General features: G+C 42.2%; 1 long non-coding RNA gene and 1 pseudogene across 1 annotated transcript; one reads left to right on the top strand and one right to left on the bottom strand.

Annotated features, from left to right (window-relative positions):
• Positions 1-4780: 4780 nt before the first annotated feature.
• On the bottom strand, positions 4781-4837 carry LOC125622688 (U6 spliceosomal RNA; annotated as a pseudogene).
• Positions 4838-53161: 48324 nt separating this feature from the next.
• LOC142068725 (uncharacterized) lies at positions 53162-62598 on the top strand. Its single transcript, XR_012664627.1, has 3 exons — positions 53162-53274; positions 59656-59715; positions 62514-62598. It is a non-coding gene; the product is annotated as an uncharacterized LOC142068725 (long non-coding RNA).
• Positions 62599-72089: the final 9491 nt, after the last annotated feature.

Genomic DNA, 72089 nt, shown 5'->3' with positions numbered 1-72089 from the left:
AATTCATTCATTCCTCAAGCCATTCTTTGTGATAGGTACTACTATCTATGTTTTATGGCTGAGTAAACCAATGCACGGAGAGATGAAGTGACTTGCTCAAGCTAGTTATGTAGCTCAGTGGCAATAAAGCTTGGTGGAAAACTAAGGGTTCCTGACTCTCAGTACTCCCTGCTGTAGCCACAATAACCCTACTTAACAATAATTTGCTTCTCCTTTTGCAAAACTATTTCCCACTGGAGATCTATGCAAAGTGAATTACGAACAATACCAAACTCTTGCAACCTGTATATTTTTGCATTCCCAGCTAAGGAACGCAAAGGAAAACATGCAAAGGAAAGCATAGGATGCGAAGAAAAACATAGGATAAATCTTTCTGGTTCCACTTAGCAAAGATAGCCAGCTAGTAACAGTAACCTTTCCTCATTCCTCAGTAACATCCTGCCATAGTAGGGTGTGAGAGCAGAGATTTGAAAGCAGATATTGTCCAAAGTTTTGTAAAAAGGCAGTCTTATATCCAGCCTGGGTTGGAGGAAGGACATTGCAACAGCTGATTTCTAGAATCTATGGTGCTGTGGTAGGTGACAAGAAATCGGATACTTCATGGAAGAGACAACTTTCACCTCAACAAGAGCTAAAATGTGACAGCCATATTAGTCTATGGGTGCCCTGTGTTGGCTAATCTATGAGTAACTTCAACAAGTGATTATGCTCTCTTATACCCAGCTAGAAGAAAGATTGTCAGGCAGACAGGGACTGAAAGGAAACAAGAAGGAAAGCATTGCAGCTTCACACAGTACTATCGCCACCGGGCTGTCTTGGATGCTGCATCGTGGAAGAGCTGCTTTCATTTCTGCCAGGGTCTCCATAATAATCATGCCAGTTGATGCTGATCTGGGGATGTGTTGAGCCTTTGCATTCTCTGGCTACATCCCTTTGACAGCCAGAGCCAAAAGCTTTTTTGGCACTTGTAGGCTCCCAGATAAAGGGGAAGCTGTTGGCATTTGGTCCTCATGCTCCTTCCTGATGACCTTTCTAACATAAATAATGGGTGAATCTGCCCCTTGTTTTAGTTCACCCAAAATAGAAGTGGCTAATCTTTACTTCAAGATGAAATCAATTTGGATTCATGTAGAGCTGTCAGCATAAGTACAGGCCTCTCTCCTTAATCCTACCCTTGCTGAAAGAAGTAGTTGAGTCAAATATTTATCTAACCTTGCATTTAACCAGGAAACCCAGCTGAGATAAATCACTTTCTGCCTGAGAAAAATTCGGGCAGCCTTCTGCTGTGACACTTTTGAATGACACTCTGCACCCTGGCCATTTTTTTAAAAAGGGTTTAGTCACACCCAGAAGTGGGCACACATTTTTAATTATGTTTCTTTCAGAAAATGAGTGTTGTTATCCAGGGAGATTTAAGAAAATTCCACATGTTATTTGAAAACTAATAGCTAAATATGAGAGGCTGTTAAGTCTTTTGTGCACATTGTACATCCTTTTCCTTTCCCCGCCAAGCGCTCTCATTTTTACTCTGCACCTTGCATCTCTCAGTTTCTCTCCTTCTCATTTTAATCAGGAGAATCGTTTTTCCCCTATCCATAATAGTTCGATGGTTAATTACCCCTTTCAGCATCCATCTCCAGAAATAATATATCTTATTTGGCTTGTCCTACTTCTTATAAGTAGCAATCTATATCTTATACCTTACAAGGGGAGCAGCAGGGACAAAAACCTAACTTGTTTTAAGACTGAGCTTGATAAGATTATGGAGAGGATGATATGACAAAGTTGCCTACAAAGGCATATGGCCAAGCTGCAACAGCTAGTAACAAATGGCTGAAGATGAAATTACTCCAGAGAATTCTTTCCCAGCTGTCTGGCTGGTGGGTCTCACCCACATGCTCAGGGTCTAACTGATCACCATATTTGGGTTGGAAGGAATTTTTCCCCCGGTCAGTCTGGCAGAGACCTTGGTGTTTTTTTGGGCCTTCCTCTGAAGTGTGGGGCATGGGTCACTAGCTGGTTTAATCTAGAATAAATGGTGAATTCTGTGTAACTTAAAGTTTTTAAATCAACACTTGAGGACTTCAGTAACTCAGCAAAAGATAAAAGGTCTGGTAAAGGAGTGAATGGTTGAGGTTCCATGGCCTGTGATGTGCAGGAGGCAAAGGTGCTGACTTACCGAGTTGCGGGGGGGGGTGATCCACCCCCACTGTGCCCTAGCCCCACCCTGCTTCTGCCTGCCCCCACTCCTTCCCCATCCCACCCCACAGAGCCTCCTGCATGCCCTGGAACAGCTGATCTGCGGCAGTGGAAGGCGCTGGGAGGGAGGGGAGAAACCGATCAGCGGGCCACTGGAAGGTGGGAAACGCTGTGGGGGAGTGGGAGATGCTGACCTGTGTGGCTACCAGTGGGTGCTGAGCACCCGCTGTTTTTTTTTTTTTCCATGGCACCCTGGAGTACCCATGGAATCGGCGCCTTTGGCAGGAGGTCAGTCTAGATGATAATGATGGTCCCTTCTGGCCTTAAAGTCTGGATCTGTGTGTAAAATAAACTGAATCACTGGAGGTTAGTGAGAAGTGGGTATGTAAACCTGAGACAAACTCAGTGCAGAGGTACTGTGGCTTAGTGGCTTGAGGATAGGACTGGGACCTAGGAGATCTGCGTTCTATTTGTGGCTCTGACACAGGATTTTTGGGTGAACTTGGGCAATTCACTTCACCTCTCTGTGTCTGAGTTTCTCCATCTGTAAAGTACTTTGAGACCTACAGATAAAAAGAGTTTGGAACAATTATTATTTTATTATTAATATTTTCTTTGGGTCAGATCCTGTTTCCTTCCCATTCCTTTCCTTTCCTTTTAGTCTTCTTCTAGCTTTTTCTTCACTAGCCTTTTATTGCTAAAACTTCCCACCATTGCCGACAGATTTGTTCAGAGCAGGGTTACAGGCCATAGTTGTTGCAACATCTGGGAGCCTGTCTACATGAACATTCCCATGCTTGCTACCACAGACAGAGACCCCTTCAGTTCAACTGCAGAATTCACGTGTGACGGGTTGGATCACAGAAACCCTCTTGGGGCTGCCAACTGATGTGCCAAGATTACTTCTGCCCCTGCTTTCCCTGTCCTCCCAGCCTGGGAATTCAGTGCCCTTCCTGGTTTGAGCCAGACCCGCTAGCCTGCTGCAAACCTAAACCCAGGTCTCAACCATGTCCCCTAACAGCTGTAGGCTTAATTGAAAGCAGGTTAAGAAGTGTTCCTGTCTTTAACACTCAGATGCTCAGTTCCCAATGGGGCCAAACCCCAAATAAATCAGTTTTACCCAGTATAAAGCTTATACAGGGTAAACTCATAAACTGTTTGACCTCTATAACACTGCTAGAGAGATATGCACAGCTGTCCCCCCCCAGGTATTAATACATACTCTGGGTTAATTAATAAGTAAAAAGTGATTTTATTAAATACAGAAAGTAGGATTTAAGTGGTTCCAAGTAGTAACAGACAGAACAAAATGAATCACCAAGCAAAATAAAATAGAACACACAAGTCTTTGTCTATATACAGTAAGAAAACTGAATACAGAGTAAAACCTCACCCTTAGAGGAGTTCCAGTAAGCTTCCTCTTACAGACTAGTCTCCTTCTAGTCTGGGTCCAGCAATCACTCACACCCCCTGTAGTTACTGTCCTTTGTTCCAGTTTCTCTCAGGTATCCTTGGTGCTGGAGAGGTTCTCTCTTGAGCCAGCTGAAGACAAAAGGGACGGGTCTCCCAGGGGTTTAAATAGACTTTCTCTTGTGGGTGGATACCCCTCCATCCCCCTGTGTAGAATTCCAGCTACAAGATGGAGTTTTGGAGTCACATGGGCAAGTCACATGTCCATGCATGACTCAGAATTTACAGGTAGCAGCCATGGTTCACATGCTACCTTGAACATCCTCATGTAGACTTCTTATGTGGATTGGAGCCTTCCGAGATCCATGGTCCGTTAAGTGCTTCTTGTCTGGGCACTTAATTTGCACATTTGTTTCTCAAGAAGCTGACCAAATACTTTACTAGGGCCACTTAAAAATCAAGCAAGTATACAGCCAATATTCATAACATATAAAAATGATACATGCATACAAATAGGATGAATAGATTCAGTAGACCATAACCTTTGCAGAGAGATGTTACATGGCACATGTAGCATAAAACATATTCCAGTTGTCATATATACATTCATAAGCATATTTCCATAAAGCCTTATGGGGTACACCATCACACCATGCATTTTCACTTCTGCTCTCTGTGACCCCTACAGCTTTTCTAAAGTGGTTCTAAGGTGTGAACATTTCCATGTCATCGAAAAACAAGGCAGATCCTCTCTTCAAAGCTTTAATCAACAAAATAACCATTTGCAATGGCTATGAATTTTTCCCCTTTACATTTCTGAAATGCTGGATCAAACTGGTGAGTCGATGCAGCTGAATCTTTGACTTCCTTGGGGTACATTTTTATAGTTGCGAACATGAGGTTCCTACATAAATCTCATTAACATATAGCAGGTGTGATAGACCCAGGCCAGCTGGGTACAGCAGAGTAGCCTTATTGGGATCCAGGAAGTGGGCGGGCAAGGCCCGCCCACTGCTAAAGGATCCCCCCCCCACCCGAAGGGGGGGTCCACAGGACCTGGAAAACCAATTAATTACGGGGGACAACTGGGACGGGACAACAGGGACGGGAGTGTGGTCAAAGGGTCAAATGAAGGGAACCGGACGGGGACACCGAGCAGAGGACCCCAGACAAAAAGATGGACTGCTTCACAAATTTGCGTGTCATCCTTGCGCAGGGGCCGTGCTAGCCGAAGGCAGATATACTGGCCACTGGATTAACAGTTTTCTGTTCCCTCACTGACCAGAGCAGGGGCTGCTCCAGGCTAATGAGAACACCTGACTCCAATTAACCTGCAAAGAGCCAGGTGAGGCCATTAAGCTAATGTGACCACCTGACTCTAATTAAGGCCCCTCTGATAATATAAAAGGGTTCACTCCAGTCAGGCAGAGAGGAGCCAGGGGAGAGGAAGTGTGGCTGAAGGGCTGGTTAATGAAGATACTCTCAAGTCATTGGTAAGGGAGCCCTAAGGTAAGGGAGAAGCAGGAGAGCTGTGGGGAAGTGCCCCAGGGAAATGTTAGTAACTCTGGCAGTAAAAGGTTGGCTGCCAACAGCTGCTACCATTAGGGTCCCTGGGCTGGAACCCAGAGTAGAGGGTGGGCCTGGGTTCCACCCAACCCACCACTACAGAAACACCTCCTGGGAGGGGAAAACAGGCCCCTGTCAGGACAGAAGGCTAAACTGTTTTGGCATGAGGCTGTAGAAGCAACAGAGACATCTCTCACCAACCTCCATTGCTGGCTTATGATGCAAAGGGCTCAGTAGTCTGTATCCCTGGCCCTAGAGAGAAGGGCTATGTGGAGGGTTGCAGTGAGCCTCTGAAGCTAGCATAAACCACCTGGAAGCGTGGGACCTATGGGGACAAGGTCGGAGCTTGGCCACACCGGATTTGTGTGCATTGCTTTGAAACTCCACAGTAGCTAATTAAGGGCCCAATTCTACATCATGCTGAGAGCTTCCTGAGAGATGCTGAATGACTTCCATTTCCACTGGGAGACAGTAGGACCTGAGTGCAGTGGGCAACTCCCAGGCAGTACTTAGCACTTCACATGGTCAGATCCTCAGTCAGAAAGTCAAGGGGAAGTGGGCTGCAATAAAACATGAAACAGCATGACGTGCTATAACTGGGCACATTGTATTGGAAATAATAGAAAAATGCCTTTTCCCACATCTACTCTTCTCTTATTTCAAGCTAAAACTATTAATCCAATCAGTTCATAGAGATGGCAACGCCATTATCATTAGCAGAATCATGCACAGGCATTCTAATCATGCATATGAGGTTAATATTTTTAACCAGTTTTCCATGGTACTGCAGTATAGATGCTCTTTTCTGTCATTTCAAATTAAATGCCACATTTTGATGAACATGGGAAGCAACATTTAATTAACTAAAGGTTACCTCGCTTCTTTGGTCAGCAGCCAATCTCTGCTTGTGTAAAAGATCCCTCTTTATGTCTGTTTGATTTCTGTTTATCTCCTTGTGTCTATGAAATTTAGAAAGGAAGTTAGGGCTTGATCCAAAGCCCACTGAAGTAAATGGGAGTCTTTAAATCAAGCTCTTGGCGATTAAATCCAAGTGTATGATCCTTACATGTGGAAATTAACCCCAAATGAAATCAGAGGTATGTTTTCCTGAGCAGGGAGTGCAGGATAAGACTGTTAGGTTTTAATAAAGTGTGGGCAGTATATTCTCCAACATACCTTTACAATTACTTCAGGAACAAGGACAGGAAGTTCATTAACACTTGATGGGGGAAGAAAGCCATGCTACAGGCAAACAATATATTGCTATTGCAACTGTAGGTATCCTTCAACTAAGAGAACAAGGCAAAATTCTGTGGAAGAGAGTAATCACATTGGCCAAGAGATGGAAATGATGCACTTGTGTTAGCAGGGAACCATTCCTTTTGGAATTGCATGGACAGCATGCACCTGTTTCCTCATGCATCATTTCCATAAAAGAAGAAGGCCCTGTGCCGTTACAATGAAGGTCAAAATGCTAGTGATGATGATAAACCAAGCAGAATCATTTGCAAACATGTTTTCCAGGCATCTGCAACAACTGTTGGCAGGATGACACTTATTTCTTTTAAAACTAAAGGCAGATTAACTGCTTTGATGAAGTGCAGGTGAGTTATATCATGTGAGTTGCATGTCAGGCAGGATTAACTGCTTGGCAGATTATCAAAATCAACTGATAGTGAAACAAGTTGGGACTCTCCTACAGTGGCAGTTTAAAACTAGGTGTAACTTCACCCAAAACAAACAAATACAGTAGGGTAGTGGGGGTTCTACCTGTTTAATTAACCTATTAGAGTTCAACTAAGGTATAACACTATGCGGGGGTCAAAAGATCCCTAAAGAACCTGAAATTATATTGGGTGACCAAGACAGAGGAAACTGCAGGAACTGTGCAAATTCCATTTCTATAGTGTTGATTTTATTTTTATGTATTTGTTTGTTTTTGTAGTGGGTGGGAAGAGAGGGTGGCAGGTGGAGAGGGGGAACACTTTAAACTTAAATTAGATTAGGCTGATTAGGACCAAATTTTACAATAGTTGCATTTACTGAATCCACTGACTGCACAAGTTCCCACATATGCAATTTTCATATGCATCTAATGCTCCTTTCCACATAAATAGATGCTCCTGAAATTTTGAAAGAACATCTTTGAGTGTCCTCTGAAAATGTAAAACCAGAGATTCAATCAATGTGGGGAGCTCCCAGAGACAGATTTCTTACTTGTTTTTTAAATTAAATGTTGAGTTTTAAGAATGGGCTTGTCATGTAACACCGGAGATATGTTTTAGTACTAACAGCATGTACTAAAAACTGTATCAATAGCTATGATATAGTACATACATATTATTCTTGTAAAAGCATAGTAAAATCGTATGAAAGCCCAGAAATGCTGGCACTATTTTCAACTATTCTTGAAATAACTTCCAGTTTTGCATCTGCATCTCACTACACCAATAAGCATGAACCCATTTTTCATGCACTTAACCACCATATGTGCAAATCTGGGCTCCCAACTGCCTAGTCAGAGCCTGGAAACAAGCCTGCTGACAGCATTTCTGGGCCCCAGGGCAGAACCGTCAATGGGCACTCTTCCGGCACGGCCAGGGCTTCCACATGTCTGCCCAGCTGCCTTCGTCGCCACCGGTACCACCCCACGCGTGCCTAGAACCTTAAGGCCCTTTTAAATCACCCAGGCCCCTAGGCAATTACCCCCTTTACCGCCCCCTGTTGACAGGCCTGCCTGGAAATGACTGTGTGCACAAAATAAGTGTGCGCCACTTTTGCACATACAATCGATTGTACACAAAAAACAGGCATGCAACATTGGACGTTCAGCTGAAAATGTGGCCCATCAGCAATAATGAATGATCTAACCAGAGGAAGATAATGAATTGATGTAACCAAGCAATTAAAAAAAAGTGACAAACCATTCATTAATGTAATCATATTTCCTGTGTTTACTGTCGTTCATGAAAATAATCCAAATATAAGTAGTAATAATAGTAACATTTATTAATATTCCCATTAATTTCAAAGTCAGGGAGTACTAGTCAAATTGTCTGTCTGTCAGTTACAAGATGGATTAACTGATTCAGGATAGATCCTGAGTGACTATGTTTAAGAGCCTGTCTTTACATGCTACTATCACATATTATTTTCTATAATTTCAAGCCAAGTATAATGGGTTAGATGCACATATTATCTTACTCTAGTGCTGTACTGATTTTTTTTCCCTTTTTTGTTTTTTCTTTTGGATGGAAAACTTTAAAGCTGATTATCATGTGGCTTCCTTTCAGACAGTTGCATCTGATCTAATTTGATTTATTGCTGCACATTTTGAATGAGCATAGATATCATGGGGAAAAGAAAGACTTGTTCTAATAAGTGTTCACATGACTGTATTTTTACCTGCTGGCTTGGTGGCCTTGAAGTTGGCAAGCATTGTTCTTCAAAATACCATGGGAGTCTCCCGCATTAAAAAGCTGCCCTTAATCTTTTTTTTGTTCTCTCTTGCAAAGCTGAGTTGAGCTTCTCAACCCTTTGCAATGGACTGTTGTATAATTGTTTCACTCTGGCATATCATGTATTTCACCTGATTTGTTAATATTACTAAATATGAATGCAAAACCAAAGGCACTTACCTACTTCCATGAGTAAGCAGAGCTGTAACTTGCAGGCAAATGTTTTTTTAAAAGGCCTTTAAAGATGTATGTATTGAACTAGTGGGCAGGATACCTTAAGGGGAAGATGCACAGATTAGTGTGGATTGAAAGGTTCGAAGTTCTACTTCACTTACAATAAGGACTTAAAAGTTTGCGTGCTCTTGTGACTTGAGCAACATAGAAGCACAAGCAAATCAAACAGCTGCTCAAGGCCCAGTGCAACTCAGCCCAGCCTTTCCCCCTGGCAGACCAGAAGAGGGCATGGCTCACCATGAAGCCCCTTCAGCAGTTTACAGGAGGAGAAATGAAACAATGGCTTGGTTTCCTTCCCCACCCTCTTTCACTATCAACTGATTTTACAACACCATATCCAGGAAAAAAGGTGTTTAATACAGAATCTGTCAGACACCAATCTGCTTAATGTGCCCAAGGGCAGAAGCCTATGTGATATGCTGAGTCCAGTGGAGCTCTGAATCCTGAGTGAAGGTCATACATGGCACTACATTGCAAAGATACACAGCAATTAGGGCTGAGAGAAAATTTTCCATCACCGCTTATTTTTGACCAATAGAGTTTTTGCTAAATGCAAATATTGGCACAAAGTGTCTGCTTATATATATTTCCACTGGAAAACTGAAAGCAAAAATTTTCATCTGGAAACCAAAATGTTCATTGTTCAGAAGCTTTTGGATGAAAATTCTGTTTGTTTTTTTTCAGTGAAGACTAGAATTGTTTTCCCCCCAGGAAAAAAAAAAGCCATTTTCTGACCAGCACTACTGAAGCCAATGCATTCTTCCATGGATGACATCCTGGCCTTGCTGAAGTCAAAAAGAGTTTTGCCATTTACTTCAGTGGAGCCAGGATTGTACCTTTGTGTCTGCCGGTGTACTCCAGTTTTGTAAAGCATATTTGTTTTATGAAGCAAGGGGTTTCTTGCTGACATTCTGGCAAACTTCCTGTTTACTTACTGTTACAGGGCTGGTTTTCATCTTCATTCAAGCAAGGAGCCCTATCCTGCAAAGTGCTGAGCACTGCTTGTAAAATGCTGAGACCCGGCTAGTCTCATTGACTTCAGATGTCACTGATATCATGACTTCTTTAGTATTGTGGGCCTTCAGCACCCTGCTGGATCAAGACCAAAGTTTGTGCAAGTTGTAAAAGAATCAGTGTATCTGGGCGTGGCCACATTTGTGACAGTTTATTTTTTTGATTGAATTTAACCTATTACTATTGTATTACAATAGAGCTTTAGATATTTGACCTTTTCCACCCCCAAAAATCCATTTAGTTGTAATTAAAGACAGTAATTTGGTTGAGTAGAGGTGACTGAATTTTTTTGTTTGAAACCTTTTTTGATGAAAAATAGGTGGGTTTTTTCAAAAATGGAAAATATTCACAGAATTTATTTGTATTCAAAGTTTAAATATTTTTCAACAACAAAAAACCCAAAGTGATTTTTTTATTCAAGTTTCTGACTTTTGATCCCCACCCCTTACATGGGGGGGGAAGTGGTAGATGTGGTATATCTTGACTTTAGTCAAGCTTTTGATACTCTCTCGCATGACCTTCTCATAAACAAACTAGGGAAATGCAACCTAGATGGAGCTACTATGAGGTGGGTGCAAAACTGGTTGGAAAACCATTCCCAGACAGTAATTATCAATGGTTCACAGTCATGCTAGAAGGGCATAACAAGGGATCATTTCTGGGTCTGGTTCTGTTCAATATCTTTATCAATGATTTAGATAATGGCATAGAGAGTACGCTTATAAAGTTTGTGGACGACACCAAGCTGGGCAGGGTTGTAAATGCTTTGGAGGATAAGATTAAAATTCAAAATGATCTGGAGAAATGCTCTGAAGTAAATAAAATGAAATTAAATAAGGACAAATGCAAAGTACTCCATTTAGGAAGGAACGATCAGTTGCACACATACAAAATGGGAAATGACTGCCTTGAAAGGAGTACTGCAGAAAGGTATCTGGGGATCATAGTGGACCAGAAGCTAAATCTGAGTCAACAGTGTAACGCTGTTGCAAAAAAAGCAAAAATCATTCTGGGATGTATTAGCAGGAGTGTTGAAAGCAAGACACAAGAAGTAATTCTTCCGCTCTTCTCGGCACTGATTAGGCCTCAGCTGGAGTATTGTGTCCAGTTCTGGGCACCACCTTTCAGGAAGGATGTGAACAAATTGGAGAGAGTCCAGAGAAGAGCAACAAAAATGATTAAAGGTCTAGAAAACATGACCTATGAGGGGAGATTGAAAAAATTGGGGTTGTTTAGTCTGGAAAAGAGAAGACTGAGGGAGATATGAGAGTTTTCAAGTATGCAAAAGTTTGTTACAAGGAGGAGGAAGAAAAATTGTTTTTCTTAACCTATGAAGATAGGACAACAAGCAATGGTCTTAAATTGCAGCAAGGGAGGTTTAGGTTGGACATTAGGAAAAACTTCCTAACTGTCAGGGTGGTTAGGCACTGGAATAAATTGCCTAGAGAGGTTGTGGAATCTGCATCACTGGAGATTTTAAAGAGCAGGTTAGACAAACCTGTCAGGAATGGTCTAATTAGTCCTGCCACAAGTGCAGGGGACTGGACTAGATGACCTCTCGAGGTCCCTTCCAGTTCTGATTCTTTTTTTCCCTTTCCTCTCCATTCCTTCCCCCACCTTTCCTCCTCAACTTTTCCTCTCTTTCCCGCTTTATCCATTTTGCTATTGGAAAATAAGGGGACAGGGGAGAGAAAAGGGGAAAAAACAAAAGTGGAACTTTTTTTTCCCCACTGAAAAATTGGCAAATTTAAAAACAAACAAAAAACCCTCAATGCAAAATTTTAATAAAATAAAACATCAACTTCTTTGCACTTTTCAGTCAGCTCTAGCTGACAGCTTCATAAAGAGCATGTGGATGCAAGGGCTTCACATTTTTTCTGAATTCTTAATGAGCTTGAGGTGCTTCTAATAAATCTGAGCCTTTTTAATGAGTTCTTTATAACTGCTAAATGCTTAAGCAAGAGATTGACGAGTGTAACTGGTAGCACAGACTCTTGGCATGAAATGAGATGGGCTGCCCCACCCTTTCCCTCCAGCGTCCCATCTAAATTACTGCAGAAAAGATTACCAAGAATCTGTCACAGCTATAAAGTTTGTGGAAATTTAATTAGGAAACTAATAAGCAACTTTAATGCAGTAACATGGCTACTGAGGAGATAATACTAGATTTTGTTTAAGATTTGCTACAGATGCAGCACATTTGCACATGTGATAGTATCACAGTTAAGGCCCCTGGAGTTTTAAGAGTGTGACAGCTGTTCCATTGTGAACCCCTGCCTGCTGATGTCTGATAATTCACTACAGGATAAAAAAGTTAAAACCAAAAACAAAATAAAAAAACCCGCTGCCCTAATCTAAGGTGCAATTTATAATTTATAGGTTGGAGATGAGTCAAAAACTGGTGCCTCTAATCTGAACCCCATTGAATTTGGGAATAGGAAGGAGTTTGGGTTTGAATCTTGTTTCAGTGGTTTTGATTGTGAGTCAGATCCTTGTCCAAGAATGGCCTATTTTCCAGTTCCATTTTGGGTGCAGTGGAATGCTGTCAGAACAGCAGTTCTCAGGAGCTTTCAGGACCAAAAATTGGGACATAGGTTGGCACAGGCCACAGAGTTGAAGCTGGTGGATGTTCCATCTTTCACTCATACTTGCATTCTCTTAATTTAAATACTGTAAGGAAAATAAAGGTGCTTTTTCTAATTTAATGTATACAGATGCAAATGAGAGTGAACTACTTCAGGCAAAGGGTTGTAAACCAGCATGAAACAAGAATCAAGCTTCATGTATTAGATTTATCAGGAAACATCTTGTTTTTGTTATTAAGCCAAGGCAGGTATAAAGTGCCCAGTTCTATCGCACCAGAGTTAGTGGAAGTTTTGGCATTAATTTCAAGGGAGGAAAAATTATCTTGATATAGTTATGTGCTCAGAGCAATTTATACTAAAAACATATCATCCACATTCTTGTTTGGCATTTCATGTGAGCGAATTAGGGCTACAAAATGAGTGGATTACAGACATGTCATAAATCCAAGAACCGGCATCCTGCCATCTGGAAAGGTAACTTCCAATGATCGACTCAGAAGACTGGATCTTCAGATGATGTAAATAATTATTGCGACATTGACTGCACTGTAGTTATGCTCTAATATAAGTGCCCTCTATTGATTTTTCTTGCTGTTCATGTACAAGAATTTAATGTTATGGGGCAGATTCCAAGCTTAGTTACAGTGACATAAATATCAAATAACTCCAATGAAGCTGAGTGTTTTTATATTTAAATCCACATAACTCAGATCAGAATCTGGCCTTTATTGTTGAATTTTAAATATATCCCATAATTATTAAAGTAGATTTTGTTTTTCATTGGCATATTACATATGATACAACTGCAGCCCTGTTCACCATAAATAGAGCTGGGTGGGAAATAGCTTTTTATCCAGTGAGACTTTTTAAGATTTAGAAGAAAAATTCCCATCCTGAATTAGGGCATTAAGTCAAAATATCTTTTAAAAACTGTGAATCAAAAATCTGGGGCGGTGAGTCCCCGTTGCTTTGCCAGATGGGTTATGCAGCCCAGACTTTGACATGGGAGGGAAAGCTAGCATTTGTTCCATGTTGCTATTCTGGCGGCTAATTTACGTCCCCTTATCATCTTCACACAGACAATGTGTGAGCCTGTAACAATGATCCTGGCATTTCTGTAATGATACATATTGTTATAATCTCTTTCTGCTTTGTTTCCCCTACATTTTTTATTAAAAATTCTTCCCAGTCATAAGTACAGAATAAGCGCAGCCTTGCTGGGAACATGAGAGGCCTGATGATCTGACCATCAAAGCCCATGTTGTAAACAGGATACTAGTAAACAGGAACTAAACCCCATATGGAGAGTTTGTGGTTTTCTCCAACCTCTATTTGTTATGTCTAAGGCTCTTACATCCTGTTAATTATATAAAAGGGCTGGAAAGTTGGAAATAAACTTTTCTCCAGATTATTTCCAGCTCCCCCACCCCACCCCAAATAGAAAGAAAATGCAACGTAGCGCTGTCTTACCTTTCTTCCTTCAGATGAAAAACATTAAGATGATTCAGAGGGTATCACTTTCAAGGGGATTATAAAACAGAATGATTTTTTTTTTAGTCATCATGAACCAAAAATGAAGATCTTAAGCTGTTATTAGTGGAAGAGAAGTTTTAATTTCAGTTCAGCCTTTCAGAGCATGTTTTCAACTATGCTGGTGTTTTATGTACAGTGGGCCAAATTTTTCCCTTGTGTAAATCCATCAAAGTTTTGGCAAGTCTTTAGAGCAGAGTCATATAAAGGGAAATGATACAATTGGTTTTAGACTCATTGTTTTTGAAGGGTGGTGGAGCTGACGATGGATTTTGCTAATAGCATAACTTGCCTTGCGCTTTGGGATTGCTATTACAGCCCAGTTCCACAGTGTCAAAAGCTATTGTCTAAAGACTACTGCTTTGCATGTGTTCAGTTCCCAGTGAAAAGGTATCTATGCCACAAAAATTAACCTCACAATTAACACTGATGAGCACCCTTTTCACAGTATCGGAGGGGAGATATGCCAGCCTTAGAGCTGTTTCCTCCAGAACAGAGTTGGTGTAAGCCAGTGGTAGGGTGTGATGGTATTTTGGGGTGCAATCCAGATCAGTGAGAGGTTGTCACCACTTGCCCTGCAACCCCAGAGTGTGTCACAATGCTTTGCTGCTGTAGCTCCCAACCTAGGATGATCACAACTAGCCTACCAGCATGCTGGTCATGCTCTGAAGTGTCTGTGCCTTTAGATAGCCTTGGTTCAGCAGATCTGATCCTAGCAGCTTGTCTACAGCCCCATAACCCAACTCGGTCTTACACCAGCCCTTAGTTATAGCCATCAAGGTGACCCCAACATATTCTCAATCTCAAATTTCCCCCAAATTGAGAGGTCTGTAATGTCTAGCCCACTCCTGAACCATTCAGAGAACTAGTAGGGTCCGATTATTCCTCTAAAGACACATAACCCACCAGCTTGCACATTAACTGGTGTTAACATTCACTTTAATTCAAATGCAGCACTGTTGGTTTAGATTAATAGTAAAACACATTTATTAACAAAGAAAATAGGATTTTAAGTGAGTTCAAATATAAGATATAAAGTTAGAAATGGTTACAAGCAAATAAAAGTGAAAACACACATCTAAAAGTCTGAAACATGATCTAGCAAAATATAGGTTTTGCCTAAGCAGATTGCTCACCTATATTCTGTTTCAAAAGACTTCAATCCACCTTTGTTTGAAGGACGCATCTTTCTCAGCTTGCAAGAGCTCTGTTTCTTTGTCTCTGTCTAGTGGTGGATGCCAAAGATGGCTTCTGTGTTTGCTTATATCGCCCAAAGTTCTATGACTTTGTTTTAAGAGGCAAGATGATCTCATGCTGTTCTTCCCTTCCTGTAGGCTTCCCATCCCCTTGTATGTAAATGAGGCTTCCACTGTTTTGATTCCACCAGCCTTAATTTACATAGGAAACAAGTAAATAGCTGCCTTCTCTTCCATCTGGGAGGGAAACTATTTCTCTCTTTTGCCATAGACTTTAAAATATAATATCATTTATTTTCCATATTTCCTCATAGTGTTAATATATACATGTCACAATGACATTGTTCACCAGGTTACTATATTGTAAAAGTGTATCTAGTGAGGTCTTTTCTGAAAGCCAATGACACACTGGTGATTAATCAGTTGATTCAATTGCTTATCACTAAAGGTTCAGAACCTCTGTCTTTGTAGACCAGCACACCTTTGAAATGGATTCTTCTGAGGTTTACCCTGCAAAGTAAAGTTTATTTAAGCAGTGAGAAAAGTATCATGGAGCCTGGTGGTAAAGGAAGCTCTGTTTTTTCTTCCCCCCACTTCTATTTTCTGAAATGCAAATAGTTCTGTTTCCTGCCATCTCCTCCCCTGCTGTCTTGATGGTCCAGTCTACTGCTTATGTGTAAATTGAGGTAAACACATATTCCTTTGTTTAGGATAGGCTGGTTTAACAGCTCCCTGGACAAGAAAATTAATGATCATTGAGTTTAGTTTTCAAATGATACCTCACAAGGCATATTTTGTACAAAGATCATTACAGTAGTGTGCAGGGTGTTAATACAGATTAATACAGCATGTCACATAGGGCAAGACAAACTTGTATCCCTATTGCCTATGCTTTACCTCTTCTGTGGGAATAAAAGACTGTCATTATTAGACAGAAAGTAGTGACCACTTGCTGATATTTCCTAACCATCTCTCAGATGTAGCCCTAATACAACTCCCCTGTGACGTTAAACTGCAGCAAAATGTTTGAAATGAGATCTCTATGCCATCCACCCAGCCCAGATTGCTGTTATTCCAGGAAGTACCACAGAGCTGTATTAGCACAAACGTTAATGACCAAAGCCTCGCTTCAGCTCCTAGTCTAAGCAGCATGGAGAAGATGAATCCTTGAGATGAATCTTCCCTCCAGACTATCGTGCCATTATATGGAGGATACTTCAGCCTTCATCTATTCTGCCCTGCCACAGGGAAGAAGACTGGAAGATCTTCACAGCAGTGGATCTTATGTCCCTGCCCCACATATACATGCTTACTGCCATGTAAGGGGTGAACACTCCCTGGAAAACCCTCAGATCCTGACACTATCCCTTATGCAGCAGAGCCACCTTAATAATAGAAGGTCACTGGAAAGTGACAGCAAAGAAATGGCAGCAGAGTTATCTCCCAAATGAACCACATGGGCAGGATTTTCAAAATTCTACTCTGCTCCCATTAAACCTAACAGTAAAACTCCATTGACTTCACTGAGAGCAGACTTAGTCCAAAGCTGAGTGCTTTTGAAAATCCCTCCTTACATCTATATCCATTTTATGTAATTAATGGACTTCCAAACAGTTCTATGTTCATATTCCAAACCAGTTTGACTCATCTTTAATCATAACCAGACTTCCAATTACACTTGGTTCCTATTGTTCTCCTTTATGATAATTACTAGCCCTTGATATAAAGTTCCTATGAGTGGCTGGTGCTGAGTAGGATTATGTGTCTTTCTGTCGGCTCCACAGCCTCTTCTCAGTTTGTTCTGCCATTCGAATCATGAGGAATATAATCCAGTATGCAACACCCAGATTGAAAGCAGTTACCATGAACCAAGAGCATCAGTTTGCAGTTGGTGTGTTAATTGGGGCTCCATTTCTCATGTGTCTTGTTCTGATGTAGCCTTTCATGAGGCCAGAGGCTAGGTCATTAAATGTGTTTGCCTCGTTTATATGCAAGACTGGCTTTGGACACTGATTTGTGCTTTTAAAAACCTGGCCCAAATTCAGGCAAAACATAACATGGTGTAACGTGCATTGAGATGGCAAGGATTGGTGGAAACAAAATTGTCCTGCACATACACAGGCCAAAAGCAAATATCCATTTGGAAATCCTGAATATCTCCAAGTGGAATTTGTCCATGAGTCAGTCTCAAAATTATACATTCCTTGTCCTGAAGCGTAGGTGGGTCTAGGTTTTAAGACTGGCATACACAGACTCTCTGGAACGAAGGTTAATATCCTGGCAGGCTGGGTTCATCTGTCTATCCACCTGAGAAAGGTAAATTAACTTCCAGGAACGCTGTATGGATGGCCCTCAAGTGAGTCCTTAGAAACAGAAGTTCTTTCTGCTCCATGTGGACATGTAGGGGTACATTTTTTAAAACCCTCCCTTTTTGACAGGCAAAATTTGCTTCCACAAAATTTGATGGGTGTACGTCTGAATGATTGCATCTCTGACCACTGTACCTGATTTGTACTCTGAATAAGTAGTTTAAGGTGCAAGTACCCAGATTTCTGCCTGCAATTTGATTGCAGTCATAGATTGTGCTTGTGTAAGGAAGGTGCTATTTTGAAAAATTGGCCCTTAAAATTCCCATGTAAGATTAAGGGCTTGTTCTTGTGTCCCAAAATTCCCCCTTCACATTCTACATGGTGCTGTGTGCTGCTTGCTGATAGCCAGTTGTTTGCTGAACTCTGGCTGTACTTCAGTGACCTTTTTGTTTTTATTGTTAATGAAGAAATGGAGGATCCTTTGGGATGAAAGGAGCAGCAGTAACCTAAAATATCATTATTTTAGTTTCATTATCTTAATTATTTAAATGAGAGGTGTGTTGGTATTTTTAACAATACCACTCTTTTCAAAGGTCCGTACAAACATTTGCTCTAATCACCTCTGGTCCTCCTCTGAGGGAGGGTAAATAAGCCTTGTCATCCACAGAGTTTATCTGTCTTAAGGTTTTATACTGCTGCCTATCGCCACAGTATCTGAGTGCCTTCTGCGTAAAATCAATAGCAAAGTCCCTAGTGGGCATTATGAAATCACTGTCACTTCTTCCTTTTTGGGGTAAAAACTCTACTTGGTGTAGTTTGGTTTTGGTTGGTTGGTTTTGTTCATGTAACTGTTTTGTATTTTTGTGGTGGGGTGGGGAGTAGGTAGAGGGGGAGTCAATGTTATGACACTGAGTGTCATTTTTGCTGTAGTGAAAACACTTTTTCCAAGAGGGAAAATTTTGTACATTTCCTGAAAATGATCAAGCCCCGGATTTGCCTAATCTCTTCTGGGAGTTTGTTACCTAGCCAGATCCCCTCAGTCAAGAATGCTTTGTCCCCTACTCTCATTAGCTTTGTGATCTGCATTGTCCCAGAGAAGTCTAACTATTTGGGTAGTTTTTAATGTAGCTGGGCCTTCTCCATTAATTAGCCCTATTAGCAGAGCTGGGTTTAGAAAGCTGAATCTCTTGGCTTCTAGTACTTGCTCATCAGAAAACGGTGCATCCCCTCAATTTCATATCCTCCTCACAGACATGTGGCAAATTTTTGCCTCTTTTCAATTTGTCAGAATAATCCAACGCAGGCCTTTCTGCTTTAAATTACAGCCTTTTCCAACTAGCCAACTCTCAAAACTGGGTTTTCTTTTAATCCCTTTTTAATTTCTTTATATCTCTTGTCATGACAAATTATGTTGTTTGATGTCATCTCAAACAATGTGGTGTAAAATTAAAAGAAAAACTACTTTGCAATGTACCAAAATGTTTAAAAAAATAAATAAATTGTCATTTGTCTTGCTCACAAGTAATTCCAAGTGGCAACATGCTGTGAGGTTTTCTGTGAATGCATGTACAATAAGAGGCAACCACACACTTTGCTGACTCAACTGGCATGTTTTGAAATATTTATGACATGAGTGCAGAGACTTCTGTTTAGTCAGCCATCTTCAATAAGGGTGGAATTTTCTGTCGTGCCTAGCGAAGTTAGGCACTGTTGCAATTGTTGTTACGGATGTCCAAGTGACTTAGGATGGGATCCACAAAGCTACTTTGGCGCTGAAGTCCCATTTTTACGCTCCCCTGTGCTCCACAAAACTCCTCAGCTGTCACCTAACACTGTAGGCACCTAAACTCACTCGGTGCCTATATTTCCTTCTCTATGCATTGCATATTGCTGCCTCGCTCCAGGTGTATGGGTGCCTATCTCCTGCCCAAGCCCCCGTGCGATCCATGAATTGAAAGAAAATAGGCCCTCATCCTCCCTTATAACAGTTAGCCCAATGATTAGGGTACTGACCTGGTACGTGGAAAACCCCCAGTTCAGGTCCTCCCTATGGCTGATGGAGGGCGGGGAGGAAAGGGATTTGAACACTGCGCAGGTGAGTGTCCTAACCACTAGGCTCTAGTCAGTGTAAGTTTTTCCATTACCAATTAATATTTAACTATTCAATTAAAGTGGAACAACTTCAGTAGAGCTTGAGGGAGCCCCACATCAGTATATTTCAACCCCATGATTAAAGTACTCCCCTGAAAGGTGCAAGAGCCCTGTTCAGGTCCCTTCTCATCAGGCAGAGGGGGGGACTTGAACTGGGGATCTCCTGCAGTTTGGCTGGTTTAGTGTTTGTTTGTATTTTTTTTTTTTCTAAAAAAAGCCTCCCCCTACTTGTTTCTGAACCCTCACCACTAGAAGTAAGTAAAGCAACAGCTATAGGTAATAACAACATCACTAGAGCAGCTCAGAACATGGACATTTCCCCCATGAATGAATCTTGAATGAAATATATTTGTGGGAAAAGGCAAAAGGAAGGAGATAAAATGGGAGAGGAAGGGAGAATTTAAAGAACTTTGCACAAACACTTACTCTCACTTTATTACTTTTTTCCCACAAAGACACTTTGAATTTTTTCACAGGAAGATGTCCGTGTTTTGATCAATTCTAATCCAGGCTGTCATTACTTATATTTAGAGATTTAAACTAAATGAAAATGTTAGTTTCATTTCAAATGTTCTCATTCAAAAAGAGAATGCTCTCAATCCAACTTACATCCCACTCCCTCATCTTCCCACAGTAGCTTTGAGTGTCCTCTAAACCTTGCTTCTCAAGCTATCTGATGTGGGGGACCTGCAATTTTTTTTCCCAATGTGCACGCAGACCGGCAGCCAATGGCTTGCAGACTAGCACCAGTCCGCAGACCATCACTTTGAGTAGCACTGATCTAAACTATTTTTCCAACTGGAGCCAGACAGCTCTGGCATGTTCTTGTTATTAACAAACTTTTGAAGGGTAAGCTTTGATCACTGAAAGCTTTCAGAAGTGTTAATTTGTTGTCTGGAGTAATGTCAAGCAGCAGCTGAATTCTGGAGAGTAGAAAAGTACATGGTAGCATCCAGAGGGATCAATGCAATGTTCCCAAAGTCGTGCTATGTGAATTGATGAAAGACATTTATTGTTAGCCATTGTGTTAGCTCTTTTTTCTCATGGTTAATGTACTTCCATACCAATAGAATTCTGTGATTTATGCTAAGGGAAGAACCTATGTATAGAAGGTGACTTGTCTGCAAATTCCTTGGTGGAGTTTCCTTGGTGTTCAGTTGATGATGCTAGAGCACTGTATTGTAGGCCACTTAACCTGCTTGTGGATGCCCACCCCCAAGTCCACACCAGTTATAGTGCCTGGTTGTATGGAAAGATCATATTGTCAGAATTATGAAGACAAGTAAATAAGTAAATAAACTGGAGATCCTGTGATATAGGTAGATGCTCAGTTATGTCCTACCATATTTTGTCTCTGCTATTTAGAATTTTACCATTATTATTAGTTTTGAATCTCCTGTCTTTGTCCTCAGCCCCAATTGCTCTAACCTCTACTGGTGGTGTTGCAGAATGATATTGCAGGAGTGCAGGACATAATCTGTGCTGCGCTCCTGTGCGTTTGCTTCTCCAGTGTTGAAGTCCTCTGCAGTTTGATCATGGCTGAATGTATGCAAAGGGAATGCTGAACAAAGACATGAAGAAGCCACAGAGGCTGCAGCAAGGGGGTTGTTTGTAAATTTAATTGGTCAAAAAAGGGTTACGGATATCATGAAGTCTCATGGATACCTCACTATTATGACAGAAGCTCCTTTGCAAACCTTCTGAAAGTGTTCTGCAGCCCATAAGTAGCCAACTAACAATTGTCTGAGAACCACCATGTTGTAGCATACTCCTAAATATTGCTATGCTAACTTGATTTTGGATTACAGTCCTCTCATTGGTGAGATTGCACAACTGCTTTGTTCTTGCTTTATATTAATTACAGTATAGAACAATTGTGAATTGCATTTATAAATCAAGCTGTTGAGAGAGGCATTTCTGATGTCAGAGGCCGTCTTGCTGAAATTATGTGACATTCTTTGACAGTAGTAATATTTCATCCCAGTGGCATAGATCGTAAAATGCTTTTCCTCCCTCGTCCATGTTTAGTTATTAATCAGAAGCATATTTGTACCATTTAACCAAAATGCAGTCGTTTAAGATGGCAAATGTATTTCTCTGATTATTGATCCAGGGTGGCGCCAGAAGGAGGAACCCACTGCTTGGAGTCAGATGGCTTAGGCACTGAAACTGTTTATTATAGGAATGGGTTAGGTGCTGGCCCACACAAAATAGCCAGAGGAGGTGGTGGTGCCCACCTTATAACTTTTAGCCCAGTAGTCGGAGCACTCCCCTAGGATATGGGAGACCCAGGTTCAATCCCCATCTCCCAGATGAATGCTTTAACCACTGAGCTATGGGGTATTCTGTTATGGGACTCAGTCTCTCCAGCTGAAGCTGTTCCACTATGGATAAATAATGAAAGAATAATTGGAGCAGGGGGACTGAACCCAGGGTCTCACTTTCAATGTGCTTGCCCTAAGCACTGAGCCATAGTCATTCACATGCACTCTTGTGTTTGTGTGTGCGTGCGCTCTCTCTCGCCCAGTAATTAAGTATTTATCCACAGTGGAGCAGCCATTTGGTGGAGGGAGAGAAAAGGGGGAGAGAGGGAATGCCTGTAGTCCAGTGGTTAGGCCATTCAGTTGGAAGACTCAGAATCCAGTCTGGTCCTGCTGCTTTCCTGAGAGGTGGAAGACCCTGTTCAAATCCTTTCTCCCCCTCTGGCAGAAAGGGCAATCAGACCTCAGTCTCCCACATGCAAAGTGAGTGCTGTAACCACTGGGCTAAAGTTATAAAGTGGTGGCTGCCTCCTCCAGACAGATCTTTAATTGGACCCTATCTGAGAGGTGTCCATTGTGCAACTGAGCATGCCTATCAGATCAGGCTGTCCATATGACTTAGGTGGACAAATGCCTGTCCTCCCCAGTTCATGAATCGCTTTGGGATTTAGGCAGGAGATAGGTATCTGGACACCTACTGGGAAACAGCAGTGTGCATGCCCAGAGACAGAAACATAGATGCTCAGGGAACCTTTACTCTGGAAATTTAGGGATGAGTGAGTTTAGATGCCTGCAGGGTTCAGCTGGAGTTTGGTAGATTGCAGTGGAGCCAAAATTGAGATTTAGGTACATTAAGTACCTTTGTGAATCTAGCCCATATACACTTAACCTAATCTCCAGTGCTAGAGAGTTCCACAGTCTGTCATTTCAGTGATGTAATCCCAATGATAACTGGACAAAACTGATTAATCCAAAGTGAATGACCACTTGTGAAGGGTACCTGTATCACACCGGGTTTTTAGTTTGTGCCCCCTAGTTAAATATCTCTCTCACTTGCACACACAGAGAAATTGGATTTTTTTTAAACTCAGTTATTACTGAGGAGAGATCACAAGATAATACTTTTGTTCTAAACATGTTATGAAGCCCTTGCACAGATCATGGGTATTATAATGTCCTGGGGGAATCCACTCTATATACCTGACCAGGATTTTAGAACAACGAGATGGAAGACTCTCCCCAAAGAATTCATCCAGAGTCTTACACCAAGTCCAGTGCATGTTGGATCAGGACTTTAATCCAGGCTGTATTCATATAGTATTGATCTGAACTATGAAGATCAGACTGATGGACCTCAATATATAGCCTTAGTGCCTTGATTTGAGGAGCCCCAAGCAAGAAGGAGCGTGACAGGTATTGGGAATCTGAGCCTGGTAACTTATGCTATAGGCCCATCAAGCAATCTCAAACCAAATTTGTTTGTTGGTAGTTGTGGTAAAGATGATCAGACCTGTTTTTTAATAAACAAGGGGCTTGGGAGGGCATATGCTGATCAGTCTGAAGCTTCTGTTTAAAGAAAAATTATCAGGTGACCACAACAAATCATAAAGTACGGTAATCCAGCCTTGAAGTAGTAAAAAGCATGGATAACCCGTTCAGGAGCAAAGGGGCGGGGGAGCAGGAAGGAAGGCAGCCTACCAATGTCCTTCAGACAATAAAAGGACATCTTAAGAGTTTTATATGCTTTTTAGAGGATAAAGTGGAGTCAAGCATAACTCCCACAAATTTTACCACCAAAGCAGGGTCAATTTGATTTCCATCAAAGGAAATCACAGGCATTAAAAGGATTTCAGTCTCTAGTTAGAAGCAAGAATCAATCTCTCCATTTAGCTGGGATGAAGTTTGTGCAGACGTCTCCAATGTTCAGGGTTTGGGGCCGACATTCATTGCCTCCAGATGAGGAAAGGCAGGATTCCTCAAGGTGATGGTGTGAGGTGGAGTTAGAGTTCTTCCAAGTGCTTCCCCCACCCCCAGCAGCATCACGTCAGCCTTGCCCAGGATTTGTCTTTAGCCAGCTACTTTCCAGCCATGTACCAATTATGGCTAAGAAGGAAAAGAGGTGGGAGATGGTGCTGTTTCCATTTGATGTAAAGGAGCTGTCAGACCGGGTCTGGTCTGGTCTTTATCCATACCCTGTAATAGTGTAAAATATTCATGGGAACAAAGTGAACAAAATACACATTTATTTTAAAGGCATTGGGTGAGATCCTCACCTGCTGTATGTTGGCGTGGCTTCATTGACTTCAGTGGAATGACATCAATTACAGCAGCTGAAGAAGTTGCCCATTATTCATAAGCAGAGGTGGGTGCTAAAAAACCTCACTGCTTGTTACCAGAAATTTACCCCACTCCACGTAGGTGACCCACTCCCTGGTTCAAATTATCTGCCAAGACTGCAGCAACCGCATTGTAATTGTTACTGCATGGATCTGAACAGGATTGCTGCAATGTGTGATGAGTTGGGAGAATAACTTGAATATACATGAACATCTCATCCCTTAAGTGCATAATAGACGTCCATCTCTTTCTATTAGGAAGACATATGTGTAGCTCCCGCCACCGTCTTGTGCTAAATAAGTGTATCAGCTTTTCTTCACAGCCCAGGAGCTCTTCGGCCACTCTTGTGCCTAAAGTCAGCTCCAAAACCTAAAATCTGGGGTACCAAATGCAAGAAAAATCAGATTTTTTTGAATCTGTTAAAACAAGAGATTTGTAAGTAAGGTAATTTAAAATAATAATAATACCTAGCTCTTAGCACTTTTCATGAGTAGATTTCAAAGCACTTTACAAAGTACGTCCATATAATTATTCCTATTTAACAGATGGGGAAACTGAGGCATACAGCATGTGTTGCCTAATGTCACCCAGCTGGCCACGAATAGAACCTATGTTTCCCGAGTCCCACGCCCATGCTGTACCACTAGGTCACATGGCCTTGTCCCCAACAGTGGGAGGAAAGTGCCTGCACATATTTAGGATGACCAGCATCTGTGGATCTTCTCTTTGTAACATCTACAGGCTACCCCCATTTACTGGCAGAAGCGGCTTTGGAGCAAAGCTGTTTGTATGATATTCTAGACTGTAATACTGCAAAAGCATACAAATTTACTGCTACAGGTTAGAAAGCAGAGCCCGTCCTATGGGTTTTTGTCATACACCTTGAATCGTGTTGTTCTACCACTCAGTCATGTTCACAGATGCCTATTAGTTAGGATGAGGACCTGGGAGGTGGGACACCTGGATTCTAATCCCATCTTTGCCATTCTTTCAGTGTGTGTCTGTCTCTGGAAAAGTTACTTAATCTCTCTCTGCCACAATTTCATCATCTAGTAAGGAAGGGACCACATGACACACGATGCAGCTTAGAAACTTAATTAATGTTGGTAAAGTACTTTGAAATCCTTGGATGAAAGGTGCTGTAAAATAGCAAAGTCTAGCCCAGCACTTGCATTGCACAATGTGAGAAGTGTTTTGTCAACTCAATTACTCATTAAAATACTGCAGCTTTCTTATCATATTGTATAATCTGTAACATATATAACTGATATTATGCAACACAAAATGTTGGCAAACCACCAAAACTTCATCCTATTTCAGTTACAGGAGAGTGTGACCTGGTAATAGGCTCATACTTGTTCAGCATCAAATAATCCTAGTGTGACACATTGGGAAATTCCCCATCATGTACCAAATGCCCAACCACTGCACTGACTGCTACACCTCACCCAGAGGCAGGGATAGGAGTGAGACCTCTACCACCATGGTCTCATTCTGTGGTCAGTTCACACAGTGGCAGCGTTCTCATTAACCTCTATAGTGAAAGATCAAGCCCTTAGTGAAAGGAAAATGGGAACAGATTGACTAGGGTTAAGGACGTGTTCTAAAACACATGTTTTTAAAATGCAATACAAACATCACAGTTAGAAAATCCTTGGGGGACATCCCAGAAGACACATTTGGATAATCTGTGGTTTGGGGTGATCATGGTAACTTTTAATATACCTATCGTACCTTTTGGAAGACATGACAATGTTTGGATTTTGTTTGTGTGAGGGAGGGGAGATTAAGGTTTGGATCATAAGGTTATACTGTAGGTGGTGAAGGAATTCAAGAGAATTTAACAAGCGCTTTGGAATTATGACCGCATTTTGTAAATATGCCATGAAATTGAAAATGTTTGTTTCCTGGGATATCATAAACCTTTCCTAAATTGCACTGCTGTGTAAGAGGTAGATGAAATGGCTGCCGCTAGGTCGTGATATGCCTGAGATTTTTTTCATAGTTTTGATGGAAAGCCCACTGTTAAATAAAAAATCGAATATTTTAGCAAAATATTCGATGTAAATGAATGTTTGAGGTCATAATGAAATGTAACGAACCCTATTTTCAAGGGTTTTTGCTTTTCAGTTTGACTATTGCTCAGGTCTCGTCTTAGTATTTCTGGAGCACTGCACATCTTCATCACTCCTGCAAACGTTAATCCATGCTAACATACACTGGGAAGGCACAGCTGGAATTTTTTAAATAATAGCACATTGAAAGATAAAAAAGGCTCTGTCAATAGGATGCCAAAGTGTTTAGCAGCTTATGGTCCCAATCTGATTGGCTCCACAAAATCAGATCACTCATCCTGCATGGAGCTCAGTTAACTTTAATGGGACTCTGGGTGTAAGGTTCTGCCTGTCTGGATTCCACTGAGGGATCAGAGTCTTAATAGAGGAATCACGCACTACTGAAATGCAGCCACTTTTGGGGTGAAATACATCAACATTTTGATACAGCTATTTCTGAAATTTCTATAACCCCTGCCTTCTAATGCAAGGCCTGCACTACAAAGAGTTTTAAACCTGGACCTGTTCTTTTTGGTACCAGACCTTGACCCCTGTGCAATCTGATGCTGAATGTTATGCTTTTCCCAGAAATGCTTTTACTTTTATAATAAATATAACAGAGAACATGTGCTGTGTCCGAACATTGAGCACCCAACAGGAAAACTTTGACGCACACAGATTTTCTGTAGGAATTGATACATCCATGTTTTCCAACCAGCTTCTACAACAGCCAAGAAGCCATTCTAACTGCCTCTGAAGAGTATGTCCCAATTCTAATTATAACCCTCTTGTTTTTCCCAAAATGTAATATGAATCCAAGAGTAAGTTTGTTGAACTATAATGTGGGTCAACAATGAATCGGAGGTCAAAAGGTCCCACTGAAATCCCATCTGTTTTAGTTCTCCTTTTGGAACCATGAAAGTACTTTAAACTTGAGATGTTCTGTAACATTCCTGAATTATCAGTAATGTGTAGTGACACCAAGAACTGCGGTCTAGAAATGCCACGTTTCTCTCTTTGTTTTGATTTAAATGGATGAAGCATCAGCTTTAGGAAATAAATTCAAATCAGCTGGACACAGGTCAGTGGCTGTACGCAGAAGGGAAGCGTATGGTAGGTGCCTCTGGCCCATAAAAAGCTTGTCCTACTGAGAGCTGGCTCCAGGGCTTATTAAATACCAGCCATTTTTTACTAGTAAAAGACCAAACAAAATGTGTTTTTTCCTCTTTGATGATTAAATTGGGTCTGAAGTGAGAGGGATCATTTATATAAACACTTACTTTTGTGCATGTGCTGTCCTAAAGGATTAGCACATCTGCATGCTTATATTTAAAGGCTAGGTTTCTTGGGACCGAAAATCCAACGTGAACACTGAGTGGATGGCTAGGACTTCAGAGTGCGCAGACTACACCTGAGGTATTTCACTTCAGTCAGGATTCAGCAATGGCTTTTTAGAATCTGTCCTGTAAGGGGCTTAGGACCCTCAATTCCCATGGACTTCATCACACTTCAGGCTCAGATCCAAAGCGGTCATACGTACAGCAAAAACCTCATCACTCGCAGAAGTGCCTGGGAGCCCCATTTCAGATCTTATTCATTCCTTGAATACGAAGGAATTGTTGTGATGCATAGTTAGCTAATATCCTGCTCCTCTCTGGGGTTGCCAATTCTTGTGACTTTTATCAGCAGTCTCTCGATAGTGGATGTTTTACTAAAACCCCAGGTCTTGGAATCTAGTGATTTCATGTGAAATCTCAGCTTTCATTTTTGTAATAAAAAAAGTTTCAGCCCTCATGGTTGAAGAGAAAAACTTGAAAGTATGACTTGAATGTAGCCTTAAGGCTCAAAAAATATAAGGCAAATTATTAGTTAAAAATAAAATCTTATGATTTGTAAGAGAATCTCATGATTTTGCAGAACCTGACTCATGTGTTTTGAACATTTTGGGTTAGCGATCCTGCTTCACTATGGGGTCTAAGTGCCTTTCAAATGACTACCCCCGGGGGAAATTTGGGGACATGAAAGTAAGCAAACTCAAATATTTAGCTGTATAGCAGTGCTTAATTCATTTCTTTGGACAAGTGTAGCTGAGCTGTAATTATTTCTGATCATACTTAATCTACTACAGTCCATTTTACATTCCAGTGTAAAAAGAGCATGGACTGATTGATGCAAGGCTTCACTTTACTTCTCTGCTGTGAAATGTTAGTAGGGAAGTACAATGAGGCTGTGTGGGAGAGGGAGGGAATTGTTTTCCTAATTAGCAGGAGGAGAACTGGTGCAACTTAACTTTCTCTGACCATAATTTTAAGATTTTCCTTACGGGTTGCATTGTACTTTTAAAGGCACTGCAGCCTTAAGGGTTGCTGGGGTGGCAGTTGCAGGAAGAATTTTCCCTGAGGATGGAGAAAGGCAGTACGTCTCCGGTTCAGGCTTAAATACAGCAAATGCTACACCTTTAAAAAGGAGGAGGCCAGTGCTTCCCACAGTCCTGGTCTTCCCTGTAAGCTAGTACAAGAAGAGGGGGCAGTGTTATGCTTATGCACCCCCTCCGTAAAGGGGCTAATACTTCTGCTAGGACAACACTCTGTATCTTGCACTCAGGGCGCACAAGCACCAGCTGCGTCTGTAGATATTTACAAGGGAGTTGAAAGGGCTCTCTGTACCTGTTCCTCCTTCCAATCGGAATCTGGCCCCAACTATTTATACTCAGATCTCCTGCAAGATAGGTTTAGGGCAAGAGCATTTAGTGTATGAGCATCCCATATGAATTATTCAGATGCACTGTTAGGGTCTCAATGTGTCCTTCCTTTGTGTGAATTTAAAGCATAACTATTAGGGAAAGTCTATGATGGTTTCTATTATTGACTGTGCAAAGAGTAATGCCCTTGGTGACCGCCCTGTGTCACCTTTGACCTCTCAGCTGTATCTCCAGCCCTCCCCCCATCTCACTCATGGAAGAGAAAGAAAAGAACTGAACTCTAGACTACAGTGTGATAATTGAGTGGAGTCACGCTAGCTAAACAGAGACAAATCTGCAACTGATTATGAGCTTTTCTTCTCCATTAATTGTCAGAGGCAAAGAGATGTTTGATGTTTCCTGTCTTTTATTTTCTCCTTAAACATGTCCTATTTGCCGCATGGTCTTGGATGCGGGAAAGGGACTGGGTTATATATTGTCAAGTCTCTCTGTGGAGCTGTCAGGGTGCTTAGGCCTAATCTTTCAGGTGCTCATTTGCTATTCTGATGTCACATTACAGGTCCTTTGTGGAGGCTTTTCTCTATATCTGATTACAAGTTAAATCATTGTCACACTGACTGTGTCAGGTAATTCCCTTACCCCCAGTTCAGAGTATCTAATGATAGTAACTATTACGCAATACACTGTGTAGGTGATATACTTGTTTTCCAAGATCAGGATAAAAGGAATTAGCTGTTCTCCGCTGATCAATTCGATGAGAGCAGTTGGCAGTGAGTGATATGAAGGTACAACACGACTTCCATCATAACTCCCCTTTTTTCAGAACATTCTGAAAACTTTTTAGGACTTGAAGCTTTCCAGGCTTGGTCCTAGCCCAGCAGTGAATATTTGTTAGGAGTTTTAGGAAAATCCCTTCAACTGTTTTTGAGTACTTGGAGAGTGGGGAAAAGAGGGAGGGGACCAGAGGGAGTGTTAAAAGTGAGACCAAATGGGATTTTTCCTACCAAGACTAAATGAAAAATTTCAAACATTTTCATTAAAAATTTCAAATCTTTGACCAAAATGAAAATTATTCTGTGAACAATTTTGGTTTTGGAAAAAAATTTTTTTTCCAAATCAAAAGAATACTTTGATAAATTGCAACCAATTGTGGTTATTTTAAATCTAACAATATTAACCTTACATATTTAAAGCTCTTTACAATATTAACCCTCCCAGCAGGGGCAGGTAAACACCAGCCTCATTTTTAGATGGAGAAATTGATGCTGAGAGAAACTAAAGATCAATTTTCAAATACATCCTCTGATTCGAGCAGCCTGACTTGAGACACCTTGAACATGTTCTTCAGGGGCGGGGTCCAGGGTGCATCCATGGAGAATTGTGGGTGCTCAGAACATCTGAAAATTAGGCCCCAGTGGGTAAATCCTGATTCCACTGAAGTCAACAGCAAATGTTTCATTTATTTCAGTGGGACCAGGATTTCACCAAGCTGGAGCACCCAGAAGCAGGGACCACTTTTGACAGATGTGGCCTAATGATTTGCTTAAGGCAATATGGCAAATTATTGGCAGAACCATGATTAGAATTCAGAAATTCCTGGCTGCCACTCTATGCTCTCCCCACAGCTAGGATTGAAATGACTACAGATAAACTTTGTGAAGCCTATTATTATTATCTTAGATCTAAATAGGAAGTTTAAGGAAGGTTTCCTGTAGACCAGGGCCTTAACTGGCAGCTCTACTTTAAAAAAAAAAAATCAAAACCTACACTAATAATTAAGAGATTGCACTAGGGAGCAAGAAAGTGAAACATCTCATACAGTACTGTATTTTGTAAGTTACGAATTGCATCAATTATTTACTTAAGATAAATCTTCAGTTCTAATTCGTTCTGTTTTAGCTGCTACACAGAAATCATGTTAGTTTCAGAGAAGTAACAAGAACCAGATTTTAAGGTACTGCATCTCACTTGTCAGATTTGTGACAGTGAATCCCAATTTGAAACGGCACTTGTTTTCAATCCCACTTAAGTCATTGCTTAGGTGGTGGTGGTTGTTAGCAGTAGGAGTAATATGGCCAATTTGAAGCATGGCAATGTGCCATAGCAATAAGTGTCTAAGCAGACAATTGCTACTTCTGCTGCATGGGGTCACATATAATAATTGGTCAGTTGTTATTCATTCCCTCGTTGCCCATTATTGTTACCATTGTTTTTCAAATGCTAGTCAACATCTGTCCTGTGACACAAATGTAAAACTTAGGTAGGCATATGGTTATTTTCATGTGCATTTATGGTGATGGCAAACACAGTTGCAGCAATTGCATGTCCATTGCACATACGTTCTGGTTCTGAAGATGAGGTCAGAAGACAGATCATGGGACCTCAGTCAGGCCTATAAATTTGCCTGGACAATTTTTCATGTTCAGTTATGTCCACTGTATGCACAAAGGTGCAAATCAGGTAGTTTGGCAGTTAACTATTTAATTTGCATGCACAGTTGCTATTTGTGCACAAAATTTAAGGTTTGGGGGCATGCAAATAAGTTCATGTGCAGCATTTGTCTGGCTGGACCTTCTCATAGCACTTCAGCACTATTCAAACAGAAATGCAGAGATCCATGATTATTAGAGGTAGGGCCTAGCCATCATGAACGAATTAAGCTATTTTAATTTTAATACGAAGGAATTGTTGTGATGCATAGTTAGCTAATATCCTGCTCCTCTCTGGTGTTGCCAGTTCTTGTGATTTTTATCAGCAGTCTCTTAATAGTTGATGTTTTACTAAAACCCCAGGTCTTGGAATCTAGTGATTTCATGTGAAATCTCAGCTTCCATTTTTGTAATAAAAAATAGTTTTCAGCCCTCATGGTTAAAGAGAAGAACTTGAAAGCATGACTTGAATGTACCCTTAAGGCTCAAAAACAATATGGCAAATTATTAGTTAAAAATAAAATCTCATGATTTGTAAGAGAATCTCATGATTTTGCAGAACCTGACTCATGTGTTTTGAACATTTTGGGTTAGTGATCCTGCTTCGCTATGGGGTTTAAGTGCCTTTCAAATGACTACCCCATAGGGCCCTCTCCATTCCCCTCATGTACTCAATACTCCTCTTCACTTCCAGGGAAGTTTTTCCTATATCTCAAGAAGGGCAGGTCAGGAGCCATCCTGTCAAATTCAGTAGTGGCAAATTTTGGGGACAGATTTTACATTACTGAGTTCCCCCTCCCCTTTATATGCAGAAAGATTCACATGAGATATTGAGTGAAATTATCCACAATGGAAATCCAAGGAGCATCAGCCTTGCCATTACTTTTTTGGAACCCAAAGGGGTATCATAAATATCATGTAGGGGCAAATCCGGCATTGCCTTCCCACTTACTTTCATCAGCCCATTGGCGTGTGCCCTGTAGTCAGCTGAGTTATGTCTTAAGTGCTGTAAGCAGATGTGGCCCACATTGTTGTTGAGATAATTTTGGATTCTAAAACCGCAGGGTGTTTTCTGGAAAGTTGGGTTTGGGAATCTATCACATAACTGGTAAATAAGGCCCCGATTCAGCATGGTACTCAACACCTGCCTAATTTTAATCACATAAGAAGTCAAGGGGGGCTACACAGGCGTTTAACATTAGTGCATGTGCTTAAGTACCATAACTGAATCAAGGTTTAATTTACCCCTTTTTAGCCAAGCTGTTAATCAACATTCAAGGTCTAGCAGGAGACAGTTTCTTTGCTCACAGTTGAAAGCCCTTTTCCAACCAGTGTTTAGCCCAAAACTCACTCCCTAGGCTTTTCTCAGGGCCATATTTGCAGTGCTTGTTCTGGCTATGTCCTTTGCTTTCTGCCATTTCTCTCTCTCCTTCTGTGGTGGTTCTTTCCACTGCTTTTCACACTCACACAGACAAACTCAACCCCACCAATCAATACCCATCATGAACCCCTCTACCCACATACTTCAGATCCCTCAGTGGCCTTATACATGCCTTTGTTTTGGGCAGTGACTTCTCTGTTTGGGGTGGAGGTTCCTATCCTTTCAGCTATCTGGCTACATAAAAGAGCTTAATTTATCTTGCATTTATCCTGTATGCAGGGTGGCTATTACACTCACCTGTTTCAATTAGGTTTAACCCAACTCATACCAATATCATGGCGAAAGATGCTGTTTTAGGCATAGAAAGTCACTGAATAAAAACCGTAAAATGACATGTAAGAACCCCCTGCTCTGAAAGTCAAGCATCTGTAAGGTATCTCAGGTTGGGCAACCAAAGCCTGAGGTGCCCAAAATTAGTAGCTGCTTTTTTAAATACTTACCTATCTGTGTATCTTCAGTAAAGCTGCATGGCTGAGCCATATACCATTACTCACACAGGTTCACGTAATTACAATAATCCTTTTCATATGGCATCTTTCACACCCAAAAACATAATTTGACTAAAATTGATACATCCAACCACACACCTTATTAAACCACCCACTAATATTAACAGCAGGCGACAAGAATGTGACCGGCTTTGCACAGCTTCACTTTGCTTCCTGCTCATCTGTGATGCCTGGCAGGATTAGGCCTGGAACTTCATGTTAGCACTGGATTTGGTTTCTTGGGCTTTTGTCTTCAATCCATTCTAACATTGGCTCTTGGAAGTAGAGGGCCAAATTCTGCTCTGTTACGCACGTGCCATCCTGTTGACTTCCATGGATGCAAATGAGAACTAAATGTGGTTCACTGAGTCCAGCATGTTTGTATATGGATCTTTTCTTTACTATTGTGCAGTATTCAGATGGTTTTTGAAGGAGATCGAGGCAGCTTGTTGTACATTCATAGAACAGTTATTCTAAGCAATTTGGGCAATGTGAAAACTGGGTGATGTATGGAATGGGGGAAGAAGACAACAGGGGAGTAGTCAAGGGAGGAAGTAAGCCAGGACAAGGAGTAGCCTGAACTTAATACGTAAAGAAGGAAAGCCAGTGCAGAGATCCATGAAGAGGAAAGACCCAGTGAGAGTGAAAGGGAAGGAAGACTACCTCAGTGGCTGGGTTTTGGTTAGACTGAAGGGCACAGATGGGAATACAGGAAGGTGGTGAGGAGGAAGTTTCTGCAGTCAGAATTGGAAATGAGCATATCAAAGGAATTCCTTGTTGTGTGGATATGGGAAAAGTTCATTTCCTGACTGGCCAGTGTAGAACAGATCCATTCTCCCACCCAGGTCATTCCATTGAAGGCAGTAGTATTACACAGATGAGTTGAAGCAGAATTTGGCTCACTATGTCTCTGATGAGATGGTCACCAGTAAAGAGTGAACATTTATCAAGCATTATCATACAGTGAGATACTGCAGTTATGTCCTATTCAGTTTCAGACCAATACTCTGTACGATATCTCAGATTGCACTGCATGTTAAGTGTTGCAAAGGGTAACTTTGTAGTGGTAGTCAATGTACTTTTGCAAGATGAGGGCAATAAAATAAAATAAAAATCCTGTGTAAGAGATAATTTCGTAACTGAAACTCCTTGTTGATACTTGTTCATCAGTTGAGCATCTGTGTTGCTAAAATATACATGTTAATATTTGGGAGATGCCAGGTCAGGGTTGTAGCTTTTTGTTCTTCCAAAGGAAATGGGTTACGTGTGATATTTTTGATTTTTGTTGCCATTATTTTAATCTCTCTGGTAGTGTAACTTTTAAGATTGGGTATAAATTTTACTTGATACTCTTCCAATCATACTGAATAATTCTTGAGTGAACAATGCCATGTTACTTTCAGAGACCAAGCTAACCAGCCTACACATGTAAGGGAGGTGAAAGGAATTATTGTTTGGGAGAGAATGCAGAACATCCTGTTATAGTCCCAGCTGAGGTGGCCAGGAGCCAGAGTTAACATGAGGGATGTTCCTTCCTGTTTGCAGAATTATTGTTCAAATTGCTTTTTCTTTTGAATTTAAATTGCTTTTCATTTTATTCTGAAATATGAAACAAGCAAAAAAAAGTGGATAATCCACTGCAGTTTAGACTCGTGAAATCTCTACTGACCCTTTGAAGAGGATGGTTAGAGTATGGAGAGCCAGCTAGTACTGTGTAAAATCTGTCAGAACATTTGACAAGCAGATGATTGCATTCTATATGCCAATAAACCATACTAATAACCAAGGTACTTTCTTTTACTCTGTTTCTTCACTACCTAATACAATGGGGCCACAATCTGAACTGAGACTCTAGGTGCTACTAAAAAAAGGAGGACTTGTGGCACCTTAGAGACTAACGAATTTATTTGAGCATAAGCTTTCGTGAGCTACAGCTCACTTCATCGGATGCATTCAGTGGAAAATACAGTGGGGAGATTTATATACACAGAGAACATGAAACAATGGGTGTTACCATACACACTGTAACAAGAGTGATCAGGTAAGGAGCTATTACCAGCGGGGGGGGGGGGGGGGAACCTTTTGTAGTGATAATCAAGGTGGGCCATTTCCAGCAGTTGACAAGAATGTCTGAGGAACGGTTGGGGGGGGAGGGGGAATAAACATGGGGAAATAGTTTTACTTTGTGTAATGACCCATTCACTCCCAGTCTTTATTCAAGCCTAAGTTAATTGTATCCAGTTTGCAAATTAATTCCAATTCAGCAGTCTCTCGTTGGAGTCTGTTTTTGAATTTTTTTCTTGAAGAATTGTCACTTTTAGGTCTGTAATCGAGTGACCAGAGAGATTGAAGTGTTCTCCGACTGGTTTTTGAATGTTATAATTCTTGACGTCTGATTTGTGTCCATTTATTCTTTTACGTAGAGACTGTCCAGTTTGGCCAATGTACATGGCAGAGGGGCATTGCTGGCACATGATGGCATATATCACATTGGTAGATGTGCAGGTGAACAAGCTTCTGATAGTGTGGCTGATGTGATTAGGCCCTGTGATGGTGTCCCCTGAATAGATATGTGGACACAGTTGGCTTTGGGCTTTGTTGCAAGGATAGGTTCCTGGGTTAGTGGTTCTGTTGTGTGGATGCTGGTGAGTATTTGCTTCAGGTTGGGGGGCTGTCTGTAAGATCTGTGAGAGTGATGGGTCGTCCTTCAGGATAGGCTGTAGATCCTTGATGATGCGTTGGAGAGCTTTTAGTTGGGGGCTGAAGGTGATGGCTAGTGGCGTTCTGTTGTTTTCTTTGTTGGGCCTGTCCTGTAGTAGGTAACTTCTGGGTACTCTTCTGGCTCTGTCAGGTACTACTGTAATGCACATCATAACTAATATGGGGACTGATCATATGACACAGACCTGCCTTAAGACTGGCCCATGTCTGCTCCTCACATACATGCAGTTATTTGTAGCTTCTCCTTGTAGCTGTCCAATATTATTGGAGCAATATCAATAGATGGTATTATTTCTGTTGCCAAAAACGGGGCATGCTTTAGTGTTGGGAATTAACCAAAAACAGTGTGGCACTTCATATGCTGAGTACTGATGATTAAAGGAGAATCAAGGAACAAACTTTGACAATGAAGCATGAGCTCCCCCTGCATGCAGTTGTCAGAAAAAGAAAATCCTTGGATTTTTCTGATTCGTTTCTCCTTTTTCCTGAACAGTTTACTCACACAGCATTGCCCAGTGAAGAAGTCTTTGCCAAATCAGAGCCTAACTACTGACTCTTCTGTTCTGCCTGAGAAACAATGTTCTGTTAATATTACAACTGTGAACAGCCTGTTGATCTGATTCCCAAGAGGCTGTACTGTGAAAAAGCCATTCAATAGTCCATGAAGTACATTATAAATAGAGCAGCCTAAATTGGGGGTTGTGACCCCTCAGAGGGTCATGAGGTTATACATGGGGGTCGTGAGCTGTCAGCCTCCACCCCAAACCCCGCTTCACCTCCAGCATTTATAATTTATTATATTTAACACTAAAGTGTTTAAGGTATACAGGGGGCCGCATTGATATGTGAAAGGGGTCACCAATATAAAAGTTTGAGAACCACTGGCCTAAATAGTCCTAACTGACTAATGATTCTGGGTGCCCAACTTGCAATACCTTACACAGGTCTGATTTTCAGAAAATGCTGAGCCAGCTGGCCCAGGAAAATCAGGCTTCTTTAAGGTGTCCCAAGTTGGGCACCCAAAAATAACTTGAAAATTTAGGCTACCGGCTTAATGTTTTAAGAGTGTGCATTTTAATTAGGTGCTCCTGAACAGTGCCAGAGGGACAGCCCCAGAAACAGAATCCTCCCTTCATAGCATATATGGACATCATCAAATGCTTTTGTATCTAGCCTTCCAATGTGCTTTAGCTTTGCTCGCTAGATGCGAGGGGACTACACTTCCCTTGCTCAGTCAGTCCACACCTCCATGTTGAAATGCCAACAAGAGTGGTAACAAGCATAAACATGTCGACATTTGTCTACTAGAAAACTAATGAAACCAGCAGCTCAGTATTTGAAGTATTCAAGGTATTTCCTATTGTAAATAGAGGGAACTACATGGGAACTCTGCAGATACTGATGTATATTTTTTTTCTTTTTTTGATGAAACAGCCACATTTTAAAAGTAGCCAGTCATGTTACCCCAGTAGTTTAGTCACTGGTTCTGGCTAATACTTCTCTTTTTTGCATGATACCCAGTGTACACCAAATTCAACCTAAAGTCAGCGCATAGTGTGACTGGAACCCATAATTCCCTTCCAGTTAAGAAATTGAGTAAGTCTCCACTCCAGTGGTGTGTGTTGATGTAGAAATGTCACAGAACCTGCATTGTGCTGCCAAACAGAAAGAGCTGGAAAAAATTATTATAAGGACCCTATCAAACATGCTTAGCTAAGTAGCTGAGATATCTTAAGAATTGCCTCTCCCCTTGTGGGTTCCAGGACTAGCTGCTCCAAGAAGCAGCCATTAATGGTGTCTAGAAACTTTATTTCTGCATCACATCCCAAAGTGACATGTATGCAGTCAATATGGGCATAGTTGAAATCCCCCATTATTTTATTTTATTTTTTTTTATAGATCTGGCATTTCTTATCCAGGTTCTTTCCTGGGGCTATCTGAGGAATTCTTAAGAGGGATTTGGCTTTATAAACTTAAAATAAGAAAAAATCCTGCCCTAACTTGCCCCCATGGTACTGCCATTAAACAACTCCATCTCAGAGATGGTTACACATCCATGATGGGTTAAGTGAATAAGGTGCTAAGCAGTTTACAGTGACCTGGTGTGTCAGCCCAGGTCATGAACATTTGATAGACCTGAATTAATGCAGATTCTGAATTCCCTCCCTCCACTGTCCCACTACCGCTGGCAGACTTCACTTTGCTTTGTTGCCTTATAATTGCTTGTTGTGCAAATTCTTGTGCACCTGCAGATGTTTGAATCTTAACTTGTGGATGGACATGTTTGCACCTTTGAAGTGTGGGCAGAGGACCAGGGTATCAGCCATTAATGATCTTACAGTGATTTTCTTAAGAATGGGGGGTTCCTCCCTTTTTGTGGCCAAATTTCCCCTTCCCTACCTAATATAGTGTAGACTACCATGTGCTCTCTAATGGCCCCCATCCCAAATGTAACTGAATTTCTATGTTATAGGTATATGATTTGTCAAACAGTTCAGGATCAATCAGGATAAATGGTGTTATATAATAGAAAATGTTGTTGCAGGTTTCCATCAACCATGTGTGTATTTCTCTTCTAGTCCATCTTGCATATGTCAGTACTGCAAGAAATGCAACTAAGCCCATGTTCTGAAAAAGGTGCTTGATTTAACTTTAAGAAGCATCGATTGCCAGCTGCTGAACTGTTCATTGGTCTTGTCGACCATCTGCTCTGCCCCAGTAATTTAAATTACTCATTTGTATTTATTTTTAACTATACTATTTCAAGAAGTCATCTTGGAATGATGGTAACATTTGAAAAGTGACATGAAAGTGTCTTAAAATTGGATAAAGAGTGGCAAATATAGTGTTGAAATTCCAGTGATTTACTCCAAGGCTCAGGTTTGTCACAACTGTTCTCTAAGACAGAAATGTTGTGCTGGATTGTTGTGAAAAACAATGGGCCAAATCCTCAGCTGGTATTGTACGACCTAGCTCCGTTGACATTGACTGAGGAGCTAGTTCCTTATTTGTAAAGGGAAATTACTCTGTGCACAATAAAGGCAGGTTCTGTTCTAACTGAAATAGACATAAAATACTCCTGCACAAGTTGTCATGCCTCCCCCAAAACCAGGAATCAACGGGACTGGAAGGATCTCCTGGCTTTGAATTCGATGGTGGCACTGGCCTTGATCTCTATTTCTCTGGACCCTGGTTTTCTCCCTTTCTCACTTCACTTACATGGGATGCTCTCATTTGTTCTTTCTCACACTTTCTGCTCCCTCCCAATTCCTAGCTTAGGAGGCTTCCAAAATGCAGAACTAAATCCAGGCTGGCTTTATACCCGTGTCTTTGACATTTTTACTCAGAACAAGAACTTGGACCCATTCCATTCAAAACACCAGAGGCTCATTCAGTTCTAGTTGCTTTCTGAATCAGTCTTCATTACACATCATAGTTACAGTATATTTTATTGATCACATACCAATGTTGCATCTCATTTCTCAGGATATCTTATAACCATTAATAAAAAGCCTCTTGGAAATTGCAGTTTCTCAATTTGTAAGAAAAGCAATAGGGGGCCACCTTAACGAGACTATTAAAGTGAAGTTACACTCTTAGTTTAGACTCAGTGATGGAATGCTCACTAGGAGTGGTGCAACTGCCCACAATCTGTAGTACTCGATACATATGTGAGTCTTTGTGCAGGAGTATTTTATGTCCATTTCAGTTAGAATGTAAGTCTTTGTAGGATAAAGCCCTTTGCTCTTTGGGAGACGTGGAACTAACGAAAATAATACTCCTGGCACGCTGATCTTCAGACTCTTGCCTTGATCCCAAATTCTTTATTCTGGTGTAAATCATATATTGAAATCAATGTGCCACACTGGTTTGAGAGAGGAGAATCCAGCTGTGAATGCCTAGTTGAGGTATAAAGAATGTCAGTTCTGACTTTGTGCTTATAGGCCAGAACATTTTAACAGATTTTTCCCAACTTAAAAAAATCCAACCACTTTACGAATGATGATTATTCTTCCTGAGGGAGTAACAGAACCCAGTATTGGAACTCGGGGTAGAGATGCTGAAACTATGTAAGAAGTGATTGGCATTTTGCCTACTGTTTGTCTATCTTGTTTGTTCTGGCATCATTTTGTTCTTTAAAAACTGTCAGCAACGTTTAAATGGAAAAAAGTGATGTGTCTGTCATTGATTTGGCTCCCTAGAGAACGCAATATCAGTAATGGGCCAATCTTCTCTCTGCCAGCAGAGGTCAGCAAGCTCACCTCCAATATATCAGAAAGCAGCTCTAGGACATCTATAGAGTAAAGTGAATAAGCAACCGAATGAGAATGATCTGAGAATGAAATAATCCAGGTTCCGGTATTTCACTGGACTAGAAAGAAAGCAACTAAGACATCTGAACATCTCCATGTAGTTTTTTATAAGAAAAGTCTGTTTTGTGGGAAAGCAGAAATCTTCACAGGGATGTTTAAAGTAATGTTGAAGAGGAAAATATCATCAACTAGTGTAAATCTCCTTTTCTTGTTGCTCCATTGACTATAATCTATTTTACTGACGAGGGCCTGGACTGTTAAGGATCTGGTCCAGTTTTCACATAATGTTTTATAGCATATTTTAATATAGGATCAAGGTGATAGGCTCTTCTTTCACCCAATATTCAGGCATTAGAACCAAGCACCTGCTTTCCCATTGCAGGTGCTCAGAAATTACAGTGATGAACATTGTGAAAATATCAAGACAGTGTAGAATGTATACATCAGATCTAACCTAGAGCTAACTGAGGATAGGTGTGCGTAGTGAGAGCAGTACCAAAGGGGCTTTAGGGTTGTGCTTTAACTAAACATTACAGCAGGTAGAAAAATTTTCAGTGGAACAGTTTTCCAACCAAAAATGCAGTTTTTGTCAAAATCAAAACATTTTGTGGGGGAAGATTCAGTGGCTGAAAGCAGAAGGTAGACAAATTCAGACTGGAAATAAGGCACAGATTTTTAATCATAAGGGAAAATTAACCACTGGAACAATTTATCAAGGGTTATGGTGGATTCTCCATCACTGGCAAGTTTAATATCAAGATCAGATATTTTTCCAAAAAATATGTTCAAATGGATTCAAATGCAGGACATCAGATTTAGGTGATCACAGTGGTCACTTCTGACCTTAGCATATGAATCTATTTACTGAAACAAAACAATTTCACGTTATTGAAATGAAACATTTTGAGGTTCCCAAATCAGGTGGGTTGTTTTGTTTTTTTAAAATTTTCATTTTATATGAAATTTTGACATTTTGGTTTTTTATTCCAATTTGGGGCTTCCCCACCACCCCAAATGTCAGAATTTCCCACCTAAGGGAAATTCCAGTTCCCAACCGGCTTTACTAAGCACATAGTATAAGATTTTAGGCTCCCTCACTTGCTGTGGCTCCTGTAATCAGGCAAACAAAGTTAAGTTCTGAAAAGTTCACAGTATCTCCAGGTATGAAGAAGATTTACAGAGACATCAAAAGGAAGTCTAGGGGACTTGTTTGCTAAGCAATTTATGCCTGCTTGCCCATATTGAAAAATAAAATGGGAATTAAGGTGGATGATGAAGGAAAGTGCTTTCAAAGGGGAGTAAATACTGCTTTCCCTATTTTACAGGCGCTGGCATAGAGAAAAAGGAGGACTGTGGGTCTCCTTTGTTCCTTGGCATCTAGAACTCCCTCCAGCAGCAGGGTATGGGCACACTTTCCATCAGACCTTCGCACTAGCCGATGGAGAAGACCTGAGGATACAAAGGATCCTTGCTCTGCCACAAAATAAGCTTCATTTTTAAATAACAACCGGGCCAAGTTCAGATGTCTTAGTACGCCAGTTTTTGTCTCTCTTTATTCTTGCTAGGCTCTATCTTTTTCCCTTAGTCTATAGGCGCTGACTTCCTGATTTTCCCGGGGAGTGCTCGACCCCCGGCTCCGTCATAGGCTCTGCCCCCATTCCAGCTCTTCCCCCAAGGCTCCGCCCTACCTCTTCCCAACCCTGCTCCACTCCACCTCTTCCCACTCTGTTCTGCCCCCTCCCCTGAGGGCTCCCCATATGCGGGGGGGCACAATCTAAAGGAGGTCACATGTCCCCCTGCTGGCCATGTCCAGCCTCCCCATGTCCAGCCTGGGGCCAGCGCGCTCTCCCCACTGCACATTACCTGCGGGGGGGGCACTCTGTCCTCCCGCTGCACCTAGCCCCCTGCAGATTCCGCTGCTCTTCTTGGTGGGTGGGATCCCGGGCCGCAGATGGGGAGCGGGAGGGAGATGCTTCTAGCACCCCCCCTCCCGATTGCTGCTCTGCAGCCTGGCAGCTGCCTGAGAGAGCCTGGCTGGCAAGGTGGTTTCCGCTCCCTGCCTGGGCTCGACTGCCAGGGACTGTGGCTGAGCGAGCTGGAAACGTGCCAGGGAGAGGAGGGCCCTGGCTTTCAGTCCCCCACACTGCACCTCTTCAGTCCATGGAAGCGCTCCTGGTGAGGATGCACACCACCAACAGAAGTAGGGTAGTGTGGATATCAGCCACCGCAGTAATTAATATGGTGGCTATAAGTCAACCTAACATAGGTCGACCCATTTTTGTAGTGTAGATGTAACCTAACTCTGAATGATAGCGTGTACACAGAGATTTAATGTGGTTCAACTAATCCATGTTAAATTCACACCTTTAATTAATGCATATTAAATCTTTGATTGTCCCCTTGTAGACAAACTCTTAGGGACAAACAGTACTTACCATAGAAGGCAAGAGCTCCTGATTTCTAATACTGGTTTGTCACTGACATGCTATGAAACCGGAATTCTCCTTGAAAGGGGAAAATGTAACTTCTTTTTTACTGGTAAAATTACAGTGGCAAAATTTCATTTTGAAACTGGAAGCAAAATGAAAGGAAACTTTGGGTAGTACAACATGAAAAAGACTATTTAGTTTTTACTGCAGTTGACTGAAATCCTGAAGTTATTGTTCAGACAGGTCTGTCACTGAAGTCATGGAAGTTTTGCTTGAATAAGGAAAGTAGAGGGCTAAGTTCTGGGCCAGGGTTCAAAAAAGAACTAGATACATTCATGGAGGATAGGTCCATCAATGGCTATTAGCCAGGATGGGCAGGGATGGTGTCCCTAGCCTCTGTTTGCCAGAAGCTGGGAGTGAGCGACAAGGAATGGATCACTTGATTACCTGTTCATTCCCTCTGGGCACCTGGCATTGGCCACAGTCAGAAGACAGGATACTGGGCTAGATGGACCTTTGGTCTGACACAGTATGGCCGTTCTTATGTAGGTTCTCAAGCAAGTTAGTCACACACTATGTGCACACAACTGCATGACTAATTTGCATGCACGTTTGTCATGACAGTGCATGCAGATCAGCTAATTGTACACACAAGTAGCTAAGTGAACACTTTATGCATATTGTTGCACATTATTGCAGTAAATGCACATGCAAATTACTCACACGGTCGCAGGCCTAAACTGATTGAAAACCTAACTTCTCTATCTAATGTCATTATTTTAAATAAGAGCCTTCAAATGTTTAAAGACAGAATGAAATAATAGGCGTGGGCAATGTCCATTGCTTCTAATATGCTTCCCAGTGCCTAGGGCGGTATTCCATTCTGTCTTCTGTTAGCAAGATCAGGGCTATCAGCAGGTCATTAGCATCACAGTCATCGCTTCTTCAGCAGCCTGGCTGCTCCTTTCTTGCTAAGTCCCTTATCTCTTTCCATTCTGCACCTGAAGCACTAGCACCAGGTTTATTTATGTATGGCCTGTTCTGAGGCAACTAATATGCTTTAAACTGGTCATCTCCTTTCAAACTGACCTGTGCTTTTAATGCTTTTTTCCTTTAAAAGGAGAACGAGGCTGAGGTAGTGAGGACCCACAAAGAGCACATGGGGTGATCCAATCTGGTAGCTAATGAAGTCATGGCTCTCCAGGTGTGAGGGTGTGGTTAGGGATTTATATAGTCATTTTGTCCACTGTCTATAGTCCATGGATTTGGTGCTCTTTGTGGGGGAGGGGAAGGGAAGGCTGTTTTCTGTTTCATCTAGGTGTATCCACAGCAGGGGAGAATATGTAATTAACACACAACCCAACAATTGTCCCAATCTCAATAGGCTTTTCCTTCCTGTTCCCCTTCTAAAACACCACAAAACAGTGCATTGATATGTTACTTTCATTAGAAGAGCTAGAGAAATGTCCCTCTAAAATTTCTGACAGCTATTATCCATTTGAGGAGATTAAATACCCTCAAAGCTTCTGGCAGCTCTTATTAAATCCCAAAATGACACAGAGGGACTGCATTCCCCTATCACTCTGTCTCCTTTCAAAGACGTTTCCACAGCAGTCTCTCTCTCTTTTTAAAAGCTTCTGAAAACATCTGGGTCACCAGCTAGTGGAAAGGGTCCCCACTCCCCATCAAAACATTTCCGTGTTTGGGGGAGAAGTTTGTGATCCAGAAGTCTTCTCACTCTCCTCCATCCTCTGTCCTTTCTTCCCTCCTTACCCTTCACCTTGTGTCCCCAATTTAATTTGCAGCAGCTATGAACTCTGAGTACAGGGCATGTGGCAAAGAACCATTACTATTTATTTCAGTGGTGCCTAGAAGCCTAGCTAAGATCCACGCATCATCACGCTGAGTAGAGATGGGTGAAATAGTTTATTAGCCAAAAAATGCAGTTTGGGGTCAGCCAAAACTATTCATGAATTCAGCACAAATTCACCAAATAGTTTTGGCTTAAAAAAAGGGGGAGGGGGGGAAAAGGAGGCTAGATTCACTAGGAAACGTAGGTGCCAACAGCCCTGGGGTTTGGGCACTCACCTGGGATGTGGGAGACCAAGGGTCAGATCATGACTCTGGAGTAGCAACTTAAACTTAGGTCTTTCCTCTTCCAGGTGAGTGATCTAACCTGCTGACTATTGAGATTTCTGGGCTGGGGGTCTCTCATCTCTCCTGTTGAAGCTGTTCCATTTTGTGCTGAAATACTTAACTAGTCATTGGGCCAGAGAGAGAGAAAGAGTCCCAATGATTCTATAGCTGGTAAATGCCATAACTCCTCCAGTCTACTGGATCAAAAGGGGGTGGGGGCAGAGCAAATACCCACCATCACCTTCTTCCCTGTTTTTTTTTTTTTTTAATCTAGGCCTTTATTTCCTTAGCTTTTTTAAAATGTCTGGAGATGTTTTGTTTTAGATCAAATAACACTATGGGTTTTTTAAAAAAATTAAATTTTTAAATCTTTCTGTTTTTTTTTTAATTTTGTTTTGTGCTTTGGTTTTGTAGTTGAACCGAAAAATCAATTATTCACTCAGTCCTAGTGCTGAGCACTGTGCAGACGTAACATACTAGAAAATCCCTGTTCTGAAGAGCTTAGAGCCATGGAAAGTTCCATCCCACATTGAAAGTGAAAACCTGCCAGAGATGGGCCCAAGCTTTGTGGTTCAGACCTGGATTGGGATCTGCATCTGGACTTCCGCGAAGTCTGAGGTTTGGGAGTTGTTAAAGAGGTATGGTCCATCCATGAAGTTTGGATCTGCATCCACATGTCTTCAAAGTTCAGGGTGTCTAGACCTGAGGTTTTACTTCAGGCTCATCTCTAGAATTCTCCATGCCGAGTCACTTGTGTTACCTGTGCACTTCCCAATTCCGTGCCAGCTGGAAGCAGAAAGCACTGCAAATCTCAAGAGAAATTAATTGTTTGCAATGTAGTTGTAGCTGTGTTGGTCCCAGGATATTAGGGAGACAAGGTAGGTGAGGTAATATCTATTCATTGGACCAAATTCTGTCAGTGAAAAAGGCAAGCTTTCAAGCAACACAAGACTCACCAACAGAAGTTGGTCTAATAAAAGATATTACTTCACACACACTGTCTCTCTAAGAGAAATTCAGACAGCTTGGCTAACCAGACAGATTTCTGGTTCTTAGTGAAACCTAGTGTTCAGATCAATTGAGGAAATATGCACAAGAACGGAACTTAACAGAACTTAACTTCCCTTCCTGGTTCCGTCAGTTTGTGTAAACTTGGCCACATCTCTTATCGTATGTGAGCCAGATTCTTAGTTGGTGTGAACCGGCATAGCTCTGTTGACTTCTGCTGATTTACATGCTGAGAATCTGGTCGCATTCTTATCTTTACCATGAGGATATTAAGTCTTCCCTTCTTCACAGGGTTGTTGTAAGAGTCAATGTTGTGGTTGTGATTATTGATTGAATGTTGTTAAAGACCTAAACCCTGCTCCAAAGAGTTTATAATCTAATATTTACATTTGAAATACTTAGATGAACATTGCTATATAAATGCTTAGTATTTATTTTTATGTTCCCATTGCTAGTTAAAATGGGAAGTAACAGGGTAGTGAGTGTAGTGCTGCATATCCATGGAATAACATAAGTGTACTTACTCGCTCTGTCTTGCACACACAGGCCCTAATGGAATAAGAATTTAGTTAGGATGCAATGAACATTATTTCAGCTGTAAATTTTAATGCTGTTCCTTGTGAGATACCAATAAAAAATCGTATACTGAAAATACGTTGGCGGGGGGGAGGAACAGTTTGTCTGCTTAAAAAATGCCAGCAGAGATTAGCACATATACAGAGACAGAAAACAAACACAGACAAGAAAAAAACAAGGACAAACCAGAACAATTTTAGTGAGTAAGTACACACACTGCAACATGTGTCATATATCAAAGAGGCACAGATTGTAAACCTATGTCCTGGAGTTTGCGGTAAGTAGAAAGGCTGACAATAAAAGTCTGATCATCCCTCTTATTTTGTTTCACAAGCTGTCCAGGGTATTGATTGCAGAATTGAGCTCAAAGCATCAAAAGAAGTTTGAGGTCATCCTAGAACATGTTTGAAAGTTTTCTGGTATCCAGGAGGCTGATTACACAGGGCGTTTTTCTAGGTGGGAGGTTCCCAGTCTATTTGAAAGACTATGCCTTTCCTTGCTACACGTACATACTTGATACTAATCGAGTGGGAGCCCTCTTCCATCCACTGAGTGAAAATTTAGTGATCAATTCTGTCAGATTCTCAGCATCTGTAATACAGCTCAGTTCTCATTTCCATTTCCTTTATATTTTATATAGTAAGAAAGACAATTAGTAACTACTGGAAACCTGAAGGAAAAGATAGAAGGACCTTCCTTAGTGGTGTAGGTAGTTTGTATCTGTTTTGACTTGTTTTCTGTGTACTGCACCGTTCTATTCTAAGATTCTGTAGGCAGTTCATTTGAGAGGTTGTTGAATGCAGCTTGTTCTACAGGAAATGCATATGCTATGCTCTTTCATGGCGACTTTTATTATTTGAGTGGTCTCTAATAGAAAATAAAGGTTGTTTTTTTGGATAGAAAACATAACCATCTTCAACACATTAGATTTACTCTCTCCTCTGCTATTATATAAAAAGTAACAATAGAGAAAGATCTGAATGAAACCCTAGGTCCAAACAGCCACAAACACTGGGTTACTTTTAGGCTGGATCTGAACTTGTCACTCAGGCCTATCTCTATTTATTACTAACAAATGCTAATAATTTTCCCCTCTTTATACCTTCCATCTGAAGACCTCAAACAGCTGGAATATATTGACTAATGTATTGTCACAGCCTAGGATCGATCCCATGTATCCTGGTCCTGGTCCTAGCCATATTGACCAGCCAACCTCTTCTGTTCAACTCTCTGATTGCATTCTGGAATAGGCACCACAACCAAAGTCATGTAGCACTTTTTGTGTAATAGCAAAAGGTGTGGATATCAGCCTATCTATTATTTTGTACATGGTACTGTAAATGTAAACAGCATAACAGAATAAGGTCCAGGCCTGGATCTCAAAGAGCTTGCCATCTAAAGCAACAAGTGGTTCCATGCCAGTGTTAAACAGTACAGACCAAAGAGTGTTTTTTGTGGATACATTTTCATATCTATGTACACAAAATGGCATTCCCGCATATGTGTCTGTATGCATAAAAGTTACAAGTTTAGCCTACTGTTGCAAGCAAGCAAGTCGCACAAATGGGTTCAGTGGGAGCAAATGCTAACAGTGGCACACATGGAGGTGGCCAGGCTTTTGAAATGTTGGTCAGTGTGGGGAATAAAAGTGTGTGTCAAGTCCCATAGATTTGTATGACTCCTTCCAAATCTCAGCTGATGGAAGTGGGGGCTTTAAGAGACTGTGGCTATGTCTATTCTGCAATCACTGGGTGTGACTGTGGCTTGAGCAGACATACCTGAGCTGAGTAGCGAAGCCACGTCCGCATAAGCTTCAGTGCAGGTGTACAAATCCTCGTGGACTAGCCTATGCTGAAACCCAGGCTACTGCAGCTTCCCTGTTCTGGGACCTGAGCTAGCTAGATTAAACCTAACTTGCGTCTGTGAAAAAGCTGTGGTCACACCCTGGGAATGCAGCATAGATAGACCCAGAGGTAATGGAACAGAATTAACGTGGCAGACCACCTGACCCACACAGCTGGCTCTCTGCACACACATTTGTTTGGAGGTATCTGGGAAGTTCAGGAAACATGTTTCAACTCATGCTAGAGCCTAATTAAATACTCTGTGGAAAATCTGAAACTGGGGACTGTAAAAGGCTGTCTCCCCTCCACCACCTGTCTCCAGATGCCGGCCTGTCATTGCACTCCTATCTGGTGACAGCACTTTTTAACGGAGCTGCCGGGCACAGGCCGAAAGTGGCAGGCATCTTTTAAGAATTTTAATTTGTACTGCTGTTAATGCAGAGTTAATCTACTAATGTCAGGTTTCAGAGTAGCAGCCGTGCTAGTCTGTATTCGCAAAAAGAAAAGAAGGACTTGGGGCACCTTAGAGACTAACACATTTATTTGAGCATAAGCTTTCGTGAGCTACAGCTCACTTCATCGGATGCATTCAGTGTGTTAGATCACACTGGTGTAAATGAGAGTAGGATTTGACCCTGTACAAATTGCAATCCAAGGTCCAGATCCCCCAGAGCACTAGACCCCTCAGCTCCCATCGACAGCACTAGCAAAGTCAACCCGTTGCAGGCCTGGGCCTTCAAACCGTAGATGTGGCTTTGATATAATCCACGCTGCTCATTTTACCAGAGCAAATACAAACCTAGCATCTAGCAGGATTTTTAAATGTGGGTTACTACAGGACACTTTTGCTGTGTAGTTTTGATCATTATTTTATTACTGTCAGACCCTCATTTCACTGCTGACTTGTTGGATAATCCCTGCATGGAGGAAATGAAAGCCTTTTCTCCAACATCTGACCCTTTGTCCTATAGCTGTGTTCCCTTCCCCCACCCCCTGACCAATGTGATTACTGAGTGAATCCAACTATGTTGTCAAGGTCCCTGAGCTTCAGGTTTCAACTCCCTGCACCTGGCTTTGAAAAGAGCTCAGATAAATACCTTCTGTAGCACTTTTTTTGTTTAAATTATCTATTGTTTTCTAGCATATCCCCTTCGTGCGAACATGGGCCAGTGCAAAGAAGGAAAAATTCGATGTGGCTCTTAACTGGGCTGAAAAATACTAGCAAAAATTAACCAAACAACACGGCTGCTACTCTGAAACCAAAAATATTTGTGTTTCCTGCCAAAACTGTTCAATGACAGGTTTGGGGATTGATTTTTTTTTTCTTTTTTTCCTTTTTTTTTTTTTTTTTTTTAGTTTCACACAAAGCTCGGTCTTTTAGGATTAGCTGTCAACAGGTAGCTCTTTGTTTTCAGCCGAATTTAAGATTATTGCTGAGCTATAAAAGGGGAGAAAGGTGATACCAGAAGTCTCTGCAGCAGTAAATCCTGGATTATTCAGGGACATTTTTGTTGCTGGCAAATGCTAAGTGAGGCATATCTTGCCAACAGGAAGGCCCAACACTGGTTAGATTACTCAGAGAAACCTGCAGCATGTCTCGGGTTTAGGTGGCATCATATACTTTTAAAGAGATATTTCCTGTCAGATAAAAAAAGAAGGCGAATATCCTTTCCAACAGGGGAATAAAAATGCTCCCCTTGCTAAATTGCCCAGGCTGGAGAGCTGCCGACCAGTGGAGGAAACCCAGGAGTGTACATCGCTGTGATAAAAGCCCATGATGACAAACAATACACTGTGGTTACATCGGGATCTGTTTATCAGACATTTCTGGGCTTCTTAGATTCTCTGACTGCAGTTTTGTCACTTCCCCTGAGATCTCCTGTTTTGGCAGGACTCTGAGGGTTGTAGGAACGGGCTCATACCTGTTCCAAGTTCCCTGTGCTGGTGCAACGTGTCTTCCTACAGTGTCAAGAAGTATAGTTGTTGTCAGTATCTTTTACATGTTCTCTCTAGGGGCAGGAAACTTATTAGCTGTAATGATTTGCTTTTCCTTCCTCTTGATTCTTGGAGCTGAGTCTCATGCCCCACAACTACCCAACATGGATAAAAATGAAGGCTTTGATTATGCATCCTTTATCGCACTGGTTAGTACTATGCAAAAGGTCCTAATGACATAAACAGAGTTACTCAGGGTATTTCTACGCTGGCAGAGTGACAGCACCACTCAGAGTGATGAAGGGAAACCGTTGTTGTGCATTCATGCTGTCAGCTGTCTGCACAATAGCACGTTCACACTTGTGGCACTTGCAGTGGCATTTGGAGCGGTACACTCTGGGCAGCCATCCCACAGAGCATCTCTTCCTCTTCTGCTGCTAAGACTCGTGGAAGGCAGAAGGGGTTGCGGGGCATCCTGGGTCATGTCCCAATGCCCCATGATGCATTGCTTCACATTCCAGCAACCCCTGTGCTTCTGTCCGCATTTGGTGCCCTCTTTCAACGGTTTGTGCACTGTGCGCTCGGCCTCTTCGGTCTGCAGGCATGGATCCCGCACTGTTGACCAATATGCTGCTCGCTCTCACTAACACGTCATGAGTGGCAGTGGAGTTATTCCTTAAACTACAAAGGCAAGAAGAGTTCAACATTGATCTTGCCACACGTAGTAGCTATGACATGAGATTGCCTGTGGCATTCACAGAGGTGCTGACCACAGTGGAACGCCGCTTCTGGGCTCGGGAAACAAGCACTGAGTGGTGGGATCGCATCATCACGCACATCTGGGATGATGAGCAGTGGCTGCAGAACTTTCAGATGAGGAACGACACATTCATGGGACTATGTGATGAGCTCGCCCCCGCCCTGTGGTGCAAGGACACGAGAATGAGAGCTGCCCTGTTGTTGAAGTGCATGTTGATGGCACTGTGGAAGCTGGCTACTCCAGACTACTACCAATTGGTCACTAACCAGTTTGGAGTGGAAAAGTCAATCATTGGACTCATGTTCACAGAGGTGCATAGGGCCATTAATCATATCCTGCTCTGAAAGACCGTGACTCTGGGCAATGTGCGTGACATTATGGATGGCTTTGCACAAATGGGCTTCCCTAACTGCAGTGGGGCGATAGAGGGCACATATTTTCCAATTCTGGCACTAGACCACCTAGCCACCGAGTACATTAATTGCAAGGGGTATTTTTCTATGATTCTCCAGGTGCTTGTGGATCACCGTAGGCATTTCATGGACATTAATGCAGGCTGGTCCAGAAAGGTGCATGACGCACGCATCTTTCAGAACACTGGCCTGTTCAGGAAGCTGCAAGCAGGGACTTTCTTCCCGGACCAGAAGATCACTGTAGGGGAGGTCGAAATGCCCCTTGTGATCCTGGGAGACCCTGCTTACCCCTTTAATGCCGTGGCTTATGAAGCAGCAAGAAGCAGTTCAACAACAGGCTGAACAAGTGCAGAATGACTGAGTGTACTTTTGGCCATTTAAAGGCCTGCTGGCGCTTTTTGGGCGCTATCTGGGAGGCTGGACCTGGCTGATAACAACAATATTCCTATGATTATAGCCATGTGCTGTATACTCCATAGTATTTGTGAAGGGAAGGGTGAAAGCTTCACTCAGGGCTGGACCACTGAGGCTCAGCACCTGGAGGCTGAATTTGAACAGCCAGAGACCAGGGGTATTAGAGGGTTGCAGCGTGGGGCCATAAGGATCAGGGATACTTTGAGGCAGCAGTTTGCAGCTGAAATCCACGAACATTTGTTGCTATGCTCGGGAGTGCAGTGCTTGTAATGCCAGGAGGTGATGGTGGTTGGTGCAGACGATGCACTATGAAGGTTTTAGAAAATTGCCTGTTTCTTTGCAGGGCTCTGTTTGCTTTCAATTAATGGAATAACAATGGCTTTCAAACCAAAACAATAATTGTATTAAAAAACAACAACCGGAGGAGAGAGACAAACACATCAGCACTGTGGGGGAAGGGAGGGTCCCAGGAGGAGGTGGGGTCCCAGGATGGTTAAATATTTGTGAATGTCCAGGGATCATATCCAACCTTGTCCTTTCTAATTCTGTGCTGCTGTTCAGCTGGCGTTAACAATGCGGGAGGCTGGGATCCCAAGGTCATATCTGTGAAGCCAAAACGCAATATTTTACAGAAGCAGTATTGTTTGCAACACAGACCACTGATTCAGTGATTTAAAACACAGCCAGAATTCACATACCTGTCAGTAACTGTTTGACCCCAGGCAAGCACACATGAGCCACAAGACCCCCAAAATGGTAAGTAACCTCAGGGGCAGGGGAAATCAGTGTTCCAGGATCATACTATACACTGGGCACATGGCTCTTGGGGAGAGCCAGTACTTTAGGGGGCAGGGAGAGCTTATAATCATTACTGTCCTGACATTTTCCACAGGTTGTGTCATTATGGAAGATATCTCGCTGCTGAGAGTGAGCAGGGAATCAAGGGAGGGTCTTCTCCAAGACTGCCGCTTATGCCCTGGCCCTTATGCGGCTCACCTGTGTGCAGCAATGATCTCCCCCCCCACCCCCCCAGTGACAGCAAAGTGGTGCAGGAAAGTTACCCTTAATGGAGCAAGAAACATAGGTATCATAATTTCTATGGCTGGAGCACAGCTGGGACGGGACAGCCTCCTCTCCCCAAATGCTGATGAGGTCCAGCAGCTCGGCACTGCTCCAAGCCGGGGATTGTCTGGTGCCCTTGCACAGAAAGCTCTACGCCTCTTATCGGGATTTTTTTTTTACAGCTCTGCAACTGCATGGTTTCCGCGCACTAAGTGGCTTGGCAGTGTGTACACCTCGGGAGTTATAACGCAGAAAGCTGCTTTACTGCACAGAAACTTGCCAGTGTACACAAGGCCTCATGTAAGTAACCGCTATAGAAGGTTTGTAAAACTGGATCCAATACTATAAATATGGAAAACACCACACGGTGGGGTAGCCTGGTTTTCAGAAATGGCCTGTGATTTTACTCCTGCATCTCTTCACCTGTAAATTATTGTGGGTGCCTTTTATATCCTGTCTTAGTGCCTACTTTGTGGGCAAAGTTGGGTACTTAGCCGCCCAAGTGCTATGAAATGCACCTGCAATTTATATCCAGGCACACAAATCACAGGTCAATTAGAAAACCAGGTCCATGACATATAACTCTGATTCTGAAAAGCACTTGAGCATATGCTTGATGTTAAGCATTGACCTCAGCGGGACTTAACTGTGCGCATAAGCACCCATCCTCCTGAGTCAAGTTTATAGTGAAACTCCATTTTCCCCAGTTGTTTCAAAGCTCTGCAGTGTACCCAATGCAATGCTGGTTATCGTGAGCTCTGTGAATAATAAAGACTTCACTTTGTAATCATAACGTAGAATATCAATGACAGGTGCAGCCTGATGATCTGGTCTTGGCCCATTGTCCTAATGGAATATTAGCTTTGTGGGTAGATAAGAGAAAAAGTAAATGTGGCTTCCACGTGAGAAAATGCCCACACTCAGCACTCTGCATCCATCAGAGAAGATAAATAATAATACTGTTTAATTTAGAAAAACAGCCACTCTTCCAGCGCAGCAGTAATCCCCTTATAATTAGGGTTTGTGGTGGAAGTGTTAAGACACTCAGTGGCTGGACAGCACTGTTTACCAGGGTAAGCTGTCATCAGTTGTGTGCAAGCTGATGATGATCAAAGAAATGCATGAGATTCTTCAGGAAGCGTGGTGCTGGTGAAAGGTAACAGAGTGACTGCTCTGGAGAAGGCAGTCTATCCACAAAACTGGACTGCAGTGGAGCAAGCTGCCCTGTATAGAGTCTTGACAATATGCCTCAGTCCTTATCTGTAGTGGTGAGAGAGGCCACGGAGGCTGAATTCCTTTCTGCTGAGAGTCCCTACTGGGGGACAACTTATAGTTTAGCTTTTGTGATGTGGATGCAGAGAACCAAACTGAAATTGACCAACTCATTTTACATTGGCCTCCAAATAGACATAAACTGGGAATGACTTTGGGTAACTGGAATGGGCTTCATCTGGTGTACATAGGAGTTAACCATTCACTTCACTTCTCAACTTCTGTTCCTGTTTACGTTGAGTTGGAGGTGCCCCTAATTCTTTGCCATGACTTCCAGGTCATGGCATGGGTTTGTAGCTCTTGGTGTTTCAATGCTTTTCTCTTCAGACTTCTCTTAACGGAGTCTTTCCATTGTATCCTGGGAATTCCACATCCTTTCTTGTCTTCTTCCTCCCATGCTTTCTCTGCTGTTTGTTCTTCTCCCACTCTTATCATAGGTCCAGCCCACTTCAAATGTGTGCTCTCCAGCCTATCACTGAAAGTCCCAAGTTCGTCTTCCCCGTTATTTCTTCCATGCACAATCTGTCCACCCTCACTTGCCTGCCATTCTCCTCGGTATATTATTTTCTACTTACCTGTATCTACTTTTCCTTCCTATCCATATGGCCCATTGTTTCCAAACCACAGAGCAGGCAGAGACAAACATACAAAATATACCCTTTTCCTTTCAGTATGTTACTTAATTGCCAATCCCATGGTACTCTGGTCACCTTTTTCACTGTCACCTATGCACATTGAGTAATTCTTTCTAGTTCTCCAGATCTCTCTCTGATAGCACTAGGCGTATTTCCCAAATACACACACACTTCTTCTGATTCAGCTTCTTTCCTGGTAGTTTAATCAATAGCTCTTCTATCACCTGATCTACTTGCATAACTTCAGGGTTTTTTGTGTTTACCTTCAACCATGATCTTCAGACACAGATGCCCACTTGGATACCGGCAATTCCTCTTTGCTGTCAGCCAAAAGGGCCAGACCATCAGCATCCATTAGTTTTTCCTGTGTCTCCACAGGCTTGGTTCTTCTACAAACTAAGCCATAACTAGGATGAAAAGAAGTGGACTCAGCACACCGCATTGTCTCAATCTCATGGTCACCTCAAAATGCCATGTGTTGTTGCCACCTTAGCTCTTGACTGTCAACACAACTCCTTTATCATCTCCATTTCCTACAGTCCCCCTTCCATCCATCTCAATACGCCAAACACAAATTCCCACAGAATTACGTCATTTGCTTTCTCAAAATCGGTAAATACTACATAGCAGTTACACCCTCCATTTATCATCCTCATTAAAACTTTTGTCTCATTGCAAGTATTGCCCCTATGGTACTCCTTTCCTTTCTATAGCCATGTTGCTCCTCTGCTATATTTTCCTCCAGCTTGCACCTCAACCTAGCCTCCAAAACCCTCTCAAGGACTTTAAGAGGCTGACTTAACGGGATGATGCCCCTAAAAGTATTGGAGGAGTTTGAGTAATGCCACTATTGCCTCAGCTCCCATAAAGGGAAAATCCCAACCGTAATGCTCACATGGTAGAGGGTGGTAACGCTGACTGACAGAAGCAAATACAAATCTGGGGGCTGAGTGTTTGCCAGTATGAGTGGTTGACCCCAAAAAGTGCCAATGGTTAACAGGGCAGCTTCCTGAGAGCAGGAAATGGCTCTCAAATTCAGGTGGATCAACCATGGAAGCTTTCGATGGGAGCTGACATAGGAAAGGGTAAACGCCAAATGAAAACTGCTATGGGGCAGCAAAGTGGGACAGCTCCAGTACCATACTTAGCTCCCAAATTCTTTGTGTAGCGTGGATTTTTTGCACTTGAGCCATTTAGAACATACTACTGCATTCCTTTTGGGCAATAGCAACAAATTGGTAAAGACTTGGGAATTGTAACCTGGAGTGTAGGTTTACTTACAGGTAGGTCAGGAGAGGTGGTTGAGGCAATAGCTAAAAGGAAAATCTGTATGCCAGGTCTGCAGGTGGTGTGGAGGCAAAAGTAAAATCTTGAAAGATGGATTTAAAATTTTTCAGTCTAAAGGGAAAAGAAATGAATGGGGTAGCTATCATCATGAGGCCAGAGATTGCTGAGTGTAGAAAGAAGACAAGACTGACTGATGGCTGTTGCTAGAAAGGAGGGATATGTATGATGTCAATGTATGCTCAGTAACAAGGTAGACCTATGGAAAGAAGGAAAGCTTCAGAAATGAGCAAGCAGAGTTAGTGGTTATGGTTGAGAGCAGCACCTTGTTAGTGGTCATTTAAACTAATTATATTGGTAATGGATGTGCAATAGAAGGAGTGGTGTGTAAATTTAGCTTTGGTAAAAGAAAGGTAAAGGGAGTTAACCATATCTAAAATAATCAACAGCACTGACGTGCACAACACCTAGAGTTGGACCCAAAATGCAGCATTCCCAGCACATATTATGGAGGCAGGTCTAAGCCACAGAGTTTGGATTCATAGGCGGCTTGGAGGAACTACTAGATCATCTAACCTGACCCACATCACACATACCATAGAATTTCACCCTGCACTGGAGGGAATTAGTCTTCTCTACTCTACTCTAGCTACAGCTCACTTATCGGATGCATCACGAAAAGCTTGTGCTCAAATAAATTTGTTAGTCTCTAAGGTGCCACAAGTATTCCTTTTCTTTTTGTGGATACAGACTAACACGGCTGCGACTCTGAAACCTATCTTCTCTACTATGTAAGCAAACACTATCAAGAGCAATAATTTTTAATTGAGACAGAAATATTAACATCTTAATTACAATGCAACTATCTCTAAAGTTGGGGGCTAGGAGGAGGGCCTCAGTTCTGGTTTTGCCCCATCTCTAATTAGTGGTTACCATAAGCTCTAACCAGATCAAATACTTCATATGAAATTGTTCTGCAAGGTACCATAGAAAATAGAAGCTTGTCATAAGAAGGGGTTGGGCAAACCTTGTGAAGTTTGAAGCTTTGTGGAACCTTGGGAAATCTCTCCTGGGTTTGCAGGTCTCACTACTCTGAGCTCACAACTCTCTCTTCTCCTGTAATTTAAAGCTTCTTTTTTGCTAAGGATGATGCAGTTTAAAAAAATGTTGTTTTAGCCAAAGGGCCAATACTAGGATCAAAGAGTCTCTGCATAGTAGGCTAGTACAAGTGACAGGGTCTGTATCTAGTTTGTCATTAGATTTTTTTTTTCCTCTCCATTTTCCCCCAAAGCTTGAGCCAAATTTTTGAGCTTCTGTGTTCAGCTAGGTCCAAAATTAGGTGAGAGGATTTTGCCCATATTTAATAATCAGACAGCAGACCAATTCATCTCTGCTTTAACTCCACTGGAATAGGTGGAGTTACAGCAAGTATGAATTTGTCCTACTATACATTTCATATCATTGGCCCTTTGATTTGCTTGTCTCTAACATGCAAAGGAGGTCTTCAAAGGTTTGTGGCTCAATATGACCTCAAGTTTAACCTTAGTTTTAATGACTGCTTGGAGGATGACAAACCACGCTCTTTGGGAGCGCTGCCTTACGGCGTGAAGCGTCAAAACCACTTGGCCAAATGTTAGAGTATGGTAAGCCCGGGCAGCCCATGCAGCTGCCGTGGCAGCTGTCAGATGCATACCAGAGAAAGCCACACTCCTGGCTGAAGTTTTCAGGGTGGGGAGATGGAAGCGAAACTTCAAGCAGAAATGTTCCTTTGATGAAGATCCAAAGCCAATGGCTGGTTCCTAGCAGGCTGTGCCTGCTGTACATTAGCTTGAGGGGACAACATGGATGTTTGATGGGGAGAGGAATCCCCAGAGTGATGGCACTGGAAGTCCTTTATTGGTTGACCCACTGGCAGTCTATGGCAGAAGGTCAGTTCAAACAGACTGTATCCCTCCTAGAGGAAAAAGGTCAATTGTGGAATGGCAGGGACTGGATAGGACTCGGGCCTTGTAGAATCATAGCAGAGAGTTAGAATTGACGGGCCATTTCCTTGGCTAGTATAAATCAACATAGCTCCATTGTAGCCAAGGCAGGGGTGGAGCTGGGATTGAGAATCTGGCCCTTAATGTTGAAAAGTGTTTCTTGGAGTCCAGTTATCATTCCCTGTTCCCCTCCCCCAAAAAAAGAGTTCTGTGTATGGGACTTTTTCTGAGAACCGTGATGGCCAAATGAGGCTCTAGAAAAACCCACAGTCTATAGCATGACTTTATTACATGATTCTTAGAGGAAAGAAATCCTTGTCATAGTTGGTCAGGGAAATCCTTCCAGAACCATACTAGGGACAGTGTTTATGTTAAAGGAGAAGGGATAGTTGTCAGGGAAGGAGATGCCTGAGGTTAGAAACTGAAAGCATGAGGGAGTCTTAGTCATATAAACAGTCCAAGATGGAAAGTTCAGTTCTGGATCCAAACTCGGTTGTTGGAATTTAGGCATGTGGTTCAGATCATTAGAGCTGGTCCCAGCTGTGACACTCAGATTCAGCTTGGATCCAAAGCTACCCAATAACTGGGTGTGCACAGATCTGGGGGTTATATATGATGTGGGGATCCGATTTCGGAAAGCATTGTTTAGCCCATGCATTATATACAAGAGGACCCAATGTTATGGCAACATCACAAATCGCTCCTCTGGGGTCCACATTCAAATTCCAGTTCACTCTCCGAAGCACATATTTTATTATAGGGCTGTGAGAATGTCACCATGCATGAAGGGAAAGGCAGGAGTGAAAGTTAAAGAGGAAAGGTGAAGGTTAAATTCAGATATTTGTGGGTTTATGGAGCAGTTTGCCCTCAAATCAAAGCCAGGCATTCATGCAGAGCTCTGTAAACAGGAGTATAAAGGCTTAAGTGAAGCTTGCTAGGGAAGCAGAAGCTCTAAATATGCTTGCCACTTTCAATTTGCTTTTGTTCTCTTAAAGCTTTACGCTTCAGCTGTGCATAGTTTGTTGTTGTTGTGGACTACATGACACATCTAAAAACAAAGGGAAAGAAGGATATGAACCCTGAGGAAGGACAAATAAACAAACCCTAGAATTCCCTTTTGTCTATTGAAGTAGGTTCTTTCTCTTAGACTCCATTTGGGCATTGGGGAGTTTAGGAGTGGTTCAACCTCCCCAGGTTTGGAGCTTCAATTCAGATAGGCAGCCAGGAGCTCACATCCACCTCTGAAGTTTCTATCCAAATTATTCTCAACTTCAGGAGAGTGAAAATTAAGCAGGAAATTTTGCAGAAAGAGATGGTGGTCTGAACATGGGCTTAACTGAATTTAAATCCCCATTCTTACACTCATTATTTCCTCAGCCTTGGGCAAATCACTTCACTGCTCTATGCCTCACTCTCCCATTGTTAAAATGGGGATAATTCTTATCTCTCTGGTGTGATTCAAGTGCTATATCAGTGACAGTTATTAATGCTGCTTTTCTTTCTTATAGCTACTTTTCATCTGAGGACCTCAAACTGCAAGAAAGCATCGCAGCATCCCTGTAACGAAGGTATTTATTATTAATTTCTTTATTGGCATTCAGACTTGGGGACAGAAGAGTTAACTGAATTGTCCAAGGTCACACTACAAATCTGTGACAGAGACAGGAGTGGAACCCAGTTCCGCTTACACCAGCGGTCATGTACTAACCCACCAGGTCATGTTGTTGTTAGTCTGAAGATACCTGAAGTTCACAGAAATGTAGAACTTGTAGGGACAAAATAGTGACAGGCAGTTGAATAACAATTTCTTCCGCACAATTCAGACATTATGTTAAAAAACTAAACCATAGTAACATTGCCTATTTGGTGGGATTCATACATGGCACTGCATTTGTACTGTTGATGCTGTAAATGGGGAAGGAGATTTTGAAAGACAAAAATAGTATAAAATCCCAGTGGATGTTAGGTACTTAAACATCTCCACTGCAATCTACTTTTTAGTGTGGCGCAATTTGGATCTGCACTTTTGCATCTGCACTTTTGCATCTGCAATAAATAAATGATCTGCATATGTATCTGAGTGTGTGTCCTTTTGCCCATCAGATTTGCACGCACATTCAGGCAGGTGGAGTTGTACGTACTCAGATTTGTGAGTGCAAATTAGGAAGGCCAGCCTTTTGAAAAGGTGCTCTTCAAATTTGCTGGATCTAATTGGCCACTGGTCTAAGTGGCCATAATTCTATTGACTTCAGTGGAGAGTTGGCCTACTTCGTCTAACAACTTGTCCCTCAGCACCCACATCAGTGAAATTGTGCAATATAACACCTACCTCTCGGGATTGTTGTGAGCTTTGGTTTGGAGGTAGAGCTTGCTGCAGTTCCAAGATCAACCATTTCCAACCAAGGGAAAATGCGTCTGGGAACAAGGGATGGAAGGGGAGAGGGAGAAACAGTCACAAACAGATTGTGAAATTTTCAGACGTACCCATTATTTGAAATGGAATCGTGATTTTCATCGGCAAATGATTCTTGGTTTTACAAACCTAATAGTCCAGTGTGTCTCAGCTGTCAGGCTGTGACCCCCACAGAGGGCCGTGTGGCACTGAAAATGTTATAAGGTAAAGCGAAGAAAATCTCACTCCCCAGGCCGTCTAACCCTTCCAGGGTATTCTCTGTTAACGTCTCGAAACACACACACAAATTGTGTACGGGTATCATTGTTATCAGAAAAAAGAAGAGGAGTACTTGTGGCACCTTAGAGACTAACCAATTTATTTGAGCATAAGCTTTCGTGAGCTACAGAAGTGAGCTGTACTCACGAAAGCTTATGCTCAAATATATTGGTTAGTCTCTAAGGTGCCACAAGTACTCCTTTTCTTTTTGCGAATACAGACCAACACGGCTGTTACTCTGAAATTGTTATCGGAGACATTTTTTACTTTGATCATAAAGGTAAGGCAGGGACTTATGAACATTTTTGACTTTGAATAAGAGATCGCCAACCTAACAAGGCTGAGAAACACTGAAATGAACAATTCGATATTTGCTGCCAGGGAATATTTGAGAATTCAAGATCAAAATTCAACTTTTCACCAGTACTTGTAGCAGCAAAGCTCAAGCACTGGAATGTTCACAGAAAATGAACAACCTCAAATCAAAATTCAGTTTTCAATTTGGCCCAATGCCCATGACCAGTTTGCTTAGCTGTGTGCTAAACAAAAGTGCTGTGTCTATTTAGGTTGTAGGTAAAAAGTGAAGGCAGTATTCATGCAATGTGGGAAAATGCCTTTATATCATTGCTGCTTTACGAGCTTTTCCTGACTGGGTGCTCAAAAGGTTTGGAAGAATGCAAGGAGCTTTCTACCCTCCTTGCATGAGGCCAGCCACAAAATGATCCCTTGTGCAGAGGGGATAGGTTAACAGTCAAAAGACAGGACTGGCACATCTAAGTGATTTGCAGGAATAGTGGAAATAATTGTACCATATTGGAAATAAAACTCTGCAAAAGGCTGATCCCTTGCCTTAAATGAGAGGCAGCGTGCCTGAGTCTAATGCTGCTTGTCGATTTTTAAACCATGGCCCATGGCCACCCTCCTCTTTAATATGGAGGTGCAGCCCACACAAACTATCCCTGCCAGCATACAGTGGTCCAGTGCTCTTTGCTTTGTTCCAGACGAAGTACTGGAGGCTAGGAACTGTACTTTTAATGAGTGGCAGCTCTGTTTTAAGACGAGGATGGCTGCAACGTGCTCCATTTTATATAGGTTAAGTTTGATTCTAGGTCCTGCCAGTTTCCTAACTTGGGCTTTGGTTGGGTAAAGACCTGTATTTAGACCAAACCACCAACAAAAATATTGATAAATCACTTTTTTTTTCTTTTTACTTCACTCATCTCAGGGGGAAAAAGAGAGGTAGGGAAAAACTAGATCAGGTGTCCTTCATTAGCGATTGTTAAAAAGAGTAAAACCAGAGGTCTCTGCAGTCACAATGGACATTCTTTTACCACGGCAAGGAAAGCAAACATGTTTGTGACATGGCACCTCGTTATGTTCAGTGTAACCTACAGAGCAGCATGACAGTAGCCAGAAATGAACTGTGATGGATCTACAGCGAGTTTAACCAGGTGCCAGATCAGTATGAACTGAAACACACGAAAGAAAGAGTAATGTGGTTTGCCAAATTCACATATTAGCAGAGCACCTTCTGGCCTCAGTGGAGGTGTCCATCTGCATCTGCCTGTTATTTCACACTTTGGGGAGTTTTTAATTCACCATGGAGGGGGGAAAAAGAAGTTCTCAGATCTCCAGCTACCTTTTATTTACCAAACAAAAAAAGCTTCCCTGTGTGATACATTTCTTAAATTATAGGTTTACTGTTTCCTGGCATCCTAATAAAGTCGAGATGAATGATGAGAGAGTCTGCTGGGAGAATGAGTAAACATCTCCTACTGTCTGGAATGTAAGTCAACTACTGTCTTATCCTTTGTTACAGGTTGTTAAGATAAAATTACCCTATATATCACCAGCACTGTCAATAAAATTAGAAAGAGCATTCTACCTCCCAGGTGGATTTCTTATTTTGTTGGTGGGGAGTGGAAGGCTGTTATTTCTCAGCTACAAAAGAGAAAACAAGAAATGTATGCTGGAGTGAAAACATGGGATTGTCAATGGCAAATTTTGGATACTCTAGACTGGGCTACTTTGAGGTGGAGCAATGCGGGGAAGTGACCAAAACCAGAGATGAGCAAAAGCAAGAAAAGTAGATCAGATCTAACTCAGAATCTCACCAAAGCTTGGGTGAATGAACCCAGAGTTTCAGATTTAGCCCCTCCTTAACAAAAAAGTGTCTTCAAATAAGCATCTCCTCTTCTGTTATCTTTAATGCTTGTTCAATTGAGGGGACTTGCTATGGAGCAAAGTGTGCAGCCTTCGCTCAGGCTGATGGGCATTATCTCACACAAGCATTTCCACTGAGTGTGAGAGAGGGCTGCACAATGTAACCCTAAGGAGTCCATTACATGCATCCCTTCATTCTCTGGTGTTGCACAGAAATACAGGGCCAGAATCTGCAATCCTTACACAGGGTAGTCCTTTACTACACAGACATTCCCACTGATTGATTTCAGTGAGATGACATCTAAAGTAAAATGCTAATGAATGTGAGCAAAGGTGGCAGAATCAGGTCCATAGAGAGTTGAGCTAGATTCTAGACTAGAAGATTAGGAGGTGATGGATAGAATCAGGATGGAAGAAGGTCCAATGGCTCAGAGTTCCAGTTCAGTGCCACACTGAAGGAGAGTTGGCCAGGTCCATTTTCATTTCTGAAGCTTGTTGGGTTGTGGAAAGCAGCAGTTTGAAAAACCATAGGTAGCTAGCTACACTATCTGCTTCAATATACATAATAGCAGTTAGCCACTGGCAAATAGGATAGGTTCAGAGTTTACACACTCTTCTAGTTCCTCTGCCCATGGAAGGTATAATAGTCTCTCTCTCTCTCTCCCAGCTGAAATCAAGTTTTTTCCCTCTACAAAATGGCCTTTTATGGACAGTTTTCATGAAGGTTCAGGTCAGAGTAAATATTGTATTTGTTTTTACAGAGCTATCTGAGTGGGACTCCCTAAAGATTTTAATGACGCAGCCAAATCCAAGGAGCTCCCCTTACTGTGACCCAAAAGGTGTTTATGTTTCTCCTCAACTTTTCCTGTTAGGTTTACAGACTACTAGAATATACAGAAATAAAGCAAGTGCACGAAGTGTCTGTCTGTCTTTCCCAGCCAGCTACCACCAGTGTCATTAGGGATCAAAAACCTTAGAGTTTGTGTAGTTCTGTCTCACACACACTGGGGAACGCAAATCTGCCAAGTGAGAATCCTGCCCAGGTGGGAACTTTAGAGAAGGAGCCTCTATTTTTAAAAGGGTAAATTGTATAATGTCCTCATGCATAGAACATTGATGAACTGAAATCTCATGATAGGGTTTAGGGTTTGTTATGACACAGAGGAGGCAGGAGAGGCAGAGGTTGAGACACAGGGCTGGTTTCTGACATAGGCCAGGCAGGGGCAGTTTGGAGATTAGAGGTAAATTGGCCCATATGCAATGCAGGTCTGGTCTCTAGTGGCATTGTGACAAGGGAAAGCAAGATGGGGGTGAGGGTCGGTTTTAGACAGGAAGATGAATCAGGAGGCTAGCACAGATTGGAGATTGGAAATATGTCCCTTGCACCAGGATAGTGAATCACGTGAGCTGTTGTTTTTAATGGAAATTATTTGTGTGCAAGGATTTGAATAGATTTAATGGAGGATCAAATTAACTGGTCCTGGATAAAAAGACACTCATTCTTTCAGCCCATTTCATAATTATATTAAAGGCCAGAAAATTGTCCAGATGAGCAAGGATCAGAACAATAACAATGATTGCAAATGAATTTGAACCAAAGTAAGCATAGCAAAAGAGGTAACAACAAAGAACAGCAGTAAATGGATCTGTAAAATTTGACTCAATAATCAATGTAACAAACAGAAGCTCTAATAACATCCATGTCAAAGACCTATGCATAAACATATCTTATGCAGAGTGAGACGGGATGTAGAGATGAGGAGGGAAGAATAAGAGTAGTATTTGGGGCCACAAATGGAAATTTCACCACGTTTCTTAAAACCCATGAGAGATCAGGAAAGAGGGATGGATGACACTTCTTACTGAACAGTGCCCCCTTCTGACTGTCTAAGGGAACAGCATCTACCTGGGTTTGGGGGCCCACCCTTGCGGGATTCTACAGGTGTCCACCCATGATGCCAATGGAAGCAACAACAGTAAGAAGGGAGGTGAAGGAAGGTGGAGGATGGGACTCTGAGAATGAGCTGGGATGGTTTTTGCATGCAACAGAACAGGGGACGCACACACTTGGTGCATATGCGTGGGATGTCAGGAGTATCTACAGTGGTGTGAAGAGTGGAAAGACAGAAAGCAGACCCTCCCTGGGGGCAGGACCTTTGATCAGCAAAGCTGCTAAGAACTGGACGGGGTTCCTCTTATGTATGACATGGTCACTCCTCCAGTGCCGTCAGCCATCTTGCGGGATCTGAGAGCATTCTGTAGTAGACCAGGAAATATGGATAGCACTGATACTGTGGAAGGTCACGTAGATGCTCAGATGGCTTTTGGGTTGTGAACAGGGTTTCCCGTTGTGGCATGAGTCGTAGCATGGCCTGCCAGGAGCCTGTTCTGGGGCCTACCTGATGGTAGTGTTCCTTCTCACACGCTGACTCACCCACCAAGACATTAGCCAGAAACATGTAGCGCGCTCCACCCTTGCTTCTAGCTGTGAAGGTGTGAGAATCAGTGGCATCCACTGAGAAATAGCTCCCCTGGCAAAACTCAGAGCCCTGCTGATCCAAGAGGTGTGGGTCAAAGTTCATCCAGCAGACTTCGGCTGAGGAGGCATAGAAGAGACACTGCTACAGCTGCTGTTTCTCCTCCTCCTCTGGGAGTCCTCGGGACATCATTTTCTGTTTGAAGTGAGGGCAAAGGAGAAACAGCCATAGCTCTAAATTCCTTTGTAGAGCTGGTTGGGAAATTTGCATCCAAACAGTATGCCACTGGAAAGCGCCAATTCAATAGCACTGGCATTTTCTCACAAAACCATTTGGAGTCAGATGAAATTTTGTTTAGAAAAAGAAATTTGGGGAAAAAATGTTTGGAAAATGGACAGGGGTCCCACTTTGCCAGTTTCCGAATGACAAGTTTCAATGTTTTGTTTCAAAATGACTTTTGCTTTTGAAGTTTATTGGATTAAAAAAAATATAAATGATCAAAAACAAAACATTTTTGATTCAAAACAAATTAATGGTTTATTTCATTTTGCAAACAATTTTGAATTTGAGATTTTCCCATTTTGAGATTTTTTTTCCCCAAAAAATCTCAAGACTTTTTGTACCACAGGTGTCATAAATATAAAGGGAAGGGTAAACACCTTTAAAATCCCTCCTGGCCAGAGGAAAAACCCTTTCACCTGTAAAGGGTTAAGAAGCTAGGATAACCTCGCTGGCACCTGACCAAAATGACCAATGAGGAGACAAGATATTTTCAAAGCGGGGGGAGGGAGAAACAAAGGCTGTGTGATGCTTTTTGCCAGGAACAGAAAAGGAATAGAGTCTTAGAACTTAGTAAGTAACCTAGCTAGATATGCATTAGATTCTGTTTTGTTTGAATGGCTGATAAAAAGCTGTGCTGAATGGAATGTATATTCCTGTTTTTGTGTCTTTTTTGTAACTTAAGGTTTTGCCTAGAGGGATTCTCTGTTTTGAATCTGATTACCCTGTAAGGTATTTACCATCCTGATTTTACAGATGTGATTCTTTTACTTTTTCTTCAATTAAAATTCTTCTTTTAAGAACCTGATTGCTTTTTCATTATTCTTACGATCCAAGGGTTTGGGTCTGTGTTCATGGTGAGGATTTTTATCAAGCCTTCCCCAGGAAAGGGGGTGTAGGGTTTGGGAGGATTTTGGGAGGGAAAGACGTTTCCAAGCGGGCTCTTTCCCTGTTAGACGCTTGGTGGTGGCAGCAATAAAGTCCAAGGTCAAAAGGTAAAATAGTTTGTACCTTGGGGAAGTTTTAACCTAAGCTGGTAAAAATAATCTTAGGGGGTTTTCATGCAGGTCCCCATATCTGTACCCTAGAGTTCAGAGTGGGGAAGGAACCTTGACAACAGGAAATCCATTTTCAGACCATCTGTACTCCTTTAGATGGGTTTTGCTGAGGTGCTACAGGGAAGTTGAGGCCTAGATCCATAACTGCCCCTTTCCATCTTCCCCTTACTTAATGCATTGAAAGCAACATCCTAGGGTCCCAACTAGCTCCCACCAAATTGGATTAAAATTCTGCTATTCACTTCAGTTTGTGCAGGAGCCACCTTTAATTTCCAAGGAGTTTGGACTGAGAACTCCAGCCCTTAGAGAGGAAACAAGGACCTCACCCACCAATGTGCACTAATAGCTCTATTCTAGCACATAAGGATCCAGCCATCACTATGCACAAGGAATCTCCCACCAACACACAGTGAGTAATACTCTATGTATGTTGTGTGGGGTGGACAGAGAACTCTTTATTAATCTCAGCTTCTATTTTAACAGGGGAAATTTTCTAGCCCTTTTCATTACAGTGAGAACACTTATCACAACACATTTCCTAAAAAACATGGCTTCTCCATAGTGTTCCTGCCAGAACTCTGGCTGGACAAGGACAGCCTTCTGAGGCCCACAGAGCCATGCTGGAGGGATGCCCAGGCTATGGTCTCTGATAGCACTTGTTCCTCAACATGTGTCTCAGCAAAGCTTCCTCTTATCACCCAAGCATGACGCTGATGCATGAGAATGGGTCTGCCACTAGGGCACTAGCTATAGGATTCATATACCAAGTCTCTCAGTGCAGCGTGATCTACAGGCCAGGATAGTAGTAATGGAATTCACACTCCCAGCTATACCAGAGGGCCATAAAAACCAGGAGTCAAGTTCCCAATAACTGAGCACAGCATGTTTCACACCCCTGTGTCATTATGTCCAGAATCCTATCCCCTGTGCTTGGATTCAGACTATCGGCCCAAGCCCACAGATCCTACTCCTGAAATCAGTGAGAATTTAGCTGCAAGATCAGGCTCTGAGTAGAGTTGGAGACTCATTCTATTGCCTGTGGGCCAGGATTCCACTTCAGTGTATTGACACCAAGACTTCCCCTCACAGTATTTTTTGGGTCGTTGGCAATTTCAGAATGTCAGAAAAAAATAAATTTTGGGTCAGATTGAAAATGCAATTTTTGGAATATCAAAGAGTAAAAAAGAAATCATTTTGGGTTAAACTAAATGTTTTGTTTAGGAACGTTTTGGAAAAAATGTAAATTTTTGAAAATAAAATTATAGGAAATATAGCAATGAACAGGTAGGTGTTTCAAATTGAAAGATGGAAACATTGATTTTTTCAGAGGTAAAGAGTTTGACACAAACCATTTGACACGAACCATTTTGACATAAACTTGCAAAAATTTTAGCCCATAACTTTTACCCACTTCTCCTCAGGCTCCCAGGCTGGCCTCCTGCCCCACTGCTAGAAGGCCTGCTCATTTGCTGACCTGCTGTATTTTTCCCCACAAATACTCATTGTGGATCCTGTAAGTCGTCGTCAGCAGCACGTCATCCTCCAGCATCGTGACGTGAAAGAGAGCCTGGATACCATGGTATGCAGCTTCTGATGGTACCACCTCACGTTCTGCATAGGTGGGTCCCACCACCTGGATCCAGTCAGCAGGGTATGGGCTGCAGTGCCCCTCAACAGGATCCTGCCATGTGAGGGCAGAGATTTCTGTCCGTGTCCCTCAGCAGCATCCTAAGGAGAGAATGAGGGAGCACAGTGATTCTCTCCAGATGCTGATTAGATTCTGTTGGTCGAACTGTCACCATTGAGTCATTTACATAAGAGGTGGGGCCATGAAAACAGGTGAGTGGAAGGCAGGCTGACACTGGAGAGGGTACTTCTTCCCTGTCTCTTCATTGCTTCAGATATCTGGGATGCACTGTGAAGCGTTTTCCCTGGTGTTGGTACAGGCAGCTCTCTCACCTGTCTCAAAGGCAGTCTGGATTTGGTGGGAGATTGGCTGAGACCAGAGAGAGACACCCAGTGAGGATTTTTTATAGAGGAAAGCCAACTGCACCCCTCACATGTAGCCATGCATGTACTGTTGTCCAGTGGGACAACAACCTGGCCTGAGAGGAAAACCCCTTTTTCTCAGTGTGAGAGAGAATTCAGTTTTTGTATTAATTCAGTTCTGAGCCCAGTACTGTTCCTCCTTCCCCAGCACACAGTGCGCCCCAGTGAGAACCCTAAGCTTGTTCACTGGCATTGTTTAGTGGGAGATGCACAACTATACCCATCCCTTCTGCTCCTGCTTGGAGCTCCCAATTGTATCCACAGCTCGTAACCTTGCCATCAACCTTAATTCTGCTCCTGTATCTTCCTTATCAGCAAATCCACTGTCCCCACTTTCACTGTCTTGAGTCTACCCCTGCTCCAATCCTCCTCCAGGTTCTTTCTCCTCTTGCCTTAACTGCTGAAACTCCTTTCTCTGCAACCTCCCTAAGTTCCTGCCAAGTCTCTCAAACTGGGAGTTACATGCATTCAATCCTCCCCTGCATGTAACACCCCCCCTTTAAAAAAAAAAACAACACAATCCCACAAAACAAAACCAGTCTGAGGATTCCCCGGAGCCTCATGCTGTCATACCTCCTCAAATTTCTTCCATTGTCCTCGTGCCTGATAGCACACATCCCACCTTGAGGGGAAGTGGAGTTTCTGCTCTGGCTCACAGGTATTGCACAGCCATTGTACTTTCATAAAAGAATCATAGGAACTCAGTTCCAGGTTCTTCTGCCACAGTGTTCCCAATGAGCCATCCCTGTGGAGGAATCATTCATTCATAGTCCCTTAGAGTGGTTCCTACTAGAAGAAACTGGGACTGTAATAAGTACAAGCTCCTCTACAGGTAGTGAGTGCCCTTGTACCACTTGTTACTGGGCGTGGCTGGAAATGAAGCACATCAGAGCCAACACTGCTGTACTTTTCCCTATAGTATCTCCTTACTGAGAGAGACTGGCACAACTAGCTCTTCCATGGCTGGCTCTTCTGCACCATTCCCTACAGCACCTCTTGCTAGGAGATGCTGGGACTGGAGTAGCTGAGAGCTCCTTCATGGCTGGCCTTTATCCCTCTACACATGCCAGTCCCCCAGTGGAACACCATTCCCCACTGTGCCCCTCTTGGGATTCCCATTCTCCTGGACTTCAGGACTCACTCCATGTTCTGCCCTGAATGAAGAATCCCAGCCCTGCCCCTCAGAGGCCAAATTTTCCTGAGTGGGGAAGGAGAATGCAGAATTCAAATGCATTCAACCTCAGACTTCTTCCTTCTCCTTTACCCTCACTTGTCCCCAAAATCCGGTTCCTCTGCTTGGACCCCAACCATGCACTGGAGGGAATCAAAACTGTGCTTTCTGTCCCAAAGTGTCATGAACTTGCCACTATTCCATACAAAGCCTCTCCATCCCAAACACCTACCACACATGACTGGATGGGAGGTGAATTGGCCATTTTCTGTGCAAGGCTCTCCTGCAGGGTGTTCCCATGGTTTCCTTTTGGTGAGAAAGTGGTGTTACTCAGGAAGAGTCACACACTCCTCCTGCATCTAATGTCTGTTTCTTTCCATGTCTCTTTGAATATGAACATTCTACTACATGAGTCAGGGGCCTTAGAACTCTGGGGTGTCCCCTCCTCCAATTGGTGGGGTTTAATGAATATTCATGAAGGCAAAACTCCTCCCATATTTTAGGTGTTCACTGGGCTAATGCCATCTGACCCTTGGCTCATTTCAGCTAGCCTATCTATTCTATCTGTGCTTTTTAATATAATCTATTTCCCCTCTCTCCTTCCTTTCCCATCACTGCCACTAGAGGGTGACATCAGTGGGGACAGGATTTTTTTAAATGGTTGTGGTAGCATTTCCACTTCTGTTTTAAAAGTGATTTTTTTTTCAATTATGAAATTGGCAGATTTCAGACTTGTTTTGAAATCAGAACAATGATTCTGATTTTTATTTGATTTTTGAAATTGAAATATTTGGTTTTTTTAAATTATTCTGCAGAATATTTGGAAAATGAAAAAGGCAGTTACCAAATGTGGTGGGATGGGTTTGCAAAAAGTTTGCAAAACTTGAGTTTGCAAAACATTCTGCAGAAATGTTCTTATTTCTCCACCAGCTCTCAGGCTGCCCCCACACCTGTCCGTTGGTGTTAACAGAAGTTATCAATGTCAGTCACACACACATAGCTGGGAGAATGTACTGTAACAAACTGTAGTTTTACAATTTTCTTGCTACGGAGTTTCCAATGCTTACCATGACAAGAAGAAAACAGCTCGGTTAATCAAATGCAGTTGGCCTCTTTCCTTGTGAATTTCATCCTCATTTTGCATAGGCAATGCATCAAACATGCAGGCCTGCAGCTCATAAAACTTCTTTCTGGCTGCACTCGAGAAGGACCTCCCAGTACAGGGCTTAAAAATGAACTAGCAAAAGAAAGAGAAAGCAGTTGGGATGGTTGTTACCATGTATAAATTGTGCATATTTCCTTTAAATACATCAGACAATTTTTACAATGTTCTTCAGATCCAAAGCAGCATTAAGAAATTATGACTTACCAGTGCATACTTTCCATCACTTGTGTCTGCACTTAGCGAGCAACCTTAATTAAAGGACAAGCTCCTGTGTCAGAATATGATAGGTCCACCAAGCAAAATAGAAAGTATTTAATTTTCACAATCCTACCGCCTAAACCCTCTAATGTGCCAATACAGGCTAGCGTAAAACTGATGTTTGCTTGTGTGTGTCTGAGATTAAATAAAGACAATCTGCAACCTGAACTGAGTGCAGACATGATTGGGAAAAGTGCAGCCTGACCGCATAAGTATTATTTTATAAATAAGGTCCGTTCGTGGTAGTTAATTGGATACACATTTTGCTAGATTCATGGAACGTTAAAAACTATCGTATCCAAATTGACTGAGTTCACATTACATCCCCCAAAGTACCAAGGGCATTTGCCTTGCAATGTCAGACCTTAGGTTCAGAAATTTAGCTTGGGGGCCTTTTTAAAAGTGCATTGCTTTTTTGCCCCCCTAATAGAGATTGATTTAGTGTATGTTTAATGGTGCCATAAATCACTCAACATGCCCAATTCACATACAAATCCCCCACCCCAAAAAAAAAGTTTTTAAGGAAGCAGATGCCTTGTTCTTGGAACCCATTTGCCTTGCTTGCAATGTATGTATGAAACTACCCTTTCAAGATCTTCCTTATAAAAATGTTCTGCACTCCCTGATTTCAATGTAGGTCATTTTCTCTGG

Source organism: Caretta caretta, chromosome 13 (genome assembly GCF_965140235.1).
Source record: "Caretta caretta isolate rCarCar2 chromosome 13, rCarCar1.hap1, whole genome shotgun sequence".
Classification (NCBI taxonomy): Eukaryota; Metazoa; Chordata; order Testudines; family Cheloniidae; genus Caretta; species Caretta caretta.
This window is presented reverse-complemented; position numbering and strand designations above follow the sequence as displayed.